Genomic DNA, 72,089 nt, shown 5'->3' on the forward strand with positions numbered 1-72,089 from the left:
TCATGTCTGCACACACTCACTAAGGGGCATTTCAAACCAGTGTGTGGACACCAGTTTAGACAATTAGTTTTTGAATAGCACAAAGACAAAGAAGTTATTAGTTTGTCCAAACCATAAGGAAACAATCAAACACACCCTTAGGTTATTTAACCTTACTGCTATACCAAATATTAGTAATATGCCACTTAAAATTAAGTCAGCTGTACATGAAGAGAAAAGGTGAGTAAGATGTTAGCCAAGGCCCAGCAGATCAAAAGCAACACAAAAAGCAGCGCTCATGCACTGTTGGCCAGAGTAGCGGTTGCTGCTCCTCTATAAGAGCTGCCAAGTCCCTGTGACAGATAGTAAAATAATGTTAAGGCCAAAGATGAAAATAAAAAATATAAATCTAGCATTGCAGCAAGATAACATAACATACAGGTCAAATGTACCTGTGACAGCTTTTGCAAATTAGGTGATCAGGTGAAAGGTTGTGCACTACCCGCTATTTATAATGTAACCATATACCGTAAGGCAGTTGGCTGATAATCAGGCAATTAAGCAAGGCAACGCTGCTTTTTCTCCAGAACATAAACACACATAAGCATGTCATGAACAAAGGTACAATACTACTTCTACTACAATATAAAACTAAGGCTGAAAAGGCCTTTTTAATGAGTAAGTCCAGTGTTTACATTTAACTCCATGCAACACCAAAAGAGGTTGGTTTATTTGCTACAACTTCTAACATAGTGCCGGTAAGATGATCATATCAATTTAGCAGTGAGCTTATTTCTCACTCACACTTATTAATGTTTATATGCACCCACTAACACCTATGCAGTGCGCACACATGTCAAAGCTCAGAGGATTAAGGAAATTCTAGCAGTGCACAGCATCCCCCACAGCAAGCAGCAGGAGGAAACCTTTGAGACTTTGTTAATGTTTGTCCAGCCTTTGGCATACTGTCTTCCTGTATCAAAATTGTTGGGTTTTCTATGAGCCGTCAGCAAAAGTGACTCCATCTTGCCCTGTTCTCACATGGCTACATTGCAATTGTCTGCTCCAGTGAAGCCTATTGCCGTGTGGGAAAGGTCTGCTCTTTCATGGACACACATACACATGCACTTACCCACACATACACTTTTGCATCTGGCTGATTCACTTTGCTGAAGCCCACAGACCCCCGACCGCATGATTTATCTAAGCCAGCGAATCGCACCATTCAGGTTGTTGCAAAATCATTCCAGCTCCTCCAGCACTCCAGTCTATAAACCTTTATTCTTTGCGCTAAGAGATTAGCGGTGCAGTTTTTTGGGTTTTTTGTGTGTGTGTGTGTGGGGGGGGGGGGGGTATTTTTTTATAACTCTCAGTTACATTTGTCAAAACATCAACATTTTAGGTATTTTGGCAACACTATTACCAAGACAAAAATCAATTATCATGGGTCACTGCATGATGAATTGCTTGAATTGACAAACGATCGGTCTTTCTTATAGCTATAAGACTTGAAAATCCAATAATTAAAAAGTTGGCAGACTGTTTAGATTTGAGGTGTACTCAAAATATCATTCTACAGTCAGTTAATGGAGAAACTTGATCAAAATCTCGGTTTGATTCATTTGGTGGAAATGGGAAAGCTTTCAGATGGACCTTATTTAACAATTAGCAATTATTTCATGGTTCAGGCTTTACAGGCTTAAGTACTTTCAGTACTGTAGTAATCAGTCATCATTCGATCATATTAGTAGGTATTTTAGCCATATTGATTATTGCCTTCCATCTTACTGTCAGCAGTGGTCAGCTTTTATCTACAGATTCCACCTCTTCTGTTTTCCAGTTGTAGATTCGGGTCAGTAAGTGTGGAACAAAATGAAGAATTACCTCTTTTGTAGTTTATGGATTCTGTGTGGGAAAAGTCATTTTTACAATTACACAATCAATTCTGTGGGATATTATTTGACAATGACATTTTAGATCATTACACTTCTATAAGCCCGAGTCACTTTGTAAAAGTTGGCTTGTCAGGTTTTTTTGTTGGTTTTTTGCAGAACTTCTGTTGATAGTTTGTTATGAGCAGCTTTGGGGGACAAGTCAGTGGACTGCTTCACCGCGTCTTACACAGAATTTTGCCCTGAGTTCAGAGTAAAAGTAGTGGTCACACTAACCACTGAAAACCACCTCCGTCCTTATGTGCCTGAATGTCCTGACGGGGCAAAAAAAAATGCCTGTGATTGAATTGTGGCTTTTTGTAAAGAATCACATCAAAATGGCCTCACAGAGGAGAATACTTCTTACAGCCCCACAGCGCTAACGGTACTGGATGTCAGAATATCAAAGGTTAGAGTTGTTAGTATTAGTAGCTATGATAAAACTGTGCCCCATTAAACTGCCAGACTAAACCCAAACCTTTGTCTCACCTTGAATTTCTCATCATCAGATATTGGGTAAATTCTGTCAGCTTACCATACATTAAGCTTCGAGTTTCCAACCCCAACAGTGGGCTGTCCACACATTAGCTTTGCAGTCATGTGAAGGGCAGATGCTACTGAAGGGGAGATAATTGGTGGCGATCTGTCTAAAATGCATAATTAGACGGGACAAGACACTCCCCCTCTTTTCTTTCTTCCCTCGTCACTCTGCCTTTTCACTCGGTGATCTGAGTGCCTTAGCATGAGCTTTAAACTGGGCTAAAGTATCCTGAGCCTTTTCCAATAGGATCTATTTAATTCAACAGGCATCACCCTTTTGTTTTCTCATCTGGCACAGCGCAGCTGTTTGCGACACGTTCGAAATCACGCGTAACTCCAGGAAGTATTGTTTCTCTTTGTTTCTTTGTCTTTTTTTTCTTTCTCCCCTGCTCATGTATGTACCAAAGGGACTGTGTCTTTGTAGTCTCTGAACTACATTATGAATGATTATCCTTTTACATGATTATTATTCCTCAGCACACCATGGCACATCAACTCAGACACAGACAGAGCGCCTGGACTCCTCAGTTTTGCATTATGGCTTCATTATATTCACAGTTTCATGCCTTGAAATGTGCAGCAAACACAGAAGTTCATCCATTACAGTGAAAAGCTGAGATGTTAAACAGTTCATTTACCAAAGGTTTTATTGGTGACTGAAAAATGGCGTCTGTTGGTGATTGCTTTTCAGTTTCAAATATGTAAATGGGTTTCAAATATGCAAATGGTTTTCTGTTTATGATTTCTGGCTCGAACAGGCTCACAAGGGTTTGATCTGAGAGTTTAAAGTCATCAGTTGTGCCCCTTGTGCCATGGCACATTACCATCTCATCCTCTCCCCAGTCCAATAAAAGCAGCTTGAGTGTAATGAAGGAGAGTTAGGAGAACTAGAGGTCATTTGGCCTATTACTGATGGTCACAACAAGAGTGAAGGGACTGGTATGAGGAGGGTAAGGAAAAAGGTTAATTATTAAGATAACTGACTGTTAGCAGATTCTTAAGGGAACAGTTAAGGATTTGGGGACATATGTTTACTGGATTGTCTGATGAAAACATCAAAAGTGATCTTATCTGGGAAATAAATAGAAGCTACTACCAGAATAAATATGAGGCATATATTTAGGTTCATCAGTATTTGGACCATGAAACATTTTTTTGGCCTCACAGTGGATTTCAAATCAAATGGTTGAAGTCCTTAGCATTGAGCTTCCTTTTGGCAGATGTCCAGTGAAGAATATTCCAACCCTTTGACTTGAGAAACTATTTGGTGTCATTGTTGTTTACACATTAAAACTCCAGCCAATCATTTTTGCTGAACCTGAGAGTATAGCCCTGATCACTTCACAATTCAACTTGCTACTTTTATCAGCAGTCACATCACTAGAAGCACTTGTGACCTGATTCCACTATAGTGCCTCCACTATGTTTGACAGATGATGTGATATGCTTCATATCATGAGCTATTTCTCTGGTTTTCATACTTTTCTCTTCCTGTCATTCTGCCACAACTTAACCTTGAGTGCATTTTTTGTAGAACTGTGCAGATGTTTTCTCTCAAAATCTAATCTGGCCTTCTTGTTCTTGAGTGCAACCAGCAGTCATACCTTGTTGTGAACTATCTGAATTTCCATATTTACATTCACAAAGGCATCTCTTGATTGTAGTCAATGACAATGGTCCTTGAAGGTGCTCTTGAAATGGCAAGATGCTGTGAATGGGGTTTCTCTTACCCAAGAAAAGACTACTGCAATCGTCGGCTTTAGTTGTTTTCAACACCTTTTTGTGTTGCTGAGCTGGCTAGTTCATTCCTTCTTTTTTAACAATATAAGAGAATGATGATTTAGCACCTTTGAAGGTTTTGCTATCTCCCTGATAGGCCTATAATCTTTTTTTTCTACTTAATTGTGCTTAATCTATCATGAAATAATGAGGGAACAGGCCTTGCTAGGCCATGAAACTGCTTGTAAGTCAATTGTCCATATAATTTTGAGCCTGAAAATGGGGGACTACATATATAAAATGGCTGTAATAAACTGGCAGTACTTTTGTTAAACTCCTTGAAGGCTGAATGTCTGCACTTCAATCATATATTTATTTAATATCCACTATTGTGGAGGCAAAATTGTACTTATGTACCAGACTGAACAGTCTAATTATCCAAAAATCTAAGTTAATAATTTCAATAATTTGGAATTTGTACATTCAAAATTCAAAGGTTTATTGTGAGTTCTAGCTTCTGCTGTGTACTTAAAATTATATTTTATTCCTTAAAACCAATTTAATTCATCTAATTTGTGTGTGCCTGCATCAGTGCATGCATGGCACACATGCATGCACTGTGTATCTGTTTGAACTGTGAAAATCCTAATATAGTGTTTATACTGTAATCCTAATTCTGTGGAAAAAAAGGTTGTTAAATGTCCATCTTGCATGGAATTGTTAATTATCCACTACTTACTGACTATCACATGACTAGTAGTCAGTAAAGTCTTTTTGTATTGTGATGTACATTTAGTCTATGTTTTTTTTACCTAATTAAAGTGGTCACCAGTTTTTTGCAGGGCTAGCACAGCAAGGCAGACAACCATTCATACCTATGGGCAATTTAGAATGAAACTAACCCCAATGTGGAAGAAAGCCCCATTGGAACCCACGACTTTCTTGCTGTGCCACTGTACTGTCTAACAAACCTCACAGCTCATAGCTTATCTTATCATTCTCTATGGTTCTCTGTGGTGCTCTACACTGACAGGTGAAGTAACTAGCACTTATCATCTTGTCATAAGTCAGTTCTGCTGGGAAACTTTGAGTATTTGCATATATGTGGATGTTATTTGTACATTTAGCACCCACCTAAATATCTCTTCGTGGCAAGCACCCCACCTCCACCCCCATTGAATGATATTCCTGGATAGTAGCAGCCTCCCATAGCAGGCGAATCCTCTTGCCATATGGCAAAAATAATGCTTAGAAACTGTTGGATGTACACAAAGGAGAGCAAAAAGGTATTGCCCAGACCTCCAAGCTTCCCAGATTACAATCAGATTAAGCATCCAAAGTCTGCATCTGAGTCATGCATGTGCCACCTTGCAATGGACACAGGGAACAAAGGAGCCGCTGCCAAGTCCTGGTGCCAGACACCATAGAATATCCCCAGAGGTCTCGTGTCTGTCTGTGACAGAACAGAGCTTTTTCAGCCATCCGAGGGAGCACCTACAAAACATTAGACCGGTGGTTTTAATGTTTTAGCTCACCAGTGTTGTAATGTTACACAAAAATATCTAATATTATATTGTGATTAGGGCGCCCTAATTGTGGTGCAGATTTAAAGCATTTAATTTGAGTTGAATAAATTAGGTGAAGAAAATTCAGTAGCAGCATAAACAGCAAGCCTCCCAACCTGGTCTCAGACAGAGCAGCTGAAGTGGTCTAAGGAATAACACAGAGCATGTGTAAATATTGTGCATGTGCATCCCAAATCTTAAAGCTATTTGTTACATTATAAAGAGCAAATCCAAACAGTCTTATTGGACGTTGTCTTTCTCCTTTCTCATACTTTCTCACGTTGCATCAGCTGTAACACATCTGCACGAAGGCCACCAAACTAAACTCTGTTGGGCGTACAGTAAACTGACAGTACATACCCATAATGCTTGTGCCAGGCTCTGAAAAGGGAGCTATTTCCCTCCCTCTTCTCCTTCACTCTCCTCTCTCCATCTGTTCCTGGGCTGAGGCAGGGTAAGGAGCCAGGGAGGGCTACGAGCTGGAACAAGTCTATCTGCAGCAGCAGGCCTGGCCTCAGCAGCCACAGAGGGGCTCAGACTGAATGCTAGAGCCCCCTCTTCCTCCATCCAGATGCAGATGACTTCGCTTTTCCTCCGCCTCTCTGCCGCACAATAATACCCTTTTGTAGCACAAGGGCAGAATCCCAGCTTTGTCCAGTCAACCTTAATTTATGGCACACATATTCTGGACGCACATATTGTTGCACAAGCTACAAAGGCATAAGCTTTCAAAGAGGCAGAGAGGAAGTGCTGGCAAGAGGATTCTCGCACTTTCTCTGTTTGAGAAACGGTATAAATCATTCACTACAACATGGCATTTGCAGCTTCACCAGTGCATTGATTTTCACAACTTCAAAGAGGTGTAGTGAGTCAGAGGTGATTTTTTTTCTCCCCTCACGGTCGTCTTATTACATTTCTATAACTTTCTATTTCAACGGTCACTGACTGCCAATCATGTTTCAGTGTGACTTCAGATGTTACCATGACCCCTATTTACAGAATGTAAAAACACAGATCCTTCGTAATTTCTATCTAAAGCAATATTGCAGTGTTTGAAAAAAAAAAAACCCCAACATAAATACTCAAATATATAATGTTGCAGTTTTTTTCTCCTCATTTATACAACCTTTCTCAGCATGTACGCAAAAATCTATCCACTTTCATTGAAAAGACGTTTGCCTGTGGCCCTTACGCATTTGGTTCTTTGGCCCGTCTCACCTTTTTCTCTCTCTCAGCTAAGACATGTGCGATGAAAGAGAACTGTATTCCTCTTTGTCTCCTGTAGAGACAGTTTTTGTTCTCCTTGACCTGCCATCCATAGTCTAATCTAAAGTGACTGACTGCCCCCTGATGCAGAGAGCACCAAGCTAGACCTTTCAGATTTCTGCTTTTACAATGAGCATGACAAGAGAAACAAAAGGGAGAAAGCAAAACCCGCTGATGAACTGATTGGCATCACCTGCGATACGTGAGTCAAAACTATGTCGGCACTTTGAAAAAGAAAAGTTTACTTTACTGAACTGGCACCACGTAACACCTTGGGTTTTGGAGGACATCTATACATGGCCTGCAAGGATTTGTGCGTGGGCGCCTGCACCTGCAAAACGTGGAGGCTTAAAATGGATGTGCAGCAAAATCACAAAGTAAAGACGCATATTACACATCTTTAAACATTTCTTCTGTAGAAATCCTCTTAATAAAGCTCCTTAGCTGAACCCCAGTCCACGTTTTTTTATTAAGAAAGCAGAATGTCACAAGGACTGTCTTTTTAAAGGGCAAAGATGACCAGCAAGTCTAACAAGGAGAATATGGTCTGACAGCAGGTGCACAGAGACGGCATTCAACATTAAACACAACCACAAGAGCAGCACGTTAAATACGTGAATTGAGTATCCTGATGTAGCTCAACACTGCTCGCTAAATTTCATTTTCAATCACATTTTGGCCTTTTGCTGGGAACTTAAAATCAATGTTAGCCTTCAAAGCAAAGTGCATACATTAAATGATTCATGTTAGATCAAGTAGCTCTGTCAGAGAGCTGCAAAAATATGCTTTTAGCCAAGCAAAAACATATTGGATTGCTGCACCAGTGGGGACCCTTATTCTGATCCACATCTAAGGAACATTACATTTATTTGGCAGACAGCTTCATCGTGATAGCCTTCTGTCAGAGACTAATACACACTAAGCAATAGTCTAAGCAAAACTCAATCATATTTGATCAAATAACAATATAAATCAGGAGCATATCCTCTGCACATCTACGGCAACCAACTGGATAATTAAAAGACCTCTATTAAAATGTCTTGATTAACAAATATGTGGCTGAAGCTCTTACCTAGTTGCTCCAAATTGTTCCATGTATATGATGGCTGGAAAAACAGCAACCTCCAAATTAGAATTTAAAGACACAGGTAGCACGTGAATAATGGCATGCATTATCGTGTCTTCTCCATAGTGATCTAATGGCTATCTAGCATTAAATAAAGGGAGGGAATTAAACTGGAGCAGATGGTGAGAGTACATCACTGGCTCAGGAGCTATTTATTAAATGCATTATTAATTATTTTCAACATGATGAGCTCGGCTGGCTTCCTTCTGGATCAACTCTGAGAAAGAGTTCTCTAACCCCCAGTGTCATTAGGTAGGTCTTTCACACATCACCAACCCGCCATCAGGTTAGCAACTCGTACCTTTATTCACATGCAACATTCAGTGATTTCTACTATTTTGAGGAATTTTCTAGGTAATAGAAAATGTGTTTTTTTTTAACCTGTACTAAAAAAGTTGTATTTGTGCACTTTAGATTGAATTGTCTGGCCGCTTGTACTCTGTCCCCGTGTCACTGGACAAAGCTTATGCACTTTAAATGACACACAAACATTTATGCACACGGAGATGCCTTCTTTAATGCCTGAAATGCTTGTCCGAGGTAACAGTTTCCTCAGTTGCCACAGGCAGCGAGCCACCTGCCATACCACTCCCTAACCCCAACAAACAGACACACAAATTGAAGCCTTTATCCACATTCAAAGAGGTGGCCGAGGACACGAATGTCACGACTGACAGACCCTAGTTCACGCTCTGCTGCTTCCACTAGCCAACTATCATTTCTAAACACCTTGCATGCCATATCCCCGCTGCCTGTGGGTGTTTTATAGAGCATAAATCTTTTGTTTTTGTTTAGACAGTTGGATAGGAAACATTATTTGACTTACAATCATGCAAAAAGGGCACGGGGATAAGATAACAGCGACAGTTTTAATTGTTACATGACATGTCGCGCTTACAATATAATTTCACGGTTGATCTTAAACAGCTGCTATTTTTTACTCAAAGTCATTTTAAAAACAGAAATATTACGTTTAAGACTATTTTTCCTGCAAGTGTATTATGCAGCAGAAGCCAAACAAAATTATAAGAGAGGTTCAAAAATACTGTACACACCTTCACTATGTCTCCTCCACTCTTTCGTTCTCTCACCCAGTCAAGGCCTGAACTGTAGTTGAACTGAGCCTCTTGGGATATTTAGTTGGCCAGATCGTTAGCTGGCTGACCCACCTGGAAAGAGGAAAGAAGTGAAGGGTTAGAGGAGAGAAGAAAAGAGGTATAAAGTTAGCAATGGGCGAAGTGGGAGGGAGAATTATCTGAGGTATGCTCTGGATCTATGGTGAGACCTGAGAACAACAAGGTAGCTTCAGAGCATGATAAACTATGCACTCAGTATTCCAACCTGGCTGTGGTATTGCATGTCAATAACTTAGAGGTGCAGAAAACTGTGACACCTCTGATGCGTATAAACTACACCTTTAGAAAAAAAAATACTCACTTAGGGCTTTACCTCATTCCTCTCTGGTCTGTACTTCTTCCTACTCATAAATAAAAAGCCGAGTGTCTATATCTAAACAGCCTTCATTAATATTGATGTTTTTCACGGTAGTTTGTGATCATGCTCAGATTATACAAGCAGCACATTTACAATGAATCATAGGCCTTTCCAGCCTGTCACTGAATCACGTCGAATTGATACATCTTCTACAATGGTAATATATCATCGATCAAATGTGTCTTTCATTGGTGCTTCTATAACAACAATTGGATGATTGGTGGAAAGCTGTCGAATAAGTCCTCAAAAAAGCTAATGTTTCAAGATTATTTTTTAGAGATGCTTCTACTATAACTTTTGATGATGCATTGCTTCATGGTGTTGAATATTTGAACAGGAATCTTCTATTACTTCAGACATTTCTACAATCATCCTAGAACTGGAGACCTTATTTAGACATTGACATTATGAAAAAAACTGAGTCTTATTTTATTATTTTTTGTCACACGTCTCATAGCAACAGCAGTGAATGTGATAGGGAAATTTGTAACTTAAGATCCTACTTACACACACAGATTTATAGCCCTGCAATTTCCCCTACAGCCAACATTTCTATTGCTTTTTCCAACACAGGTGGCTCTATAATACATTTCAATCTGATCTTATCTAGGAAAGTCTCAGTTTTGGATGCTTAAAATACAAAATGTCATTTGAATTTTCATTTTGTAGATTTTTCATTTTCGGTCAAATTCCCAAATTTAAAGCTAAAGTATCAGATGTTGACAAAAATGGGTACAATTTGATCTGAACAGCATGAAAGGTTATAATTTGTTAAATCATATCAAAGCAATTCTGCTAAAAACAAATGGTTGCTGGAAAACGGTGAAAAGAAAGGGTTATCTAACACTTCCCTAGTTCTTGTAATGAATCAGTGTTTGTTGCACTTTTGATTTTTCCGTTTGGTGTGTCTGCAATTATTTGTGACATTGCGGGTCAGTTCTCCCGGACAATTTGCAATCCGTATAATTGCTCGATCATTCGTGTTTCCACTTTCATTCATGCTTTTTCTGTGATTTCTCCATGTCAGCCAGTTATTTTCTTGGGTATAGTGTTATTGCAGCTGCCAGCACCGATGAAATGAGCTTTAAAATTAAAAATCCATGTTGTCATAAGTTTTAGATTTATTGTAGCGCACTGAAAAGACTTGCAAAATAGAGATTTTCTGTCTCCTTCTTATCAAGAGACGTTGTTTCTAACCCAGTTAAACATTCAAAGAAGAAATTTTGTTTTTTTTCCTCTGGCAATCTACTCACTGATATCTAAAGTTGCACATGCATGTGTAACCTTTCCACCTCACATGTGCGTGATATATAATAATCCAGTAATCAGACATGTGCATGCTATTTTATTTTCACATACAGATTGTGATCCCTTTGATCGTGGATCAAAAATTATTTGGACCAAGTATTGCAGAGACTTTTCATCATTTTTGTATATAAAATTTAGCGTCTGTTAATAGATTTTTCTGCTTTTTACTTTTTTTATGTGCGATCATATGCTTATCATGCTTCACTAAGAGTTTCACAGATGCCTTGCAGGGACTTGCATTTATTTGCCTTGTGTGGAAAAAAACATTCTGTTCATCTGTTCATGGTTTTGTCATGTAATTCCCAAATGCCAGCCAGCGGGGGTCTTTATTTTTTTTTATTTATTTTTTTTTCCCCCCAATGTTTGAACATTTTCCCAATGTGCAAATGTTCAAACTAACATTGCTGTTTCTTGATACTGCTCCCATCTCCTTAGCCATTTGGAGAAACAGATCTGGGGAATGAACCAGCCAAGAGGGTGTCGTAGCGAATTTCTCCAGGTCCTGGCATGGGGCCAAACTCTTCCTCAGATGTGACAGTTCTGGGTTTCAGTCTGAAAGAGCCCTAATTTTGCCATTTTCAGCATACTGCCTCAAGAGTTACAATGTTGCCACAGCATGAAGACATAACACTGAAGGGAAGTCAGTGTACTAAGTAAGTACTTGGAGATGAAAGCAGATGGCAGTGGTCATTAAAACATTTTTGGTGGTGTCAGTGAAAATGAAATAAAAATGTACTTATATGCAAAAAAGCTTGCATTTGTCTATAAGGCCTGTATTTTGTTCTTGGTTTACCTTTATGTGCATGTAAGCATATACTGCAGAGACAGCTGTTTACATAACAGCTGTTTGGATTGTTTGAATTAACAGTTAACAATATGTACAGTGATCCTTGTAGTTTAATTGAACAGTTTGGATCAAACTCTATCATCTGAGACATCTCCCGGTGTAAGCTGTATATAGTGTCCTCTCACCACACTTCATCTAGCTATTATCCAGCATTATCCCATCGAGGACTGAGCTTCTCCGGTCTACGAGGCAGAAAAAAATCCGTAGACATGTCGGCTGCTGGGGACAGATTTGTTCCTTTGTCAGCAAAGAAGGGGGGGCGGGGTAGCTGGAGGAGAAAAAAGGGGAGAAAAGGGCTATGTTAAATAATACTGAAAGTTTACAGGGACAAACAATGAATGAACATAAAACTGTGGATAAACAAGTTATGGAAGTGAGGAAGACTTAACAGGCGAGGGGAGACAACAAGTTGTGAACAGTTATACGGGAGTTTCACAAGGAATGTGGACAAAGAATGTCCATTATAGCTCGATCGAGGGAGTGAGGGCAGGCGATACAGAAAGAACAGGAGGCGTGGGATCAATTAGGTTAACTACTGAAGATGCTGGAAGACTTTGAAAGCAGCCACCATTTTGCCGTTCCCTGTTGTATTCTTCCCTAGCTTTCTTTACAGTATCTGTTCTCCCTCGTTCCTTTTTTTCTTTCCCCACTGCCATTGTTCCCCACCCGCCTTCTCCTCCCCACCCTCTCCCTGGCAGAGTGCTCGGGGAACACAGTCCTCCTCTGTCAGCCCCCCACACCCCCCCGTCTTCTGCTTCACAGGTAATTAAATGGATTTCCTGTCTTGTAGTCGGCGAGAGAACATGACCCTGCACTCTGCCAGAGCGTGTCCAAAGGCACTCCAGGGCCGGCTCCCTGCACCATCTGCATCTCAGTGTCCGAGCAGAGCAGTGGCCCTAAACAAACACACTCCACCCTGGGGACTGTCAAGCCACAGACTCCCCGGCTAAACACACTCCACAGATACAGTGAGTGGTAATGAACTATGGGGAAATAGAGCTGTAAATACCAAAGAGCTGAACTAGGGAAGCACGGTACAGTATAAGCATTAACAATAGCTCAGCTGCAGTTATTATCCAGTTCAGAGCAGTTAGTGCTGTACAGAACTACTGGCAAAAGGGTCTTTTTTTTTTTAGAAGTCTGAAGTAAATGTTTAGAGAAAAATGCATAGTTTTTGTGTAGATTGACTAAGAATCAAAATAAAGATGAGGCGTGTTTCTAAAATGCACACTGAGTGCACACAGGTGTCAACACAAACTCTGTGTGGATGCTACTTTCTGGTGTTGTGCAAATGTGTCTCTTTTTTTCGTACCACCACGCTTTCTTCTGAAAGCAGTGAATGCAGAAGACAGGCAGTCAATAGTATGAAAGCTCTGCTATGAGCCGTGGCTCCCAAGGGCAGCAACTTACTGTCCTACACCCCCCCCCCCCCCCACTCCCACCCCTCACCCCCCACTGTGATGAACTTACTCCATCAGCAGGGCCTGAGTGCACTTCAAATACAGGCCCGAAGATTAGCGGCGTGGGAGCAGATCTCTCTTTTAACCTGCTCTTCTTCAAGCATCTTGACACAAGACTTCATAGCTCTGTCACGAGGAAGAATTACACCTGACAAGTCTGCTTACGGGCATGAGAGAATGTGTACATGCGAGCAGGAGCCCGTCAAAAGCGATGGCATCAATGCAAGAGCTCAAAATGTCTGCTGATTTTTTTACTGCCAATTTAAATAGTGTTAGAAAATCTGAACTGGTGAAATGTTAAGAGTAAGTCTGAAAAATGCTAATACCCTTTCAGACTATTCTTACAATTTTCCATTTTCTTTGGGGTTTTCAATGGACAACATTCAATACAATTTATAGGAATAGACTCAGTTATTAAATCTAGGCAAATGTCCCTTACCTGAGACACAAAACTTGATGCAAGAGAATCTCAAAATACTATAAAGTCAGCATTTACCTAAAATATGAACGCTTAAATCTAAATATTTTTGTATTCTTGACGATTCTACTTCTTGCTGAGGAAACAGACAAGCGGTCGAGCTGAAATCATAGAATGAATATTAGAGTAAAATGACAAAAATCCACTATAGTTGCAGTCAAAGCCAGTGCAATTCTGGGACCACATGTGCATATGTAAGAGAAGGCTTTAGTAACTGTACCACCGCCCAGGTAAAAAATAATCACCAGACACCACTGGTAGCCATTTCAACAGGTCACAGCTCAAGGCACTACCTTCCTGTAGTAAGCACCCCTGAGTCTGAAGGTGGACTTCGCTATTTCGCTGGCCTTATGACCCTGCCATTAACAAGCAATTGAGATGAACCAATAGAAATCACAGCTCGCGCTCAGAATTCATTAACAGCAAAAGCGTGACGAGTCACAAGAAGCACATTGATGCGGAGCAGGGTAACACTGCTTGGCTTTTTTCCCCCCACCATGACTGCTGAACATAAATCAGACAACGAGACACTGTCATTGAGACAGAGGACCCCTGAAGTCTCTGTACTAGTCAGAAAGGAGTATGCAAATGAGGACCTTGACCCAAATCAAATTCCAGCGCCCGTTTGTTAATTGCAAATTACAGACCTTGGCACCCCAATCAACTGCCTTTTAAGGGAATGATTTCAGACTCATTTTTTGCCATCATCTGAAAAATATGAAAGGGCAATAAGAAAATGTAAATGTCCCGGTTTTGTGATGCACTCGCTAGCGTGAATGAAGTGGAAACCTCAGCCAAAATGCTGCCGTTCAATCCAGTTTGCCAATGAACACAGTGAATGCTATTAAGAGGACAGTTCATGCTTGTAAATCTGACCATCATAAAGATGTCTTCCCTGGCTGGCAGAATGCTCAGAACTGTCATCTAATCCTCCTCCTCAGTTAGCCAGCAGACACAAGCACTGCTTTGTGGAGCCAGTTGTCTTATTACCCCATTAGCAAAGGCCAGAATGTGGCAATCTTCCTCCAACATTAATATAACATGACAGGCCAGGAGACATCAGTTTGTTAAATGCAAATCTCCCCAGCGTTCCTCAATGTCTCCATCACTGTTTTGTCAAGTACCCTGCAGGCCCAAAGACAGCAAATGAGTTCCAATTCATTTTTTTGTTTTCCAGTTTTTCACACCTCAGCTGTTTTCTTACAGACTGCGAATGGGGAAATAGAATATGCGCAATTTACATATTCCCTATGAATGTGGAATAGTGCATGTTGTTTCTTTCTATTTGGTATGTGCCCCTTGTCACCTAAGTGATTGTGACAGGTATTTTGCTTTCATTATTTTCTACTATCTGTTAAATCAGCAAAATCGTCTCTTGGTGCCTCATAATGCAACCGGTAAGAGGAAGAACTAATCATGTCACAGTGCCTATGGCAACTCAACTTTTCTGTATTACCCTGAGCAGAGAGGTGCACAGACCGCACACAAACTCATGCTGACACACCCACATGCACACACATCCACTTATCTCTGAACAAACTCACAAACACACACACACAAACACATACATTGCTCGAAATCAGGCGGTTGGAAGCTGTGAATGAAGCGATATTGTAACCTCAACCTATATGGCGCTTTCCCACTGTGGGTTCAGCCAATGAATTATCCCCTCCAATAAATCCTGTTTGGAGGATAATCCTTTTCCCATCTTCTGGACAGACACTTTCTGTAATGAAATGGCCCCGGGTCCTTCCCTGTAGCCCAGTCCCATCCTGGCCCTCTAACTCTGCCTGTCTCAGGGGAAAGAACGGCTTACAGTGTGGCTTCAACCCCACTCAACCTCTGCTCGGCTTCAATGGCTTTCCCACCTCCCAACTGCCCCCACACCTAACCCATCTTCACGTTACTTCTTCCTTTTCTTGCTCCAGGTGCAACTTCATTTCCCGCAGAGCCATACTACAGTGCCTCTTCTGCAGATCTCTCTGTCTGCTCTCATTCAAACAAGTTTTTCCTCTTTTTTCTCTTCATTTCATTCTTTCCTCTTGTTCAGCAAAAAAAAAAAGATGCAGCAAAGCTCTAGCAATCTTTCCACGTCTGATGATGTGATTCGAGCCAAACACCAGGCGAAAACCGCCCGTAATGACATGTCTTGATGTGTCGTATTTGCTGTCCCCAAGAACCCAGTTTCACTTGTGTATTGTGTGTTCCTGGTCGGCAGGGGGGCTGTTACACAGCATCCTCAAACCAACGTAAACCAGGGTGGAGTGGGAGGTGTAAATGACATTGGTGGAGAGCTGAGCGGAAGCTCTCTGGGGTCTGAGATGGATGCAGGATGCAGTGGAGAACTCTGGGAAGACTAAGCCAGGGTTTTACCTGGTAATTGGGTTGTTGGCACAGCAGGCAAGCTGGCCAAGAAAAGATTCGTAAGCAATAATACATGCTGTAGAAAATGTTCTTCATCAAAGCAAATTGGCTTGTTTTACTGTGTATCAGAGCAAAATATAAAAAATACATTATGTGAGTCCCAGATTGATAGAGCATCCTTTTGTCAGGAGATACATACACTCACCCAACATTTCATAAACCACACTTTGGTTCGTAATTTAAGTCCATTTGCTCCATGTTAATGACCACTAATAATAACTACACTCTAAGAAATAAAATGTTGCATTTACTCCACCCAGTTATGTCAACCGGTTCCACATAACTGGGTTAGTGAAATATAAAATGTATGATACACTTAATTTGAACAACAAATTTTAAGTACATCTGTCAAGCTTTGGCTAATTAAATGCAAATCACAAGAATGGTGTTGTATTAACTAAATATCATAATGTTGATCTAACTAACATGTTGAGTTAAATTGACAACACTAAATAAAATCTACTCAACCAAAACAAGCCCTACTTACTCTATAAAATAAGATGTTGCATTTACTCCACCCAGTTATGTCAACCGGTTCCACACAACTGGGTTAGTGAAATCTAAAATGTATGACACATTTAATTTGAACAACAAATTTTAAGTACATCTGATAAATTGACTAACCCTAAACGAGCTCTACTGAAACTATAGGATTAAATTACTTACTCTATTTAAAGTAAATTGAATAAATCAAACAATTTTATTCAGTTAACCCAACTTTAATAACACTTTGTGTAAAATGTGCTGAAGCAAACTTTGAGCTGTTCAAAATTCTAGATCAATGCCTTTTTCCTAAACAAAAATATCTTCACATATATGCAAGTGCATATTAAGTTCAGGAAGACATAATACAGAATGTTAAAATCAAGTTATTAAAACTGGAAAGTGTTGTGATTCCAACATTTTTAACATTAACATGACTTAATTTAAACTTGCTTCGGGTACAATGGAAAACTCACAATACAGTCCTATAAACAACAAGTAGAAATGACTTTAGTGGCATTTTTGTCCATATTTAAAAAACCTTTTTTTTTTTCAAAACTTAAAATGAAGTCCAAACTTAGGAGCAGTCTTGTTCAATGTAGCTGGAGGGTGGTAAAAGTTCAACATGAACAAAAAGTATGAGGCCTTGCAGAAGTTCTTGCGGAATTCAAACTGAACAGTTTATAAAGTGCAAGGAGATGGGTTTGAGAATCTTGTAACCAGTTCAGTGTCCTCTATAGTTCAGTGCAGGCTGTTTCACTCAAGCAGTTTGTTTTTCAGAACTTGCACCTTCATGGATAGGTTGTTCCCATCCAACTCCATCAGCACCTTCTGAAGAAATTCAAATGTGTATTTCAGGTGCTTTGGGTAGCTCAGATTTAGACTGTAGATTAGTCCAAGCAGGAGGGCACACCCCTTTGCCACATCACTAAGAGCTTTCAGCACAGTGTATCCTTCTATGATGACACCAATGTCCTCAGGTGTATCTGCAGAGTCTGCTCCTTCATGTCTGACAACACAGACTCCTAAAGTCAGCTGCTCCGTTTCTCTTCTTGCACAAAGATCCACATCCTTAAAATGAAAACAAGGGGGGGAAAAGCTAATTGCATATAGATACATATGAATAAATGAGCCCACATTCAATTTACTATCCCAAATTAAAAAACAAACAAACAAACAAACTGATCTTTCCCCTTTTCTAACTTACCAAGAATTCCTTGAACAGGTCATCTGGCTTTTTATTTAAGTAGACACAGATAGTTTTTAGAACGCATTCCCGTCGAACATCAATGCTGATATTCTGGTGGAGATAAGAACTCAATGTGAGACAAGATTTTGGTTCTTTTCCACCTCTTCCCAAACCAAAGTCAAAAATATTAACAGATGAGTGATTAGCGATGAGTAATTAAACAATGTTTGACAACTCACATTAGTGACATTCAGTGAGGTTAATGATTGGTTAGGCACTGACTCTTCTGAGTCAGATCAACAAATATATGAACACAAAACTAGAAGCTTTTCAATTTTGACAATACATGAAAGCTTTCACTTTTGCTTTAATCAATTCTAGACTGTTCAACAATATAATTATTAATTGTACCCCTAAAAATGTTAAAAAGAAATAGAAGATTAGAACTCAGCAATATGGATTCAAAATCCTATCATAATATTTTCTGGTATTTATTACGATAACAAGAGTTACAATAAAAGATAACAGTAACCACAATCACATCTGAGCCACTTTTGTTGCATCTACTGACAGACAGAACTAGCTGACCAACGTAAAATGAAGGGGGGGAACACACAAATTGTCACTTTGATAATCAATGGAACTGATACAAGGAGTTAAATGCATTACATATAGCTGTATTACACATAATGCTGCATTTTAATGACACAAGATAAATGCATGTCTTACACTTTAATCACTGATATTAACACTAAACCAGATATCAACACGGGTAGAATTCCTTCAAACAATGTAGCAACTTATTTGATGCATGTTTCTAAAATACACTATACATATATTTCATTCTTCAAACGGATAGGATCGCTGGCGCTCCTGGTGCCGATTACTGACACCAGGGAGCATGCGCAGTAGATGTTGGGAATAATTTTAAATCTGCAGTTCTTAGTAGGCAAGTTGCAGCTTAACATGAATCGTAAAACATTTTGGGAAATTACACCGAAGTGGGCCCGATAATATTTGTTAAATGCCTGACTACTAACACCTGTGAGAGGCATACAAGCTAGAATGCTAAAAAAAAATTACCAGACATCATTTGTTTTAAAATAAAACATACAGAAGTACTCCCGAAAATGTCGGATGTTTATCATTTAGTACACATTAACCAAATTTGTCATCCTTAAATGGTTGTACTTACCAAATAATCCTCAAATGGCAATGGATTTTATCCAGGCTTCTGAGCATGATGCAAGTTTCGGTTGAAAATGGCGGTTGTTCAAACTTCCACACTGCACATGTGCAAACTGAGAAGTACGGAGAGCCTGTTAGGACAATCCTCTTCAAATTAAAGTGCTGTTCATTTTTAATGAACTTTTTACGTTGGATTTAATGTACTGCATTTTGTTGTATTGAAATATTGTGTTATTAATTAAAATCAAAACAATATCCTTGTGTTTAGAGTTAAAAATCAATTGGTGACATTAATTTTAACATAAAACGTTTACATAATGCTAGCAACATCAATGTATCATTTCTTAGAGTGTAATAACTAATAATATTAACTAATCTAACATTACTGCTTACTTTTCTTAAAAGTAATGTAGTTTAATTGTCAGAGAAAATAACTCAATACACTTCTCGTTACATTACTCCATAACATGACCTGAAACACACTGTCATATAATCATTAGTTAACTTTACAAACCTGAGGCTACAGTGACAGACACTGACAAAACTCACCATCCTAAAAATATACACATACAGTCTTTCTTTTAGTGTTGTATGCCCACAAAACCAACAACAAAATCCAAAGCTGAAATCCAGCCCAAAGAGACTTAAAAGCAATCGCCACAGTGATTCCACTTTAAAAACACAAAGGTACAAATGGATGCTACAATCATGTAAGCCTGACTGCTCATCACTGCCTTTGCTACCTGTTGAAGATCACGCTCTGGCAGCTGAGCTGGGGTCAGCATGCCTTCAGCTTGAACATCACTCCCTGTTCTTCACTAGCTCTGTGTTAGCATGTTGCCGGTGCAGATATTTGTAAAGAGACCAAGTTGTGTTCGCAGTATAATGTTGTTGTTCCTGTTCTAGATGCAGTCTGCACTTAATTAACGTGCTCTTGTTGTTTTGTGCAATAAAAATAAAAGCAACCATTCCACTATTTTCCTCCTATCTGTCACGGTTCTGGGTCCGTTGGACCCAGTAGTTTGAGTTTTATTATGTTTTAGTTTGCATCAGGGATTGTTTTCTTGTTCTCTTGTAGTGTTGATGATGATGATGTTTATTATTTGAGTTTCATGTTTCTGTGGTGTTTAGGATTTGTTCTTCGGTTGTGTCTGCTTAGTATTTGTCTAGCTCCATGTGCCATTGTCTGTCTGTCTCTCTGTCGAGTTTGTGTCTTAGTGTGATGGTTTCTTGTTCCTGTTTTATTGTGATGGTCTGCGTCTCATGTGAGTGTGTTCAGTTTTACCTTTGTCTCGTCTTGTTGATCATTCCCAGCCGGAGGTTTTGCCCGGCCCGCCGGAGGTTTTGCCCGGCCCGCCGGAGGTTTTGCCCGGGAGGAAGCGACGATCGCGCCATCGGCGCGTCGCCCCACAGCTGGAGAATAGGACTTCAGAACTGCCGGCTGTGGTGAGTGGAAAAGACGCTCTGTCTGTTTCACCAGTTCATATGACTGTTTATACCGGGGCTGTGTTCGTTGAGTCAGCTGCTCAGCCGGTAGCTCGGTTAGCTTCCCAGCAGTCGCTAACTCAGTCAGCCACTCACTCATCACCTCCATCACAGTCACAGTCAGACCCAGTAGACACCATGTTACAGTCCATAGCCCAGTCAATAGCTCAGTTGGCAAGAGAGTCATCAGCCTTATCAGTTCAGCCAGCCACTCCACCACCTGTTACTACTTTGCTACCTGTAGCTCAGTTGCCACCAGTTCAGCAGCCTGTCCACTCATTTACCCAGCCTTTATCCTCACAGCCTCATTACAAGCAGGGAACACACTCCACACAAACTTTTGCTGGTTCATTTAAGCTGGCCATCTCAGAGGCAGTTGCTCCCTCTAGGGCCTCCCCAGAGGCTGGGTGTCAGTCACCAGCCAACTCTGGACCCCTAGAGGTCAAGACACCAGCACCAGCAGCCTCACCGGAGAACTCACCTGAACAGTCTCGGCTCTCAGCACCCCCTGAGAGCTCAAGTGAGTTCACCCGTCCGCCTCAGTCCTCTGCTGAGTGTATTGGGGAACACTTCCAGCCCTCTGAGGACTGTATCCCACTGTTGCTGCCTGAGTCTAGCCACGGTGCTGCTCAGTCCCAGCCAGTGTCCACACTGGCAGAGGTCTCCGTACCTGCTGCTTCAGAGACTGCTTTCCCTGGAGGGCCTGAGGAGCCCGTCCAGTCTCAAGTCATGTTAGCTGGGGGTTCAGGTGAACCCAGCCAGCGTCCTGCCTCGTCGGCTGGAGGGCCTGAGGAGCCCGGCCAGCCTCAAGTGTCGTCTGCTGGGGGTTTAGGAGAACCCAGCCAGCCTCAAGTGTCGTCTGCTGGGGGTTTAGGAGAACCCAGCCAGCCTCAAGCCTCGTCTGCTGGAGGGCCCGAGGAGCCCACCCAGCACCACGCCTCGTTAGCTGAGGGTCCTGGAGGACCCAGCCAGCACATCCTCACACCTGCTGACGGTCCTGGAGGACCCAGCCAGCACATCTCCACATCACCTCCTGCAGCGTCGCTGCCGTCAGGTTCCGCAGCCGTCCCGCTGCCGTCAGGTTCCGCAGCCGTCAGGTTCCGCAGCCGTCTTCATCATCTTCGCCTGGTCCAGCCTCCGTGTCTTCATCATCTTCGCCTGGTCCAGCCACCGCTTCGTCCTCGTCTGGTCCTGCCTCGTCTGGTCCTGCCTCGTCTGGTCCTGTGGTTGCCACGCCGCCGTCGGTGCCAGCTCGACCCGTTCCGCCTCGCCTCTGCCGGCCGTTTTCCGGGCCTCTGAGATGGCATCATGGCCTTCGGGGACGGCCTCCGGAAGGTGTTCGTCGCCGCCGCTGGCATCGCGGCCGTCCTCCGGACCTGCTCGGTGGCCGCCACTGCCTTCCACGTGGTCGGCCTCCGGAACTGTTTGCCCGCCGTTGCCGTGTGCGCGGTCGGCCTCCAGAACTGCATTCGCGCCGCCGTTGCCGTCCACACGGTCGGCCCCCGGACCTGCTTCCTCGCCGCCGTTGCTGCACGCACGGTCGGCCTCCAGAACTGCTTGCCTATCGCCGCCGTTGCTGTGTGCAGGGTCGGCCCCCTGAACTGTTTCGGCTCTTGTGTTGTCGGCCCCCGGACTTTACTGTGGACTCGTGAATGGGCTTGTTTTGTGTTGGCCTGTTTTTGGTTTATTCTGGTCTCTTGTGCTCCTTGTTTTTGTTTCGGACCCTCCTTCCTGGACCCCCTCCGCCCGCCCTGGCTTGGTGCTTTGTGCTTTTTTGTTTGGGGCTGTCGGGAGCCAGCCCTTAGAGGGGGGGTACTGTCACGGTTCTGGGTCCGTTGGACCCAGTAGTTTGAGTTTTATTATGTTTTAGTTTGCATCAGGGATTGTTTTCTTGTTCTCTTGTAGTGTTGATGATGATGATGTTATTTGAGTTTCATGTTTCTGTGGTGTTTAGGATTTGTTCTTCGGTTGTGTCTGTTTAGTATTTGTCTAGCTCCATGTGCCATTGTCTGTCTCTCTGTCGAGTTTGTGTCTTAGTGTGATGGTTTCTTGTTCCTGTTTTATTGTGATGGTCTGCGTCTCATGTGAGTGTGTTCAGTTTTACCTTTGTCTCGTCTTGTTGATCATTCCCAGCTGTGTCCACCACCTGTGTGTAATTCCCCTGTGATTCTCCGTGTATTTAAGTCATGTCTGCCGTCATTGTAGTTGCTGGTCCGTCTGTGTATTCCACCCTGCGTCATCTGTGTGTTTCCCTGCTGTCAACCGCCAAGTGTTTCTGCTCATGTTCAGGTTCGTGTTCTGTAGTTAGTTTGTTCCCAGTCTAGTTAGTCATAGCTCCCTTTGCCGTTTGTATTTACTTTCATGCTCAATAAACCACCTTCACACCTTCACGACTGCCTGCATTTGGATCCTCCTTCATTGCCTCCACACGGCTCACCTCACTCGCCGTGACACTATCTGCACATGAATAGAAATCAGCTGATTGTAGCACAAGTGCACATTAAGAAAAATGAACATATCGATTTTTTTTTTGTTCTAGTTGCACAGTTGTACAGAAAACCTTTTACATTCGTAACCCAAGCAACAACACATTTGTAATTGCAATGTGATTACTGAATTTAGTACAATGTGCTACATTACTGTTCAGTAATGTCTAATCCTAAAAGCAGACAGGGTGTCTGTCTCCAAACTGGGAGCAGATTCCACTGAAGATGGCAGTCTCTGCCTCCCATTCTACTTTTAAATACTCTGGGAGCCACAAGTTCACTCTGAGAGGGAAGTGCTCTATTGGGGTGATACGGTGCAATGATGTCTGTAAGATAAGATGGTGCCTGATGATTCAAGCCTTTGTATGTGAGGAGAAGGATTTAAATTCAATTTTTAAATTACAGGGAACCAATGAAGAGAAGCTAATATGGGATAAGCGATGGACATAGCCATGTTGTTTTGTTGTTGTTGTTTTTTTTAGTTACTTTTGCTTTCCTGTCAGCTCAAAGCAGGCCAGCCATTCTTCTTTAAACTCTGGCATGAACAAGACATTATTGCTCAGGGAACTGCCACTCACTGGACATTTTCTCTCTTTTGGACCATTGTCTCTGTAAAGCACTTTGAATCACCTTGTTGAATTGTGCTATACAAATAAACTTGCCTTGCCTTGCCTTGCCATTCTCTGTAAACCCTAAACATGGCAGCCTTGTTTTTCCACACTTGCTGCAAGAAACCAGAGCTCAGAAGAGATTTTTATTAAACACAAATCTGATCTTGAGACATTAAAGGGTTAAATCTTTCTCACTGTCCTCAATATAAGTTACCCTTTATGAAGCAGCGCCCCAAAGATGGGCGTCCTTTTACATCTTATCAGTAGTAAACTCAAGTTTAATGAAAAGGTAACTCTACATCACTGCAATGGATAACATTTGATATTAAGAAGCCTACTTATATAGAACGTAACTACAGAATATTTAAATATTGCTCACCATGTAGTACCTCAAACTCCTTAAGGTAGCCCTTTCAACATGAACACTGTCCAGGTAACAACTAAACCTCCCAAACTATATCTTCCACATACCCTGAGAAAGATATGGCACTCATGTGAACAGAATTGGATCAAACTGAAGAAAGAAAATATTTTCTTGAAACACCAACTTCAATTTAATTCTAAAGACTGAATTACATCCTAGTTTAGAATAGGGATGATAAAGTGCTTTTTATGCAACACTGAGTTTGTTTGTGTAACAACAGCTAGAAGGTCTCCAGTGCTGTCCTCCTGTCAAACTGACACATCCAGGACTCGGCCTTACCCTTTCTTATCACGTGGCTTAGACATCTGGAAGTTTTTGGCAGCCATTTTTTGTTAATTCAGTTTTCAGAGCATTAAATAACTTCTCTGTTTAAATGCAGTTCCGAATTTAATACTGCATTTATCAGCTCCTTTCAAGGTGATAGTTACTGCTTATTCATTTTGTTTATATGTTGCATATTTTAATATATTGGTTCAACAATCATTCGCCCATCCATGGCCTGAAAAAGTTTAAGAAACTCTGTTTTAAGCAGCATTATTAAGGACTGATTTCACAGCCTGTACAAAAGCTGCTCATCTGAATCCAGTAGCAGCCTACTTGCCTCATGTCTGTGTCTGTAAGTGCTGTCTCCACACTCCAGTATCCTCTCTCAGAGCTGACAGTCCCCCTCCCTCCGCTGCCTCAGTCTCACTATATCTCCTCCATGGACACCTGGCTGATATGGAGGCTAGGAGGCTGGAAGCTTCCTCCACTATCATCATCTCTGTCTGCCAGGCTTTTGCCACACCACCAAGTCTGGTAGTGAGCCTGCTCTCTCGCACTCTGTCTCTGTAACGCTGTGTGTGCATTTAGAATAAGCAATCGTCTGACTATAATTTGAGGTAATCTTCACAAATGCTAGATCTTGAGAATTTTAGGGTGACTTAAGGCTCAGTTTCAGAACGGCATTGCAATTTATACATTGGAGAAACATGACAAATCCAAAGTACTTAAAAAGAAAAGAAAAACACAGTTGCACATACAGACACATCAATGTACGTCTTCAATTTCTGAGCGCTATATTTATAACATACGTTCCTTTGCAAGTGTCTGGTGTCTTTGATCATATCACTGACAGCTGTGATTCCCTCTATGTTTAACCTATGTTCCCTGTTAATCACATAAAGCCAAACAGTGCATCACTTGTGTAGGCTCTGATATCCCCTCCCCTAAATACTTTCCCTTACCAGGAAATGCTACTCTTTGAGATGCACTAATGTTTTCAATTAATTGGCATCATTAGCGAAGCGGTCGACCCACAGTGCAGGGAGACATGATAAATGGGCAGACTGAAGGGTGCATACAAGACTGAACCCTTGTTGTTTGGCAGGTGGATGTGTGTCAGAACATGCAAGGTATCATTATCCAATGTTTACCAAATCCAACAGTGTAACGTGTTTACCATCCAAAGAACAGGCTGCACATATTTCAAACTCTGAAACAGGTAGAGAATTTCTATATTTCTCCCATTATAGGCTGTCAAGTTTCCTTCTTCAAAGATCATTGACCTAAATGAAATATGTGAAGAACACAGTATGAGTGCACAAGGTTATTTGTGGTTGTCTGATTTTCTGAAAGCTCGTCCATGCAGGAGTGTTCGTGTGTGCGTGCATGCGGGGGATATATCGTGGCATTGTACCTTCAGTCTCTATTAAAATAATGAGGTTGTAATGGATCTCACGCTCCTCTGTCATGTATCTAGTGTATATGCTTATTTATCTGCCCATCCCCATTATTCTTTTAACAACACACGTCTCTCACTTTTCTGTGCTCAAAGGTCATGTGTGGAGCAGTCTATCTCAGCATCATCACAGCCCTCAGGCTCCCACTGCATCTCAGGAGTTTTGCTTAGAAGAAGATAAGGTGTAGGCAGGAAAACAGTGAAACTGAGTGTTATTTAGTATATGAAAGCTTTAGGGTCAAAAGCTTATTGAAGTCTTTGCATTACATACAAGCGCTTATTTATATATGCACTCTGTTGGGCTATGGCAGGAGCACGATGGTAAAACACAGCTGCCTTGTTTGCGGACGTCATTAACACTCTAGTCATTTCCCATGGTGTTTCTGCTGAGGTCAGAGGTGAGTGGTAGCCAAAGGGTAGAGAAAAAGATGTGAAAGGCCAAAAAATATATAAGCTCTGCACCTCTAAAGGTGGCCTATAAAGGCACTGCCAATCCAATAAACAGGGCATGTTGAATAAGGACTTAGAAGCCAGTATTTTAAAAGGTCAACAGAGTAGTCTTCAGTGATAGCCCTATTAGCAGTTTTAAGGGATTGGACACCTTGTTTGGTGCGTGTCTCATCTGAACTACGTGAAATACTGTGGCGCCATAGTCCAGCAGCAGTTCTACAGCACTGTGACATTTTTTTATCTTGATAAATGAAACACTAGTTCTACTGAGATTTCACCGTTTTAGCTGATGCATTTGATTTGCAAAACAATCAATGCTCAGAGAATCAAGGAGACCAAACGGAGTAAGCTAGCAGAAAATCAGCTTTTTTTAGTAACTTAGCTAAGCTAACAAGCTAACAGATATTTAACACCATTACAGTTTTGGGGTTGCATGAGGATAAATAAAATATGAGAGGACCTAACTGAACAGCAGATAGAAAACAAAAGGACTGGAAAGCTTTTCTAGAGAGTTAACCATTCACTTACCTGGCGCTGTACTGAATAGTCGTTTGCTGCAGCACCTCTGGTTGTTGTTTTATTTTATTTTAGCTGCTTATTTTATTTTAGCCGCTTTATTACCTGATAAATTTGATCATTCTTGTGGCTTCCTTTGTTTCGCAATTCTAGTTTTATAACTCAATTAGAGGTTTTTCTTAACAATAAACTCATTCAATGGAGAATCTTCATTGGCTGATCTCGCTAACAGCTACTTCTTGGAGCTAGGCCTGTAATCATGTTTGAATCGAGTTTGATTCAACACACTGTTTGGATTCCTCCATCAGGTCACACGAGTCATCCAAAGGACTGTGGCTGGTTATGGTTAATGGCTTTGGATAATAACCACCCTCAGCACCACTTATTGGGCACGGAGCTGATACATTGTAGTATCTTTCTGAGGTCATCTCCCACAAGAATAGATACAGATTATCTTCTTTTTCAAAATTTGAATGCTTCAACACAGTAATTTTAAAAGAAAATGTATTTTTTTTTCTTATCCAAAAACTAGTTCTGAACATCACCAAGCTTCAAGCTCCATATATTTGCACGACACAGATTGATTTCACTTTACTGCTTTATGATAAGAGGAGGACTTTATATTCCTAATATATTGATAATACGTTCCCATGTCAAATTAGTATACATAGTAAAGGATATAAAAAGGTGATAGTAACAAAACACACTGCATGTTTTTATAACAGGTTTGAACACTAAACCTGTACAAACATGTTAACATTAATTAGTAGGGAATATCATTAAATGAGATTAGGATTCACAGAGCTGAGCTTCCTGTTGATTTTCCTCCACATCAATGATTTAACTAATTAATTTTATCTATTAATATTTATGCATGGGGAAAATTATTCATTAATGAAACGTCAGAATTGAATAGATATCTTTTCTCTGTTTCATCTTGACGTGAGGGTGTTTTGACAGTTCTCCTCCCATCTGGAGATCTTATAAGAACAAGAACAGACTGCTTATGAATATTGACATTTCTCCAGTCCAGAAAATGGGCAATTTGTGTTGAATTATTTTAGCCTATCAAGTATTTATAATTCTGAATTGATTAAGTAAACTTTAAAGATTGATTATCTTCCAAGTCCATATCTTTTGGCAAATATTCCTTCCATGATCTGAGCCCTGTGTTTTTTTCTTTTAGTCCCACTTCAATGAACTGTGCGGTGACGGCTTGCTGATTATTGTAGGACAGATGGTTCTCCTCATCAAATTCCAGCTACAGGTTTTTTTCTGCTTATCTAGCTCCAAATTAAAACCCACAGTGGTATCAGTTTTATAAATATGCTATTATTCAAGCACCTCTGAGTTAGCGGGGACCCACCAATACCCTTCAGTAGACCTACAAACATTCTTTTTGATCCCGTTTTGAGCCTCATCACAGTTTGTAAGAGGGCATATTCTAATTAATCTCTTCTACTATCTGACTGTCAGATCTTTCCTTGCTAATGTTGTCCTGCTGGCCTGATCTGGGAAACATTAGTTGTTTTGTTTTGAAATGTGTCAAGCATGAAGAAACCATTAACAGTTAAGCCCCACTGGCTGCCCTCCGGCACACTGTTTCACATTGCTGCTATATCTATGTGATCTTTTTGTCTATTGTATTTCTAATATTGTCTTCCCAAGGATAAATTCCTTTTGATATGCACTTCTTAGCTCACTTGAACCCCGTGTGTGCATCAGGTAATTCTGTGGCCTTTGTAATCATTTCAAAGCAATTGACAGCAACATTAGTATGGAGTGCAGAAAAGTACTGTAGTTAAATATGTTCATCTTTGTTTCACAAAAATCCCAAAATTCAAATTAGTAACATTCTCTATTAGTCTTGTATAAGAAAAACACATCAATTAGATTATTACTAATCATGATAGGACAGCCTCTGCTGTAATGTGAGACTTTTATTTTTATTAAACATGTAATCAGAGATTATTGACACAACAATAATATCTCACTGCCTAATGATATTCATGTTTCTGTGTGTGTATGTGTGGGCAGGTGTGTGTGTGCCAGTGTGTATGTGCTTTCTTTGTTTTCCCCACTGCTAATGAGTTGACCTCAACCCCACGCAGCCAGGAAAAAATATCTTTAAAGCACTAAGCACTGTTTATTATTTAAGTGTCACCACCGCTGTCCAGGGTATTGGTGGAATGCGTTTGTGAGTTTTTTTATTCATCTTTCTGCCACCCCGGTGCTGAGTCCGCAGGCCATTAGTTCTGTAGAAGCAAAGAGGGACCAACCGTGGAGTCGGTGAGGTACTGTAGGACTTCGACGGCACAATATCTCACTTTCTAAAGAATATTACTGTCGGTGGGGGGAAAAAAGAGCTAGTAATGAGAGAAAATTCTGTCATGGAGGCAGAAGCTATACCGCTGTGTGAGGATTATTTCCACAGAGTAAGGTAAAGGAAAAGGACAACCTGCATTTCACTTGTTAGATCCATTTCAGAAAGGCAAAAAAGGTAAAGAACAAAAGCTTCAGGGCAAGGTCATCATTTTTGTGCACGTGGCACACAGAGAGAATATCTGTGTAATAGTCTCTGCTGGCAACTGGTGTGTGTCTTTGTATGTGAGCCTGAATGATGTGTGTGTGTATGAGAGAGAGAGAGATGTGTAGAAAAAAAAAGCAAGTGTACAAGTAAGTACAAAGGAGAAAGAAAGAGAAAGATTCTTGGAGTCATTTATAACGTGGCAGCCGTGCTCCTTCCATCTCCCTGGGTGTGTGGCTCCACAGCGGTGTGTGTAGCCTTGAGGGAAACACCAGACAAGGACAGAGCTGGGATAGCTGCTGACGCTTTGGCAGGGGAGATACATCTTGTAACACAGCATGCTAAATGACAAAATGATATCTCATCAGAGGGCCACCCCGTGTGTGTGTGTTTGTCTGTATATGTGTGTGCATCTCAGAGAGAAAGTCCGCAGACACCTCAGTGTGTATATGCTTTCATGGTGTTTGTAGAGTAAGCTTTGAAAAAGAGTGCCGGGCTGCTCCCGTTGTACTCCGCTGGCAGACTGGAAACATCGCAGGGTTCCTGCACTGCAGTGACTAACTGTCACATATCACAACATCTGGATAAGTGCTAAAAATTGTTTCGAAATTATGCAGTCACACTGGATGCAGAAGAAATGTTTATCAGCCCGTATCAAAGAATCCACAGAATATCCACAAAAGAAAATACACTATAGATTGAAGCCAAGCAAACTGCAAGCCTGTTAGATTCCACGCCAGCAGCATAATACAAGCAAGATGGTCATGCCGCCTTCTCACCTTTCGAAGAAGCCATCGTGGTGGTACCAGTGGGATCCACAGAGCAACCAGGGCAAAGGTACTCAAGGGGCGGACAAAGCCCAAATAAAGCTTTTAATGCGCTAGCTATTGATCCCTTCACTGAAATAAACTCAGGAGTATTGGCAGGCCCAGAATCCCACTTTGAAGGGACTCCATAATGAAGCTGGTCAATGCTAAGCTGTCCTCAATCAATCCCCCACATAACAGTTAATTACAAGTGAGGCTGCCATCAAGCAAAGAGGGGAGAGAGGTGGGCTGAAGCCAAAGAGAGAGAGGGAGAGAGAGGCAGATAGATGTAGGATGAGCTTTGTTAAGGTGAGGGGGTGGAGGAAGAATATTGAGCGGTTCAGGGCAGGAGATATGAAAATGAAATGCACCAAGTAGAGTGTTTGGGTGTGTGCGTGTGATTCTCTAATATTTTCCCTATGTAGGCTATATAATGGGTCTTTCTGATTAGGCTCTATTTTTAAGGCAGAGTTAGTTTCTTGCTAATAACACTAGAACAGGTACAGCAGCCTCAGACCACGCATCCACACATGGATTAATCACTGAGGCTAAAAACATATTTGTTCTCTCATCATTTGTGTGACAGGAGTACAGCTAATCTGAATGCTACTGAGCAGTCTTTCTATTTATATATCACTTATTTAGAGTATTGAAGGGTGAGACTTTTGAATATATACAAAATATATAATTTTTAAGTATAAACCAGAAGCAGTCTGTTATGTAGCTCTGGTAAATAATGGTCGTCTCAAGTGGACTGATGCATTTGTATATGTCTTTTAAATTCAAGCTGTTGACCTTTATTGAATCAGGTATTTTTTTTGTTCCATTTCTGAGTCTCTCCTCTGCATCTTTCCTTATACAAAAAGTAGTTTTATAACACTGTGTGTGCTTTGAATGTGTAATGCGACTGTAAACATTGCAGACAATGCAAACAGCTGATGTCACTGGTAGCACAGCACTGAACTATCTGCAAAACCGGGGGTCCAAACACTTTATGGCTGTTGCCCTATTTGTGAGTGTGTGCGCACGTGTTGTGTGTGTCTCCCAGGCTAATGGATTTACTGGAGATGGTGTCGGGTATTTATTACCACGTGTAATTGAATGCAATGATTATCGTTGTTGTGTAATGTGATTTTAATGTGGCAGCGATGGTTATGTATAAGGCCTATAATGACTTTGCCTCCAAGGGGGTATGGCTCCCCAATAAAAAAAAATAAAATTAAAAAAAAATGTAAAAAGTGGAAAAATTAATCAGAGTGTGATTTTAATTCCTCTGTCTTTCCCTTTTATTCTCAGGACAAATACATTTAATAATTTAATCAGTGTGCTGCTCATTTAATCAGACTGTTTCCTCAATAACGAGCTTGCCCTTTTTGAGCCTTTGTTTACATGGCCGGTCATTAAGTCAAAGGTCTGCGCACATCTTTGTGTTTGTATTCTGAAGGTATGCATGCTGACATCAAGGCAAAGCGAGAATCATAATTGCTAACATATTTCTGCAGAAACTGAATTAGGATCTAATTTTTGATCGGACAGCTGCAGAGTAAATGCATTACCCGAAAGTCTGAATAACTGATAACTACAAACAGAACAGCAGGTTTTCCCAGGTTTTACATAAACAGTGCAACTTATGGAAACTGTTTGCTAGACTGTATAGTAGTTATGGCCATAATCCACAGCATAAACCATCAGCTGTTAGTACACTCTTACTTTTTGACCGCTTAGTTAAGTTTGCACCACGCCAACGGAAAATTAAAGCACCTCCAAATGAGAAGTTCTTGTAAGCAGCTGCCGCAGAAATTGAATTCACAAAACGTTTTGTGACACTATAGTGTGAGTACAAGCTCATAGACTACACACAAGTCCGCGTTACACAAAGCTGGGGCTTTGCCTGATATTATTAGTTTTGCATTTGGGCTCTGTGCCCAGAGTAACAGTATGGATTTTTGCCTTGGCTCTCTATAATTGGATGAGTTAAATTTCTCCATTCATTATATGTGCATCTGACCTCCGGACCACTGCAGCTCCTGTGTTTTATTAGCACTCTCATCCCCTGATAATAGGGAACCCGATCGCTCTCAAACACATTCTCTCCTCCGAAACAAAATCAACTCTTTCTGTTGACTGTCCACATCAGACACAGAGAGACCGAGGCACAAAAACATCAGTTTTAAACCTTCAAAACCTTCAAATTCAAATTTTAAGGATTTTGCTGTAAAGTCCTGCAGAAACCAAGAATAGAAAAATTCAAGTTCTCTTGAATTTTTGTTTTTAACAATAATTTGCAGGCAAGCAACCTTTGTAATCAATGAATCGTCCATTATAAGGCTGGCAGCTCACCTAAAATTGACTTCTTCTTTTTTTTTTTTTTTAGTAAAATCACTATTTAAATCAATTTATACAAATGGTGACCCTTTTTCAACAAAAGGTGAGTCAAATAAATCAAGACAGTCACAGATGTTTTCCTCATGGTTCTGTAGGACAAAGGTGAATTGCAGCTTAAGCTTTCTAATCCTGTTACAGCCACGGGCTTTGCATGCTCACTGTGGTCATGTATATTTCATGGAGGCATATATATCTAACAGAGCCATGTATACCATATGTGGGTATGATCTATGGATACTGACAACAGTCCTTGACATTATATGCACAATTACTCTTTGCCCCAGCAGTAAATCCTCGGGTTGAGCATAATAAACAAAAAAAGAGGGGAATCTGCCTGGGGGTGGATTCAGCATGACACAAGGTCAAAGCCATTGTTGACTTCATCTGCAGCTTTATACAAATAGCGCAGATTGAGAATCCATTTGTCACTGAATATTTCACAGATAATGTATGCCGCAACAAATGTCGACACCCAGCAGCAGTGGCGTAGATATCAAAGGAGGAGAAGCTTTTTATTCCTCCATCCAGAAGTTCAGGCTTTCACATTCAGATCTCACTCCTCCCTAAACGACCAAGTGACACCTTATTGATCGCAGCCATCTTTCAAGGCCAAGATCTTAAAGCCTTGTGTGGCACATTCAATGACCTGTGTAGACAGTAATGTTGTTGGCAATGGCTCTCCGAGGATCTGATGAACAAGTATCTTCCTGACTACTAGCTATTGGATAAGAGTTTCCGACAGCTGCAGAACAATGCTAATGGCTGCTCTCTTATAGCAGCCAAAGTGTAATCAGTTCGGCACTCTGCTATTAAAACTTCACAGCAGCAATGTATGCAAACACGAATTCCATTTATTCCCCACCAGGTCCCAACAGTTAGGCCTTAAAGTTGCAAACTGTCTTACATCAAAAACTACTCTGCTGACACTTGATACACTTTAGATTACTCATATAATCCTGATTTCCACATTAATTAGTCTGATTTGCCAGCACATTTATTATTTAGTGGCATTAAACTCTTTCTACCCACTTTCAACACTCAGGGGTGGAAATCAGTTTTTACAGGTCATTTTTCTTTCTTCTAGTCGAATAATCTGCTACCACATAGTCGTGAGTACTGGCAGGAATCATTTTTTAACAGACTGTATGAATATCCTTGTCGATTGCCTGTTTTCAGAGATAATTCAGTTTACCGGTATCTAAACAGACTTTGAATTCTTGTAAGGCTTCTCGTCCACATAAAAATCCACCTTAAAAGTAAAGTCTAATGTAAATATCAGTATAGCAGTGATAAAGTGCACTGTCAATGCAACGAGAATGTGAATGAGGTGGGAGATTTTTTTCCGCTTGACAGAGAGTTTCCAAAAGGAGTTTTATTTGAGTGTATGCCGTCCAGCTGTGTACCAGAAAATGTCCCTATCTTCCAGTAAAATCACAGTGGGTGCTGTCATACTGTCCTAGAAGTTTTCCCATTAGTCACTATCTGTGGACACAGTGTGAGATTTTTTATTTATTTATTTAAATTTTTTTTTAGACACATCATCACAAGTCACCCCATCATCACTGCGGTTTGTCTCACTGCTGTTTGGTTCAAGAAGAAATGTTCTGACTTAATGAGCTGCACAGTATCGCAGAAGAAAAAAAGAGTACTGAGCATGCTGTAGTCTATGGAGCCTACTTCTTCTTTGATTAGTTTAGTTGTGTTTCCATTCAGTGCATTACATCCATCACTTTGCATTGCTTACTGTTAAATGGTGTAATTAAATCACCTCACTTTATCTTCTCAATGATCGGATCATGCGGTTTTATGGTGCTCTGTTCTAATGGTGAGGATGTAAAGTATTTACATTCAGAGTTACTAATATTAGAAATCAACATCACATGTGCTGATAGCTGGTTACTTTTCAGGTTATTAACGTGTCCACTGGCTACAGTTAAGAGTGGTAATCAACCCCATAATCTACAGTTTTGGATTAGTCTCTTAACACATGTTGATTTGAAATGGTAGGTGTAAAAAGGTAACAGTTTGTCCCTACACAGAGTTCAAAGGCAGAGTCTAGCTTTAAATCACCTTGGTTACAGCAGATTACAATTGTGATTGGATGTCATTGCATAAAACACATCATCAACTGCTGGCAGAATACAACCATAGAGATTTATGATCAGTTCCTTTGAGTTCATAAGTGGATGTTGGTCTGCAAACCTTAGTGTATTTCATCCCAGCAAACAGTATTGCACAGGTTGGGCTGTATGTCTGACTGAAAAGGGGTCCTGGTTGGATACCCAGGAGCTATGATCATAGACTGAACGTATCAAATGTAAATGTTATTAAAGTGATGTGTTCATGTCTTGTATGTTTTATACAGTAGGTTAATGGAAAGTGTTGATATAAATTAGATCTCTCTTAGAATTAGATTAATTGTAATGGCTGTAAATCATCTTCAAAATCCCGCAGGCAATTCTCGCCAAAAGAAAGAGTGAAAAACATTACTACATCTTCGTCAACTCTGTAAATCAAAGGCAAGTGAGTGGGCGATCGTTGATTCAGAGGTGTCTTGTTTGACTGACAGAAACAAATATTTGGGGGATGTCATTGATCTTGCTTCAAAAAAAAGAAGAAGAAGAAGAAGAAGTGCTTGATGGATGCACACAACTGAACTAGTGCTGATTCAGACTGACCTTGGAGATGCTGTGGATGTCAGGATGTCTCACGCATTCTCATTGACATGCAGCTTATACCACCAACAGCACAAACATGATATGTGATGAGAATGGTAACACACACAATATCAATAACTGAAATATGCCTGTGTGTATCAGCTCGCGCATGTGTTCACATCTGTTTATTTGAATTAATGGCAATGCACGCTGCTCTGCAGTAAACACCGAAATAGTTTGAATAGTTTTCTGCGTATTACACTCCTGGAATGCACTTTTTTTTCTTAGTGGACTGTGATTTGCATGGCAAAATGCCTCTTATACTGCTGCTAATAAGGAGCTGTTTAACTGGAAAAAAAACCCAAAACATATTCATGTAATCCTAATTCTGGTTGTGATTTCAAGGCTTCTGTCTCCAGGACCTATATGACATTCTAACCCCAAACAAAATAAGTGTATATTCATGGGAGTAAAGAAAACACTGAAAAGAAATCTGATGAGAAAGAAACATTTTTTCAGAGCAGAGCTGTTTGCAGTTACACATTTCCAAGGACTGAGCAATTTAACAATCACTTGATTTTCAAGTACACTTGGCGGACAGTGCAATTAAGTTTTTCTTTCTTGTTGTGAAGTTGTTGTTTTTTTCCTTCTTCTTTTTCGGGACTGTCATTTTGAAAACACAGTTTGATCGATGCATCAAATAATGTCCCGTTACTATAAAGTGTTTGAGCATATTGATTTCTTTTTTACTGACTACAGAAAACCGGGGTCATTAGTGGAAAAAATATCATTGAGTGGCCACCAGATATTACTGCATGGCCACAAGATCAATAACTCGTTTCTTGGAGTTTGTAATGCGTGGGAATGAGATAATTAAGTTCTGGCTAAGAGTTAATAAGGCATGGTAACATGATGACTAAATTGTAGCCACATCTTTTCAATGTGCACCAAAGAAAAGGAAATCTGCTGTGGGGCTAGTATCAAATGAAAACGGGATACATTTTATTTTTTATTAATTTTGAGATGACTAATAGCACTAATCTGCAATATTCAGGCATTTCAATTTCATGTTCTGTTTTTTTGTTTTTTGTCACACTTTTTAATCTGCCATAAGGACATGAAAGACACAGAGGGTACTGCTCAGGTACAGGATAGAGAAAAAGTAATGGAATGGATAAAAACAAACACCTAAGTGCTACCTTTAAATAATCAAAACTGTCATCACAAGTACAACATTGTTTATTCACATTTAATAACTACGGTATTTACAATAATTTACTTGCTGTCAGTAAATGTTGCATTAAAACAACTGTTTATGTAGTGATGGGGTTGACAGGATGTGCTTTTATTTTGGAGGGCAAGGCAGTAGCCCGTTAAGTGCATTACTGCTGGTGTTACTGTAGTAATTTTATGAATGATACACTTGAGAGGGCCGTACTCTGCAGCGAGCTTAATGGGTTAGCAAGGTATGTCAAGCTTAAAGACCAAAGGCAGCACTTTTTTTTAATCTGGCTACATCACCGTGGTAGCTAATTATGTACCAAGTTACTGAACAGGTAACTTGATACGTAATTGTCCTGTTGACTATGTCGTGTACAGGTGCGAGACAAAAGTAAAGCTAGCTAATTGTAACCTCAAAAAATATGCGCCATCAGAGGTACTATTTATTCTAATGAGTATGATGCTTGTTCCTAATATCTAAGTCTATGTTACGTGGCTAGAACTGAAGCTAATCACAGCCTATTTATCAGTGAGAATATTCAGTCTGTAGAAATTATTTCACTTTGACCAAAAACTAATGTGATTTCCAAATGTAACTCTCGCCCTGTCTGCCTGATGTACAATAGCACCAAATGGAATTTCTGCTACTGTAACAAAGCATTTTATTCTATTTTGTACAGTTTTTTATTCTATTTTGTATAGTACTTTATTCTATTGTATACTGTATTTTATTCTTGTTGTATAGTATGTTATTCTTTTTTTTCTTATCCTATTCAATTGTGTTTTTCTTCATTTGTACTGCTCCTAAACTTTCTACCGTGACCAAAGATTTCCCATGTGTGGGTCTAATAAACGTTTCTCTTATCTCTTATTTCTCTTATCTTAAATTCAGTGCTTCAGTTTCAGAAAAGTTATAAAATGTATCAAAGCAAGTCAGAACCGCCTTGCAGGGGTCAGTAAACTACGATTCTGTATCACCAATTGAGCTGACACATTTCTTCACAGTAAAAATATAACATATTTCGAATTTCAATTCATCACTCCAACAGACCTGTTACCAATGATTTTTATTCTAGTTTTTCTGTCATTTCAAATCCCTCACTCAGCTTTTTCTTCTTGTTTTTAGTGAACAGTAGATGGATCACCTGAAGGGAGAGATGCATCTCTCGGGCCCTGTATCAGGTCTTTGCTGTATTTTTTCCTATTTCTTAAGGACATGACTGTCAGATGCTGCTCATCTCTGTAGATAGCTTTTTTATAAGGTTTTATAAGGACACACCATGCAGAGATTCACCACGTTTTAGCTAATAGCTTTCTTATTTTGGATAATTCTTTGTAGATTTAACTAAAGAACAAATTGTGTGGTTTTATGACAGGCAAATAGTAACAAAGATATAATTAGTCAAAGTAAAAAAAAAAAATGACAAAGAAATGTCCAAAAAAAATTCTGATAGGCCTTCAGGAGTTTTGAAGAATTAGAAAATGGAAAAAAAAAGTCTGGCTTCTTGGAAGGAAAATATAAAGAACTTTGGGATGGCTCAAGAGTTTTGCATTAACATTCAGTATAATCAGATCACAAACTATGAGACGGGGACAATTTAACTAAAAACAAGTTTTTAATAAGCCTAAACTGACTTGGTTTTTCCAGAAACTATGTTGTGTGTCAGTGTGACTCATGTTGCAAATTAAATAATTCAAATGAAAATAACTGCACATAACTGTATATGTCATATACAGACTATTCAGCAGGAGAACTATTCATTCTAATTGCGCTACAGGAACAGACACATCATGCAATCATTTGTTCTAATACGCACAAAAAATAAGAAGTAAACATTTGACAACCTGCAGGTTGGCCGGGTTTTCCAGTGAGTGTCTCACATTCTGTGGAAGGAGTAACACTGCTTTGTCTTGGACTCCAACTGGCAACAGTTGTCCATGTTCTGCTCTTTGGAGATGGTGGTGAGCTAGAGGGCCACTCCATTCAGAGCCTGCAGCAGAGCAGTTTCATGCACCACTACAACAAGTTAAGGGAGGTTGTAGAGCAGGAAAAGGACTACAGTCATTGTATGCAGATGCTGGAGCCTGTCAGCGTGACAACAGAATCACTGGTAAAGCAGCTGAATGACTCTGAGGCCTACCATAACAGCAGTCTGCCTAGCCTGCAGACAGGGAGCTTAAGACAGGACAGGAAAAGCTGTTTAGCAGCTTATTTTTATTAACTTATTTGATTTGATACTTAAATATAGTATTAACAATAGCAATCTCAGGTTTTGCATTTTAAGTCATTCATCAAACAGTGAAAAAGACACACTGATTGGATCCACTGTAGCAAAACATTTGCTATGTTTTTACCTGCTTAAGCAGATCTTTTAGTCAAATGAGTGAAGTCCAGGTTGAGGACCTGAAGTAAGCAACAACTGACATTTTATAGAAACTACACCTTTTTTGACACATCTGAATTTAGCGCATGAGTTATGTGACTAAGCACCAGACCAGAATTGGAATCCAAATGTCTTGACATTTAATTGCCACCTGTAGGTCATGGGCTTAGCAATCCAAAACCCAGCAGTAGATCAGCTAATCAGACTGCTGACAGATTCCCAGCTTCTCCCTCCCTTCAAGTTCTCTCTCTCGCTTTCTCTCTCTCTCTCTCCCCCCTGGCACCTGATGTCAGTGTGAGGTGCCATGCAGGCGGTGATGACCTGGTCAATAATCAGTAATAAAGATGGTGTGCTGAGCATGATTGTGGAATGATTGGTCTGTCGATAGCGTATTGAGCAGACACACCGAGGGCCAGACAGATGCACATTTTGGAAGCAACTGAAAGGCAGCGCTACATGGCTTGAAATGTGTGAGTTATATTAGAGCAATAAAAACACTAAAACACTGCAGGATTGAGGCTCTAGGCAGGAGCCTCAAACACTTTGCTCATGAACTTTGTTAAGTCTAATTGTTGAATGTTGCCATTGTGTTTCTTAAATTTGTACAGTCTTAGTTTAAGCAGTAGGATCAAAGCCATTCCTTTGATCCTGACCACCTCTCCAGCCACTCTGTGCTGGGGGAGGTTTTATTGTAGATACATCCTAACTTGAAGATCTGTTTGATGTTTGGTAGAGCTTCCTACCCTTTGTATGGTTTCACTGTGTTATCTTTGGTAAACCATACATTGGGTGTGGGGGAAGACTACCCTCTTTATGACCAAGGATGTTGTTCCTGCTTTTAGGTTTTATGACCCTTTGACCAACAAACACACACACACACACACACACATTCTCACATAACACACACACACACACACACACACACACACACACACACACATTCTCACACACACACACACACACTCACACACACACACACACTCAGTGTATACATTTACATACAGTGCCTTGTCTTTGTAACCAAATGGGGGTTGCAAGGGGAGGTGCTTTGTAAACTATTGTTTGAAGTTTGTCAATAAAAGGCAGCGAGAGGAGGCCACCATTTTTGGGGTTCTTTGTCATGCTGGACACAGACGAGGCCTCCCTTGTGCAAGTAATGGATCGATCGACTGTCTTGTTTTCTTCATCATGAATAAGTCTCTAGAATTAGCGGGGTTTGTGGAAACACAGACCCAACATTTTTTGGTCCTTCGGAGCCGGAGCCTAACACATTGCATCCACCGAGGAGAGGGAGAGGACGCCACCGCAACGTCTGGGATGATTGACGTAAAGCCCTGGTGTTTTTGGCTTGCCACCAGGCCGGGAAGTTTGCGCCTGACCTCCCCTCGGGATGGATGACGATTGACGGGATCCAGAGACTCTTCCCATGAACGTAAACAAACAGTGAGTACAGAAGGCCTTAGAGAGCGTCTCTATAACCGCGTGAATGAATGTGGGATCCTAGAAACGCGTCACCGTGATTCTGCGTGAAACGTTTGAGTCCCGGGGAGCGCTGGTCACGAGAGCGCACGTGGACCCAAAACAATAGAGAGCGGCTACGGGCTGTGCGTTAAACGTGAGTCCGGGAGCGCGCTAGCCGCGTGAGAGAGACGCAGGCTTCTCCGCCATTTGGGGCGTAGAGAGTTCTCCGCCATTGGGGGCGTGGAGAGAACCTAGGTTCAGAGTCCGGAATCTCCGCCATTTGGGGCGTTGGAGAGTGTCCGAAGGTTGAATTCTCCGCCATATGGGGCGTTTGAGAGTTTTCAACAGAGAGCGCTAGCTGTGCGTGCAGACGCAAGCGATAGGCCTATGTTGTGTGTGTGCGGGCCAGACGTGGTCTGCGTGAGTGTGGCTGATTGTTGTCTTGTAATGGAGAATAAAATGTGTAAGTCTGCCTTAGAAGGAGATGTAAAATTTATGCAGAAAGTTTTACCAGGCAGCACGCAGTATGTAGGTTGTTGGTGTAAGAAATGTGGATTTGAAGGGACATTAGTGGAAGTTAAGTGTAAAATGCTGGTAGAAAGAATATCTGTAAGTGTAGCAGGTAAAACAGGTAAAGCGAAGCAGAGGAAGGAATTGCAGTTAGCAATTGCTAAGTTGTGGCTGGAGCAGGTTCAGAAGAGGAGAGAAGCAAGAATGTTAAAAGAGCAATATTGCAAGAAGTACTTGTGAAACCTGAGGATGAAACTACAGCTCAATCCACTGCAACTACTCTAGAACAACACCGTAGAAAAGCATTAGGAAGAGCAAGAATGTTAGCAGAAAGTAGAGTCAGAGAAGAGCGTGAGAGAGCAGAGGTAGAAGTGGAGGAGAGATTAGAGGCATATTAGGAGCAGCATTGAGTCCAAGACAGACTAGGCAAGAGAGGAGACAGAAAGGAAAGAAAGTGAACACAAACGTTACAACTACATATCCATCCCTGACACAACACAAAAAACAAAAAAACATATGGTGTTTCTGTAACAGAGTGTGAAGATGAAGAAAGTTTTTCTCCTGATCAATTCCGCGAGTGTGAGAGTGTCTGACGTCATGGTGTGTGTGAAAGGTATCCAGCTGGGGCAGACGTGATTCTGCAGGTCACCTGCCCAGTGGACAAAAAGAAATAAAATAGTTGTGTGGATGAATGATGGCACGAAGAGTGTTTGGTGTTTCTCAGTCTGAAACAGCTGTAATGCTATTTTCTGTTTTGGAGAAAAGTACAGTTAAAGAAAAAAAACAGAGAGAGATGTGTGTTGTTTTAAGCAGTGATGAGAATAATGGAAGTGTGATGAGAGATGAACACAAAAACATACTGAAAATGCATTAACCATACTAACCCCACATGCATATACACATACAATGATACTCATGAGACCAGACAGCATCTTAAGCATGAGATTCTGTTTGTCATCTTGTCCAAGTCACTAGTAAGATGAAAGTGATACATAGACTAGTGGACTGAATATTATAGGAGGACAGATGATTACATTATAGAGGAGAAAACAGAATGCTGATGAGAGGTCTTAAATGAGTGAGTTGAGTGAGCTGATTGTGAGTTTCTGGTGTGTGAAGAAGTTTTACCATGACACACATTTAGTTACATGAGAACTAAAACTTATTATGTGCTAAGACAACAGGGTTATGCTGTATGTTGTGTGTATGGCTGATTGGATGAATGTTTGAGATTAAACTGGCTGTTTGATTTGTCTTTTATTACTAAAGTTGAACCTGCCAATTGGGTTGTTACGATTTATCCCCCTGGCATGAAGAACACGTGTCATGACTTAAACAAGGCCTTTCTTTCCATTATTTTCTTTGATTTCTTTTATTTTCTTTCTTTTATTTTGTTACTTTCATGGTGCACTGAAAGTTTTGTTTGATGATCTCTGTTGAGCAGATCTGCACGATTAGAATCGAAGCGTCGTCGAGAAAACTGTTGCAAAGTGAGCTTCCCCAAAATTAAAATGGGCTCTTATTTGGGACAATCAGGAAACAAGTTCCTGTCCAAAAGGATTCAACGAGGAAATCCAGTCTAAATTATTTTTCTTTTTGAAATGACGTTGTTTTGCTGAGCGTGGAAACGGATGCGACGATAATTTCCACAATTAGCAAAAGAAGGAATCACTGAGTGAATGAGTAAGAATTTTAAAATAAATAGGGAACTGACTGACTGACTTAACACCATTGTGTGAAGTCAACCCCCACTTGACAAAGGTGTGGATGTATCTCTGTGTGTGTCTCTGTTACAGGAGCAGAAAGATGATAGCAACATCTGAGGTTGCGTGATGGTTTAACCTTTTAAATGCCATTTTTATGTTTGTGAATCTATCAGAGGTGTGTTATTCATGGGCTTGTGGTACTCACAGAAGTTACTGTGAGAAAGTGTGTACACACCTGCGCAGCGCTAACATTTGCATTTTTTCTTACAGCATTGCAGTTTTTCATGTGATTTGATGATGTGGTTTTTAGCAGAACAACTGGTGGATGTTTGTTTCTTTATTTCAGGTTTTGTTTTCTTTAAGAGTGCATGTAGCATTCAGCAGAAGTGGACAAGTGACATGAGTAAAACAAATAAGAGATTACGATATTTATGGAATAGTTTATTATGGGCTCATTTGCTGGCCACTTTTGGACCCATAATAATATATGAGTGGAGTGACTTTGCTTAAGGGAAGTCACCGATTACATTAATGTTAACTGAGCACATGGGATGATCCATGTTTGAGGCGAATTATGGTAACAATAGTGATTTAATGATTTGAGAAAACCTGCACATGACACTTGTCTTGCTGATGCTGAATGCTTGTTACCCTTGTGATATACTTGTTTATAAGTGTGAAGTTTGATTTTACTTCCAGATCTTGTTTTCCAGGCCATGATGGTGAGTATGCAGGCTCCTGGTGGAGCCAGTTTTTAAGGCAGGGATCCAGGTTTGGTGAGTTGACGCATGAGAGTGTCCATGCGTCAAGAGGTGGGGTCCAGAAGTAACATTAAACAATGTTTTCTATTATTGTTGCAGTGATTTGTGTGATTAGCTGTTTATTTACAAGTATTAAACCTATGCAAGTGGTGCATCCATGTTCAGATGAGGCTTTGATGGCCTATAAGTGAAGTTCACTGATTACAATGTGGAATAACATTGAGATGTTAAATAATTTGGAATAAATTATGGGAAAACGTAGGAGTTTAATGAGTTTAGAATAAACCTGCAATGATACTTGTCTCTGTGATGCTGAATACTTTATTACTCTTATGATCTACAGTTGGTTGCGAATGTGAAGTTGTTTTAAATTTAAGACTTTGTCTTCTGTGATACAGGAGCTGGGAGCTAAACAAGCTGAACATTTAAGTGCTGATTAATGTTCTTACACAGGGTTACAGCTTGGAGTGAAGCTGCTCCAAGGGACAAACCCTGGAGATTGTTTTAGGGAGACTGTGCAACATTCTTGTACATGTCTCATTGGGGAGTTGACACATGGCGAAAGCCGTGTGGCGAGAGGAGTGTCATTTTTTCAATTTGTAGATGTCGTGAGATGCCATGATGAGAAGGAGTGACTGAGAGGATCGCCCACAAAATGGAACCTGAGGGAGCGTGCCAAGCTCCAAAAAGTGACAGCGCAGAGGAGGTCCAGCGATGGACTTGTGGTTCTGTGAACAGCACAAATGCAAGGTGACTGTAAAATAACTAACAGCACTTTTTCCACAAGTGAAGCCAGTAACTTACTATCCTAAAAGATTAGCTCTAGTTGCTCGTGCTTTACCTCCATGCGTGAGACCAGTATGTGCAGCAGCTTAAGCTGTACAGTGTTTCAATAGTTTATTTCACCCTTTGACACTGTTAGTTCCACACGAGGTAGATGTTTACTATTGCAGACTAAACTTACATTTCTGTCACCTACAAGACACTTGTCTTTAATGTTACTGTTACTCTCACAACCACACATATTACCATAAAGTGGTGCAGAATTCTGAATCTGCCAAACCCTTTTTGCCAACGGAGGAGGGCACTTCTCATGAGTGTAGAGAGCGCGAGGAGAAGATGTGTAAGCTGAGGGATGACTTAATAGATGTGCCACTCGTTGAGGAAAAGGTTTGGTTTGTTGATGATTTGAGTTTTATAACAGCAGAGGGACAGACTAGAACAGGTTTTACTGTAGCAGACAGTGAGAGAGAGTTATCTATGTAGGACAACTAGCATGTTTCATATTTGCTTGAGCAGCAGAGATGCTAGCTTTAACGGAAGCGTGTAAAGCTGTAGAGAGACAATATACACTGATAGGTAGTATACATTTGCTACTGTACATTTCTTTGTAGTGCAGTGAGTGAGACGAGGTGTGACAACCTCTACAGGGAAACCTGTAGAACACACCAAACGCTTGCAAATTCTGCTGGATGCAGCGTTATTAACCAGTGGAATTGCCGTTTGTAAATGTGCAGCACACATGTGAGGGAAAGATTCAGTTGCATTAGGGAAAGTTTTTGCAGATAAGATCGCAAAAGAGGCAGCTTTAGTTAAACATGGTGTTAACCTTTTATCAGTACAGCATTAGCAGACATGCAGGCCCACTCACCTACTGCAGGACAATAGTTGTGACTTACAGAGGGAGCAAGCTTGCAGGATGATTTTTTATCTGTGGGATAAACCAGTACTGCCTAATAATTTGTATAAGACTGCTGCTATTTTGAGCCATTGGCTATACCATGTCTCAAACAGGAGGGAGATGAGCAGTCGTTATACTCACTCTAGGATTATTAAATACTTTTAAAAAAAACTTTTTTGCAGAGAGAACTAATGGAACAGTAAAGTTAAGATTTAGGAAGACAGGCAGGACATGGTTAGACTGTATAGAATAAGTACATGAGGATTACTCCAACAGAGAATGGTCTGACTCTTTGAGATTACACATGTTAGAGCATTTAGAGTTCCAGTCTTCTGTAGTGATGATAGAAAAGCAGAAGAGAGAGCATATTAGCAGATTAGATGCTTGAAAATGTTTAAAAGTAAAGTAGTCATGAGAACAAATGATCTGCCAGATGATTCTGTTTCTTCGCAGGAGCAGAGCCTGAAGTCTGGAGATTGGATGATGATAAGGCCATGGAGAGGAAGTGCTGGTCCAGTCCATGGTGGGAAGGTCCATATCGGATGCTGCTGACGACGACCACAGCAGTGAAGATTGCTGGAAGGAACACTTGGATATATCAAGCGCACTGCAAGAAGGTGACACACATCCAGGCCAGCTCGGAGTAAGTGGCAGGAAGACCGGGAACAAAGGGGGGGGAAAGCCTCCAGGGCCCCTCGTCTCAATCCGGTGAAGAAACCAACTGAGCCACAGGTACTCATCAGAATGGCTGGGAATGTGCTGTGCATCTTCTTGTGCCTGTGGACCCTGAGTGGGATGACAGGGAGCGCACTGGGACAGAGCGAACCACACCAGGTACCCGCATGGGTTTTAAACAACTACTGGTGGCAGTTTAAGAACACAACCGCTCACATAAACAACGAGACCAATGGTTATGCTTGTGATACCACTGGCTACACATTCTTCTGGACTGTGGCCCTGTAGCATCACTGAGAGCGAGACAGTTTGTTTGGTTGCTTTAGCAACACATCCAGGAACACTGCCAACTTTTCAACTGCTCTGAACCTGAATGGAAGGTTGGTTCACCAGTAGCTGGGAAGGTGAACTGCTCTGGTAGGACAGACCTGCTCGTCTGACTCAAAGAATATGACTTGTTGCAGGACATTATACAGTTAAACGAACTGGAAACAGGCCAATTGCCTATGTGTACGAAGGACAATGGATTAGCCCAAGTTGGAGATTAACCATGGAACATGGCAACATCACTTATTCTTTTGTCTTTTGCAAGAAGGATGTAAACAGAGAAGCCTTTTGTCTACATTTACATCATGAACACTTGAGGTTTTGAGCCAAGAAGATCAAAACAGCTTGATCCAATTTCCTTTACAAAGCTTTTTCTGTGGTGACAACAGGACAGGAGAAGAGTTGTAAATGCAGATAATTCACAAGTTGACTCTAACCCCCACAGGATGCCTACAGTGAGAAGATTTGGGGGGTCGATAGGAGTCATAAAGAAGGGTGTTGACTTGCTGCAGCTTTGAAGTTAGCTGAGAGCCACATGGACAAACAATAAAGTCAACTGATGCGTTTAAATACCTATGTCTATATACAGTTGGATTGTAGTGACACATGATTTTTGAGAATGATGATTCTTCTTGTTTGACCTTTGACATTCAGTTGTGTACTTGAAGAAATACATAATGAATTGCGCGACAGGAGTAGATCCGCCACAAGGCTGGATAGCTTGGTTACCGTCTGGTCCTTGGTGGCATCTTCTTTTGAAAATATTAATTCCTGTTTTTGAACTGTTGACATTGATTTGCTTATGTATAGGATGTAGTTTACTGTGCATGAATGAAATCTACACTGACACTGTCTAAACAAAGGGTGCATAAGTTGAAATTTAAGAACAATGACAAAAAGGAGGGAAATGTTAAGTCTAATTGTTGAATGTTGCCATTGTGTTTCTTAAATTTGTACAGTCTTAGTTTAAGCAGTAGGATCAAAGCCATTCCTTTGATCCTGACCACCTCTCCAGCCACTCTGTGCTGGGGGAGGTTTTATTGTAGATACATCCTAACTTGAAGATCTGTTTGATGTTTGGTAGAGCTTCCTACCCTTTGTATGGTTTCACTGTGTTATCTTTGGTAAACCATACATTGGGTGTGGGGGAAGACTACCCTCTTTATGACCAAGGATGTTGTTCCTGCTTTTAGGTTTTATGACCCTTTGACCAACAAACACACACACACACACACACACATTCTCACATAACACACACACACACACACACACACACACACACACACACACACATTCTCACACACACACACACACACTCACACACACACACACACTCAGTGTATACATTTACATACAGTGCCTTGTCTTTGTAACCAAATGGGGGTTGCAAGGGGAGGTGCTTTGTAAACTATTGTTTGAAGTTTGTCAATAAAAGGCAGCGAGAGGAGGCCACCATTTTTGGGGTTCTTTGTCGTGCTGGACACAGACGAGGCCTCCCTTGTGCAAGTAATGGATCGATCGACTGTCTTGTTTTCTTCATCATGAATAAGTCTCTAGAATTAGCGGGGTTTGTGGAAACACAGACCCAACAAACTTCCCAGTTGATTTTTTTTGTGGTAGATCATCTAATATAAAATGAATACACGCGATGTGCAATCCATAGATATATACGGCACGAACACGAAGCACCAAAATTTAACCCAATACACCTGCAGTGGTAATCCAGACATCCCACTGCCCTCCGATGCCAAATGCTTACTTGCCAATTGGGTGACAATAAAATGAGTTACAGTTCTGTCAGGTTTGTTTACATCAGTCATGGCGTAGGTGATGTGCAGTGATGTTAAGAGAAATCTAATCACGCCCAGCTGGTGTCAGACTGCTCAGTGTCACTCCTGCAGAGATGAAGCATAAACCTCAAAGTGACAACCACAAATTTCAAAAGCCATCACAACATTTCAGTTGGACCCGGAGAGCTTCAATTAATTATAGACACTAGACACCTTAAGCAGCAACCTTTTTATCATAAAGCCCGAATTTTGTGGAAAGTGTGTTTCACTCCGTACTTGTGAACCTACCTGGATACACCTCAACACACAGCTCTCTCGTTGGAGCCAAGAAGTAAAAATCAACTCACTAACTGTAGGAAGGGCTAAATCAGCAACAAAAGTGATTTATTTATCACATTAATCACAAAAATGTAAAGTGATGAGACTCTAACTTATGAAGTGAGGAAAAAGTGTTTAGCGATGTAAAAAAATTCAATAACAATATTGTTTTGCTACAGTCTGACTGAAATTTCACGCTATCTTAAAAGAAAGTACCTCTTGAAATTTAAATTTGATTTAAACTAACAAAAAATGGATGATATTTTTATTTGAAAATGTTAGATTTTTTCCTACAATATAGATAGTTGGCTATAATGCTGATTGTATGAAGTGAGATTATGTGTTTGACTGAGTTAGACGTTAATTTTTATCTATTGGTTTTTTTCTTTCTGTGACTTAATTGTAACTAGGAAGAACCAAAAATGATTTGAAAACCGTTATGCATCAAACTCCACGTATACAAAACCAAGAGTGTCCCTACTTATATTACATTTCAAAGAATAAAAAGTGTAAGAAAAGCAAAGTGTAGCTACATTTGGCTGACGCTGTTAGAATATGAAAGTTAATCACTCCATTACCTCTGAAATCAAAATGTACAATTTACACAAATTCGCACTGTCTTGTCAGCTGTGGTCTGGTTTTCTGGCCTGTATCATTTTTTAAAAAATGTCTGTAACATAAGATTGTATCACAGCATTGCCTGATTTCTAAATTGAAACACTCAATTCAAATGAGACAGACAAAGCTCAGGCTCTGAGGGATGTGGGCACTGCGTTAATGCTGCTTAGATGGGCCATGGGGTTGCAAATTTTCACCACTGCACTCCATATTCCCCAGAGGAAATTGAACATTGTCATGGATGGATTAGCTCTGTAATGGTGAGACACATAGCTTGAGCAGAGGAGACCAGCTAAAAAACGTTGGGCAAATGAGGGAGGGAAAAGGTATGAAATTCATTTCATACCTCTTCAGACACACTCACTTGAGGAGTGCCTTTCTGCAATGCTAAGCCAATACATAAGCAACTTTTGAGCAGTTTTAGGTTATATAATGCTACTTTTAGAAGTTAGAACTCACTAACTTCAATCTGTGGTTGCACAGGGGCATATTCCAATCATTATCTAGAATATTGTACATAATGGTCTGTTTTATAGGCATGTGGCTATCTATCAGTTATTACAGTAGATAAATAGATTTAAAATATATCAATTTAGATGAAGTGCTTTTTATGCCACTTAGAATTAATCTACATATTTAAAAAATCTAAACTTTAGACTAATCCATGTAGCTGTTATCTCTCTAATGCAAACTGTGTATTGTTTCATGTCTCACATAACGGAGTGATTTGGGCTGTGACAGGCTTGCCTTTTTAAAAATGCAAGAGGTAAGACTACACTTAAAACGCATGAACAGTGCGTTGAAGGTATCTGTTGCACAGATGACATGCTATATAGACAAAGATCAACTCTGTGCAAGTGCTTTTAAGTTTTTTGAAGATAAGAAAAAAGATGCCCACTTAGAAAATCCATCTGTATACTGTAAACACTGCTGTAAAAATGTGAAAGTTTTAAAACACACAGATATTATGCTTTCATAAATAATTATATTCAATATGTAAACCTTAGCCTGGGATTTCAAAAAAATTATAATCTATGTGTTTTTATACACCACTGTTACGGCTGCCGTCGTGGGTTGGGATTATGACATGCAAATGTGAGTGTGCAGGTGCGCCTCCAGGAGTGGTGACTGGATGCTGCACTGGAGGCAGAGTATAAGACGGCGCGGTTGAGGACGGCAATCATCCTCTGAGTTAGTTTCCCTTTTTGTTTGTTATTTTGGCGTGGGTCCACCCCGAAGCCCAAGTGACTCCTGTGAGCCCATTTTTCGTTTCGTGTTTGTAAATAAACCATTTCATGTTTTAACTTATGGTGTGATGTGCTGCTTGGGGTCGAGCAGGGGATGGATCGTTCTTCTTGTTGCGGTCGGGTTTTCCTTGATCGGCCGTAACACCACTCAGGTATAACATTATGGCCACCTGCCCAATACTGTCTTGAGTTGGTTCCCCTTTTACGGTGGCCCCTAGAGACAAAGCACGTACAAACTCCAAAACACTTGCAAACTCCAAAACACGTACAAACTCCAAAACACGTACAAACTCCAAAACACTTGCAAAATCCAAAACACTTGCAAACTCCAAAACACGTACAAACTCCAAAACACTTGCAAACTCCAAAACACAACGGAAGTGCTCCAGGACGCTAGGAGCAGTGTTGAGCTCGATTTGCAAAATAAACGGCAAGTTTGTCTGTATGGGACGGTCTAGTCTCCGTCACGCTTCCCAGGTTGCCTAGCAACCATGATACTAACCGCTGGAAACGTGTCATACAACTTGGTTTGACAGAAATGAAGGAGAACATATTTTGTTCATTTGTTTGTTTGTTTCTACAAGAGCTTTGTGTGATTTGATAAGTATCTGAGGCTGAGACCACAGGACAGTAAAACATGATTTTTGGGCTTCATTTCTGTACTGAACAGTTATTTCAAGATTAGTTAGTAAATAAGAATTAGCTGATGTTGTTCATGAGACTAAAGTCATATCACTTTGGTAATGTAGATATAATATGGCCAATATTATAGTTATTATATTAATCATTATTAGCTATTACAGCAGTGAACATGAACTCTGTGTCAAATACTGAGCTTCAGTACAGATTCAAGTTGCAGTTATTTACATGTCTTATCACCTTAAATCTTCACTCAAAGACAAGTATCTTTGACAGTGCATATATAGGTGTATCATATATAAGAGACAAATGTTGTTCCTTCAGTATGTTGGCATTATTAAATTTGGCTCATTGCTTACATATATTTATAAAAAGAAAATGTACAAGCTGTGATAACTGTTTCTGATAAAATGAAGAGTAGACTGATATATGAAATATTCCTTTATTGGGTGAGAAAATCAGACCATGTCATAACTGCTTTAAGTCATACAGAATAGATATCAGAGCCTTAAACAGGCTGACTTCTGCTAAATGGGTCAAACTGGGCAGAAAGTATACAAACACATAACATCCTTATAGAATCTGATGTAACACTATAGATCAACTTAGCTCAGAATATATAAAGCATATAAACAATTACAGTAATATGATGCAACAAACACAGCAGTGCTAATAATCCAAAAATAGTCAAAGCTTCATAGAACTGGAACAAACATTTATTTTTAGCTCCATTCTGCTGCTGATACATACTTTAAGTTTCTGAATATTACACTTGTTGCTGCCTTTCATAGTGTGTAACCTGAAGGCCCTGAGTACTTTCTCCCACACTGAAAACACTGGAATGATCAAATTATTTGAACATTACCTAATAAGACTGATTCAGGACAGACAATTAGTTATTTTAAACTTTCCTAGCAGTCCTTCACAAACAGGGAACAGTCTGTCTATTCTCCCCATCTGTCAGCTGCTGCTGGCTCTTCCTCCTCCTCTTCCTCACACACTGCTTTGTCCTGGTGGATCATCAGGGGTGCAAAGCCTCACAGATGATGTGCAGCAGTGTGTCCCTCAGTCTGTCCTCACTCTGGACACTTGCAGTTGTCACACATGGAAATCAAATGTGTGATAAGCTGCAGGATTCAAACACAAGTGTGACTTATAAACACATGTTCATACTTTTATTACACAATCAGAGAGAAAGAAACAGAGAGAGAGTGCAGGACAGACAGACAGGTGGCAGTCTCAGGTGTATACACTGCTACAAAACAGCACAAAAGAAGGAGGATTTAGTGTTTGTGTTATTACGAAACAAGAAGAGTTCCCAGATGGTACAGTGAACACATGTGTGACTCCTGTGATTAAAGCATCTTTCTTTCAGCGTAACGAGTGAACCGTCAGCTCGTTCAAACACACGTTAAAGTCCGTTTGGCTCGACACCACCGAACAGAGGCAGCAATATAACATAGCTAACATTAACAGTGCAGTGGATCCTGCTTGTGCCGTGATATTCAGGACCGCAAACCGAGCAGCATCACTGACTTTCAGCTTGTTGTGTTTGTGGATATATGACTGACTTTAATTATCCACAAAATCATCACAATCTCTGTAAGATTAAAGTCGACTATATATATATTTTTTAAAGTAAAGGCTTTAAAACCAAGTTAATTCTGAAAGTACAGACATCGCTAATGTCACATAACTTTCCCGACATGTGGCCAACAATAATGGTTTAATGTTCTTCATTAAAAAAAATATTTGCGCATAAATAAGTGACATAATATTCAGTACTTACTTCTGAAAGTTTACTCTTCCTCCGCTCCGCTTTCTCCGTTTTTTTTCGGCAAAATTATCCACACCACCACCGCACTATGAAGTCTGGGATATGCTGGGCCATGAAGGCTACACCGACCCATCCTTAAAATTCAGGGAAATTAAGGACGCATTTGAGGGCCGCATTTCGAGCAGCCTTTGAATTGGGAAAGCCTTCTCTTGTCGCTGTGACGTAATCGGCCTTAAAATGCGGCCTTTAAGGCTGCAAACACCAAATCCGGTCATTGGTACTTCCTGGCTTGTGTACTTACTAGGTAACAAAAGCTCAACACTGCCCCAAGCATCCTGGAGCACTTCCGTTGTGTTTTGGAATTTGCATGTGTTTTTTAGTTTGCAAGTGTTTTGGATTTTGCAAGTGTTTTGGAGTTTGTACGTGTTTTGGAGTTTGCATGTGTTTTTTAGTTTGCAAGTGTTTTGGATTTTGCATGTGCTTTGGAGTTTGTACGTGCTTTGTCTCTAGGGGCCACCGTACCCTTTTGCTGACCTGTCAAGGTGTGGACTCCATAGACCCCTGATAGCAACAGAGTCCTTAAATCCTGTAAGTTGCAAGCTGGGGCTTCCATAGATGGGAATTTGGAGGTGAAGTCAATCCTTCAAACTTTTCCTGAACCATTTTTTCTTTGTGACAGGGCGAATTATCCTGCCGAAAGAGGCCACAGCCATCAAGGAGTACCATTTCCACGAGAGGGTGTGGCTGGTCTGTAACAATGCTTAGGTAGGGTATACGTGTCAAAGTAACATTCACATGGATGGCAGGACCCAAGGATTTCCAGCAGAACATTGTTCAAAGCATCACACACATTACACAACAAACTGTGATGCATTGCGTTTTCTGACACCTTTCGATCAGAACCAACATTAACATTTTTATCATTATTAGCTCCAGTAGGTAATCTGTTGGATCGGACCACACAAGCCAACCTTTGCTTCCCAAAGGTTGGCTTGTGTGGTCACATGCATCAATGAACCTTGGCCGCCCATGACCCTGTTGCTGGTTCACCTGTGTTCCTTCCGTGGACTAATTTTGATAGATGCTGACCACTGCAGACTGCTCACTCTCTTATCATATATAAATCGAAAAGAATTTTAGTTAATAATATTGGCATAAACCCGAGCTACGAGCAAATCACTGGGGATTGAGGTAAACAAACCCAGTATGCCACATAAAAGTAAAACTACAACGCTACTACAAAAACAACCTTACAATTTTTCTTAATGCGGGAATGGATTTTAGCACAAAGGGTTAAAAAAGAACAAGAAAGCATTTTTATAGTAAGCGACGACTCTCCTCTACAAGGACAGTTGCAGATACACACTTTATTTACTAGCTTTGTCTGTGTGATGGCTCATATGTGTGCCTAAGATGTGTGCATAAGATACAAAGATAATTAAAATGGCAAGCCTGGGAATGTAACAGACAGTAAGGTGCCAAAAGTTTTACTTTTTCTGTCTTGCCTCTATCTAATTCATTTACTACAGTGTCTGGTTTTCTGGCAGGGTGGTCAGAGATAATGTTAATCTTGGTCAGCAGCAGTGGGAAGTCATGCAGCTCCACACAACACAACGGATTGGAATGATAACGAAATATAGTCAGAGGCAGACACAGGGAACTTATCTTGGTGCTGAAAAGTTTGCAAGTGGCCATGTGTGACAATACAATCCTTGAGTCATTCTGTTATGTTGATTTTATTGCATATTACAATCTGATGCTAAACACTAAAACCTGACAACACGACAAACCCTACGCCAATGTTTTAATGTCATGCTCACATGTTTTCCATGTGTATAATAATATAAAATAATATAAAGTAGGTTCAGAATGAAAAGGCAAACCCAGGTAAGAATGGGTGAGAGCTGACAAGTGCTAGTTACCAGTGAGTTAAATAGAGCAGGTGAATAAATAACCTTTTCTCTTTTTTAATTTCAGTACAGGGATCATTCAAGTTTCTAATTGACAACTCATCAAACTCCCCACTATTATGACTTCATTATATCTGAAGAGATAAAAATTAATGAGTAGCAGAGGCCCTGGATGGATATGCCAAACTTAGCATTCATTTATATTAAAGAGGGAAACTTTCAGTTGGCCAGAAGCATATCTGTAATGACTTTAATCTACGAGAACTTCTAATTTAATGCCATAGTTCATTCATTGTTATTATTCTTTATGACCTTGTATATTTATTACTTTAAGCTCCCGTGTTCCAATTCCGCTTGATGATTCCTCATTACGCACATTTATTCTTAATGTTTACTTTTTCTAAACCCATTCTTCTGTAATTTCTTGACCCCCTTTTAGTGCTGCAGTTCCATTTCCACTCTCTCCTTTCTCTCCTTCTCCTCCGACAGGGATAGGTTTCATTACTGTAGTCAATCTGGGCCCAGTGGACAGCTCCTCGGCGGCACTCTGCACCTCAATATAATCCTTTTAATTAAAGGCCTGCCCCCCCACCGCTGCCGCCCTGCTCCCGCCTCTGCCCTTTTCTCACATGGCGCCAGCCTTTTGTTCACCCAAGCACTCACCAGCTCGCTTCATGTCAAGCCACGCTCTTGCCATTTCAAAAGAGGAGACGTCACCTTTGTCTCTACCCCTTTCATGTGGCTTTAATCTCTGCCGCAATATTGCAAAAAGTGTTTTGTGTCCGTGTGGGTGTGTGTGTCAGAGTGACTGGTGCTGTCTGTGTGTGAGGTTCATCTAGCTTAGGGCTCATCAGGGTTAAATCAGCCTTTAAAAGAGCCTGATTGCCTGTGATTGGGTGCTGATAAGAGGCCAAAAGGTGGGGTGGCATTTAGGCTGAACTGTGCTGTAGATTCTCTATATTGATTCGCCATTATAAAAGCCCTTCCCACCTGTTATTCTTCTCTGGTTTTGTTAATAGAAGGCATCTTCTTCAAACTTGTTGAATTTGGCGATTTATGTCTTTCCTTTTATTTACTGTGTGTTATCGGGCTGTGATGCCTTTTGTCTGTCTGTCAAAAAGAAATAATAGCGAAATCTGTCCATACAACCCTACGCTAAGCAACAGCAGCAGTTTATTGTTACCTATATGCAAAAAAAGGAAAAAGGAAACTGAGTTAATCAGTTGACTTGAGTCAGACAGGCTCATTACTTGGATTACATATCACCAGCCATAATGTTTTTTCCTCTTCTGTGCATCTGTTTTGTTTTGGGTCGTTTTTTTTGTTTTTGTTTTTTCATTCCAGGGCCATTAGAGGAGCTTTATCATGCCATCGTCACCACCCCAGCCCCCAACAAGCCCAGCTTGGTTCTTGTCTTCTCCTATTCCCCCGATGACTCCCTGATTGATAAGAAAAACTTCTTAGCTCTCCCTCCACCCATCTTGCCCTTGACCCGTCTCCATGCACTATTCATTGAGGTTGTTAAAAGTCACATCGGGCTTGCTTGGATTGTCTGCTGTTTGAAGCAGGGGGGGCGTTATCAATCACACTGCAGAGGATCTCTCCACTTCCTGGCCCCCAACCTCTAGGGTTTTATGCATGCGTGCTGGTTTGCGAGAGTGAGTGCACTCTGTCCCGAGTAGACAGGGCATTTATTCACTCAACTTGCAAGTCTGTTGGTGGTTGGCGGCCATAGCTAAAATGGTCTCCACCTCAGTCTGTCTCGCTTGCTCTCTTGCTCTCTGTCCCATCTTTCAGACTGGGATGTTAGCATGCGCAACAAGCAGCCAAAGCCTTGGCCCCTTTGACAGGCAGACTGTGGGGAATAAGACAAGTTGGAAAAGAGGAAGATGAAGGAGAAAAAGGACCGAGTCACAGTGGTGCCCTAGAAGGGTCAGCTCGGGTGTTGGCGCTGCCTCATTAAGAATCATGCAGCGCTGAGTTTAATGACCATGCACGGATGAACGACGCAGGCCGGAGCTGTGCTGCATAGAGGACGCTATCATGAAGACAGAAATTGGAGACTGGAATGTCTGTTTGTGGAATCAAAAGTACAATTAGAGAGATATGGCAAAGCATGCACACAGCACTGCACACGTGCTTTGACCTTTCGTGTCACTCACAAATCATGCCAGCCTTCCTTCCATGTTGTCTCTCATTATGTTGTGATCGATTGAAGGAGACAACGGGTTATTCACGAGCAACACTTGCAGGTCAATACGGTTCTCCCTATCTGCCTTCAGTGGGTGACTGTTTTATTCTCTCATTAAATGGGATTCGACACTGCCATCCTGTTTGCATTTGGCCGTATCTCTCCATGACAACCAATTAATGCATGTTCAGGCACCCCTACAGTAACCCAGTTAAAGGATACAGAGTAATTCAGCTAAACACGGGATGGCAGCTTGGTGTCTCTTTTTACCACCACCTCCTTGAAGCATAAAGGGTTAACTTCCTATGGCCACATTTTCATTTCCTGTAGTGGGCTGTTCATATTGGTTGGAGGTGTTTATGTGGAACTCTCTTTCTCTGTTTATTACACTGCCAATGACAGATCAGGCTCTCTGACCCCTCTGGCTAGCTTTAAATAAAAGGAGTTTATTCCAAGGCAGCAGCCTCACTGTAGACCGCTGACATGAAAGCGCCTGAAGAGTGCCAGGAAAGCAAACGGCCTGTTAAAGGGAAATTATATTCCTAAACAAGGTTTGACAATAAACGCATGAGGGGGACAGATAAACAAAGGTACTGTACCTCCTCTTATTGCTTTTCAACAGAGTGTATGAAAAGGCACAGGGGATTTGGTGTGCTTACTATGCTGTGTTTACTGGTTCTACTAAATATTTTTGCTCACCTTTGGCTTTCCTCTGCTACATCTGACTCTACCATATGCTGTTTATTGGCTGGCTTTTCGCAGATCTCTAATTCAAAGTCACATTAACCTCACTTTGTGATGGAAGACTATTAAAGTTAAATACGCTATAACCAGACATCCCTGTCAGTTTGAGGACATAATCAATCAGTCAAACTGTCAGTTTCCATTTTGTTTTAGAAATGGCTTCTTTCAACTTTGAGAACGGGAGCCAGAGTTTCTTAAAAACACAGCATAGGCATGCTGACGACATTATAATTTGCAATATATCCAGACACAATTCATGTAAAACTACTCCATCCATGTGTATCAACTGAGAATTTCTAAATTAGCCATAATTTTGCAAGAAATCATGAGTGGATGTGGCCATAGGTCATGTCCTTAACAACGTCTATTTAATGGATCTGATTCAAATTACAGTAGCAGAGCAGCAAATTGCCCAAGGATAATGTGAGGAGAAAAAAATGATGCAATAAATGATCCAAGAAGTATAAACACTGGCATTTTTCTTTTAATAAAACATTAAGATTTATTAGATTGGCAACGGGAATAACCTTGAAGCAAAAACGCTCGGTAGCCTTTCGAATCCTATGGAGTAGCGCATGAGAAGGGGGGAAAGCATCCTTGTACGCTGAGATGTTTTGTATCATTACATGCAGCCATTATGTCAGGCACTACTGAGCATGCTCTGAGCTGTCCAGCAGTCCATCGGGGGGCGTTGTTATCTCTTCACAGAGTCGTTTCAGTCTCTGTGTTCCCCCCAAAGAGTCAATGTTGCAGCACATCAGAAAGAGCCCTCGCCTCATTAAGCCATTGATATTCTGTGATGCTGGCGCCCTGCTGAACACCATATATAGGGACGGCAGTGCCAGGAGAAGGACACAGTGTGTGTTTTATGACGAGAGTCTACTAATACGGAGGAAAATGATATTATCATGTGGATATGGGCACTGTCTAGTATGTGGATGTGTGTCTGTGTGGAGTTGTGCGATTAGTGTGTTCACTGGAAACTGTGTGACGGAGAGTGAGAGTGCAAGTATGTAAGTGTGTGTGTGTGTGTGTGTGTGTGTGTGTGTGTGTGTGTGTGTGTGTGTGTGTGTGTGTGTGTGTGTGTGTGTGAGCGTGAGCGCGTGAGAGAGAGAGAAACTCAGTATTGCATCCACAGCCCTGGGCAAACCCACTGTTATAAATACAGCATTCTAATGGTGACTTTATGGTGTTGCCTGTGTGAGACTATGGCCCCCGGGGGACCACTTCCCCACAGATATTCTCCTCCCTCATCTTCCTCCCCCTTCTCCCCTTTTCTTTTCTCCCCCGCTATATTCTCCCGTTTCCCCTCACTCAGAATTTACAGCCTGACTGGGTAAGACGGGAGCTGTAAATCCCCTCCACCCCACCCCCACCTTCACTGAATTATTTATCTGTAGGCCGCGTGACACAAGCAGCAGATGAGGACCCTGGTTAAGGAGATAAAAGGTGGAGAAAGTTGGGGCCTAATTGACCATGATGGTGAGGTAATGGAGAAATATTCGACGCATGTTAGGGCGGAGCGATTTTACTACATTAAGAAGTGTTATGTGCGGTGGTGTTTTAGTAAATAAAAGGAGACTGGCAACGCGTTCGGGCGCTCGGGTTTGTTCGTGTGTCTGTATGCGCTGCACAACAGGATTACTGTATGAATGCTATCGGTGTTAGGAGCTTAAGACATCTTGAGCTATGTGTGAGTCAGCAGCAATGTCAATGAGTCATTTGTTTCATTTTGCATCTCCAAACAAAACGCAGACCTGAAAACAGCGGGAAGGAAAACTCTTTAATTAAATCATCCAGGCTTTCAGCAACACGCTCATCTCGCTGTGCAACGTCTCTATCTTTCCTCTGTTTTCCCACACTGATGCAACCACTTCCTATATATTGTACTGTTCAAATGATAAATGGTGATAAGAGCGGGCCATTAATACACTGCACCACAAAAGTCAAAGGGGACGGGACGGAAAAGTGAATGTGATGTTCTCTCAATGCCTCCACCCCCTCTTCCCCGACTTCAGTTCTAATAGCGCTGCAGCCTCTGTGAGTGCAGCCCGATTTTTCTCCCTTTCATGCACTGTATTAAGCAATGACATGGCAGGATTGCGCCGACCCCAGGATGTCAACCACCTCATTCTGATGACCTCCAAGTTTCCTTCTAACAAATGCCTCTGGCTCAGGGCCAGGGGCTTCTATAGAGTTAGGGTGTCTGACAAGAAAAGCGAGGGACAGGGGTGGTTGGGCAGGAGAGAGAGAGGAGGTAAGGAGGAGGATATCTGCAACACTAATAGATCGTTATCGCTCCCCCTCACCATTGGCCTGGAAGAACACCAGGAGCAGCATGTCTACTGAGATAAATAAAAGAAAGCCTCCAGATCGATCCTCCCCACCCCTCTGGTTTTCAAGGGGCCTTGGTGTGACCTTTCCACATGATAACGTGGTCACAAAGGTCACCTCCCACCCCACCCCCACAGAGGCGAGCCGAGGGTGGGTGGTGGAGAATCGGGATGGAGGGGAAATTATTCTCCCCACCCACCACTCCAACTCCAAAGGAGTCCCAAGGAAGATTGACAGAGTCACAGCAGCGGATTGATCAGATGACGATTGTCAGGTTGACCTTTTCTGAAATGCATCAGGAGGTCAAAAGATGGCACGTCCTCCCCCTGCTCAATGCCGAGGTAAGCGGTGCCACATCCCTCGCGTCACTGTCTTATTTGTGTCAAGTGACAGCAAGGGAGCAATCTAAAGAGCAGTGGTGCTGGGATCACATCTCTGTTATTCCTCAGTTGAGAAAGGTTACAGAAACAATCTATAGGAATTTAGATTCACTGCCTGTCATCAGCATTCTCCATAACAAACCGTTGTCTCCTGAGGAGAAATCCACATTCATTCTCAGAAGACAATGAGACAATGTTTTCCTTAGGCCATTTGGTAAATGTGTATCGTTACCTGGTAGAATATATATTTCTGCTGACAGTTGTTCCCTTGATGGTTGTTTATTGTGTCAAGGCAAACACAGGATATACACGGATGATAATATGGTGTTTGAACAAAGACTCATAAAAAGCGTCTTTGCTGATGTCTTTCTCATCCTGTCTTCCAGAAAATATACGTTTCATTTGCATTACTTTCACTGGGAGGATTTGGCTCTCACTGCATGTCCTTATTAACGTGCAGCTGAATTACTCCTACTTTCACTTTGCAAAAGTCAATAACCTGAATTCGCAAGGTTCTTTGAAACCAAACAGCATGTTGGTGGTTTACTTTTTCTATTTTGAATAGGAACCTTATTATACACTCGCACGATACACAAAAATGCATCCAATTTATTTCCTCCTTTCATCCAGCTCAGTGTCGTCAGTTTTGATTGAATAGGGACAGCCTGTTCTGCAGCTCATAACCTTGACACAGGTAAATAAAGACGTAAGCAAGAGTCCAGATTAGGTCTTATCTTGAGTAAAGGTACTGCTTGGTGTCAGGTGCAGGGGCGAGGTGATGAAGATAATAAGCCTTTTTTCAGATGGGAGAGGACACCTTTAATTCCCTCTGTGCTCCACTGAAGAGAAAGTATTCCTCAATGTCTTATCTCTGCATCATCTCCTCTCGCTGAGCGAAGAGCCTGGACACATCTTAGAGATAGCAAAGCAGCACCTATAGATTGCAGGCTAGCACTTCATATCCAATCACAGCTGTAATCACAGCTACTAACAAATTCATAGAGAGGGGAAAAAAAGTTTCAGTGTGTCCCAGAATTTATTTCAAAATGGTGGCAAAACTGGCTTGTATTTCCTATTTTCATGCATAATGTACTGTGCATAATGTACGGTGCGCGCCACTATCCCCAGCGACGGTCTGTGCATGCCCAGGTTGCTGGTGACTAGAGCTAAACACTTAGTGTAATTGAAGAAGGCAATGTGCAGAAATCAAGACGGATTGGTGCTGCAAACGAGGGCCACCTCCCTGGAGCCTCAGTCTATTAACACTGTCACTCTGCTCATCAGCCCAGCACCTGCTTGCTCCCCCTCTTGGCTGACTTTAATCATGCTCACTAATAAAAGCCAATATATCACAAAACTACTGTAAATGATGTAGCATAGGACCTGCTGTTAACATGGTAGACACACAGGTAACTTAAACAGACAAAAAAAAGAGTTCACTATAAACCCATGTGGTTTAGTTTGACATACTAACACACTGTGGGCCAGTGGGATCACTCAGGTAAAATGATGAACCCGAGTCACAACAGGAAAGGTGTGGATGGGAAAGGGGGGTATTATTTGGCTACCACACTACCTGTCTTAGAGGGCCAGATAGCCCATGTGGATGTTTAGAATGATTGCGTGCAATAAAGATGAATTGCTCCTCCTCTGTGTTTATGACTTGGCGTCGGTGTGTTGTCAGAGGCAATATAGCAGAGATGGTAAACAGAAACAGGTGCATTTGTTTACTGCTAATGGGAACTAGTAAAGCTACAATGCTAATGTCCTCTTCAGTAGCAGACTCTGGGCATCTGCTTGGTGGGAAGTCATTATTGTCAATATGCATCAGTAATCAAACAAAGCAGTTAAAGCAACTGATATGTATCTTTGAGCACGGCAAATGTGGAAACACCAGAATCAAGAGCTTGCTTGGGATAAACTATGGCGGGGGGAAGCAAATGCAATGGCGTGGTACTCAAATTACCTTTGATTTGCTATTCAAAAGTTATGTTCACGTTGGTTACTGATACAGATCGCTGGCTAATAATGCAAAACCTCTCGGGTAATGACAGTGAATTTTAATTGGAAGGGGAAAAGAACAAGCAAGCTTAAAATTGTAATATCCTTCCCATTTTAAAATTGCCCACTTTATTTCATCCAATATATTACAGTGGATGGAAAACTCCCTGGCCACCCTATTCCAGCTTCTTGGAGCCATCTTATGCCAAGGAAGTTGTTCCTTAATATGTTGGATTAAGGTAATAGTCAATATAGAGGTACTTTAAATTTCTCAGAAATTGTCTGGCACTGGCAAACTGAACACCAGACTTGAGAAGACATACATAGAAATCAGGATATTCTCACACAACCATTTCTATGGTTTATAGTTCATGGTTCAAAAAAGAAAAAATGTCCAGCGAGCAGCAGTTTTGTGTGATAATGTCTTGATGAGGTCAGAGAAGAGCAGCCAGAATGCTTCAAACTGATATATAAACTAATATAAGCAGACATACTACAATAGCCACTCCTGTAGAATAATAAAGTGAAAGAAACTAAGGCGTATTCATAGAGGGTCAGCCTGGGCAGATGTGTCTAAAATAATTTTTGCTCCAACATTTAGATAGCAGGGTCAGAATTTGGTGCAAACAACATGGAAGCACGGATCCATTCAGCCTTGTGTGGTTTAGGCTGCTGGAACTGTAATGATGTGAGAGATGTTTTCTTGGCATACTTTGAGCCCCTTAGTACTAACAGAGCATCATTTAAATGCCACAGCCTACATGATTATTGTCGTGGAGCATGTCCACCCCTTTGTTTGCCATTTTCTGGTGGCTTCTTTCAGCAGGATAACTTGTTACTTCACAAAGCTTAGATCATCTCAAACTGGATTCTTGAACATGGCAGTTCACAGTAGTCAAATGGCTTTCACAGTCACTGGATCACAATCCAGTGGAGCATCTATGGGATCTGTGCAAATATCCAGTACTGTAAGCTTTCCAATATATCAATTAATTAAATACTAGTGAAAACAGGCTTGTGAAATAATTTCCACCTGATTGAGCCATTATAAAATCGGATCTGTCCCATGAATTAATATTAAAAGGAAGCTACAGTGTATTTGGCAGTGGAGATAAAATCTTACAGTACAGGATGCCCTACAGTTGCACCTGCAGGCGCCAAACACTGATAGTTTGTTTTGTAAAAATACTGTATTGTATATATTACTGTATTAATATAGAGTACCTTTATTCAGTTTGATAGGTTTGTAGCTTGAACCTATTCGCTGGAACGTTGAAGACAATATAATTACACAGCAAGCAAGACACGAAGTAGGCAAAGTTCTTCATGTTTCTCGTGCACGGGAGAGAACCGGACAAACGCCGTTCCTTCGCTTGACCCCAGTTGCTCTCGTCCGCTCCCCCGTAACACTGCTCTTTTATTGAGGTTACATGAATATGCATAGGTTCATTAACATATGACGTCTACATACAAACAAAGAGTACCTTGCCCGTGTGTGTGTGTGTGTGTGTGTGTGTGTGTGTGTGTGTGTGTGTGTGTGTGTGTGTGTGTGTGTGTGACCCCATGAATGACTTCCCCAAACCTGCTGGTCTGGAAGTCCAAAAGTTAATCTAAACAAAAGGCACTTAGCCTAAAACAGATATAGCCACGTTTGTCCTACCATAAAACAATAAGAGAACGTACGACCTCTCCCATGCTCCCAGAGTGCTCTCTAATGCACACAAAGTTTGCAGACTATCAAGGATCAAACCTCTACCAATCTACAACTAATTATAAAACTCTAAGCATATATAAGTAGATATTTCTAAGCATAAATGACAATCAACAATACAAAACCTAACACAGTTTCAAGGACTTACACTTCACCAGTGAAAATGCTTAAACTTTAAACTTTCTTTTTTCTTTTGGTTTTTCATTGGGGGGGGGGGGGGGGGGGGGGGTGTTACTGGTATTTTTTTTCTTATCAACATGTATCAACATGCTCTGCAAAAAGACATTTCACTTTGTGACCTCACTAATAGCAAAAGTTATTTGTGTGTTGTCAGGGGGAATGAGTTGTCAGTGCCTGAGGTCGACAAAGAGCCAAGTGCCTGAACACGGGCCTCTGCTGCCTTGACGGATGCAAGGAAGAATACAGTGAAGCAATGGCAGCAGAACACCCCCCCCCCCCCCCTCCACACACACACACCGCTACACCTTCAGTTCTCAGCCACCCTATAATGGAGAGTGCTTTTAAAGACAGTGAAGCCACAACACAATGTCAGAATCAAGCTCGTGGAGGAAAAAAACATCAGGAGACAGAAGAGCAAAAAAAGGGAAGCGTGCAAAAGAACGAAGCAGGATGGGCAACCAGTAAAGCAGGCTGGTCATGCGTCAACATAAAGACTCAGATCCAACACAGGAAATGAAAAGGAGGTGGAGGGATTTAAGGAATTGGAAGGATTGGGGGGGGGGGGGTAAAGGAAAAAAGGAAGGCAAGGAAGAAATCAATATTTCTGCAACGTGGCCACTCCAGCCACTTCCAATGACAGCAAACATCATGAAAAGATATGGGAGCAGGGAAAGGGAAAGAAATGAAAGAGATAAGAAGAGAACAGTAAAGTAAATGACATCTGAAGCTATTTCCTCCAGGGCCCTGCCTAGTGTCGAGCCCGGAGGTCTCAGCGGAGTTATAGGCAGAGTTAAATTTCTATTAGCTCTGAAAGGAAATTTAAGTTCTCTGTCTCTGGAGAAAGACTCAAGTAGAGACACAAAGTACCCCCATTGTCATGTGACAGATGACAATAGCGTGACCTTAAAACTAGCCACAAGATTCACCTCCAAATAGTTACTGTCGGTGAAAATAGTTCAAAGTGGGAGGAAGACATTTATGATCATGATGTGTTAAAAGCTTCCAGAGCTTTAAAGCAAGCAATTTGTGCTTCTAGGTCAGGAGATATCAGCTTTGATGGAGATTTTTTTTTCCTTTTTAGAAGCAATGGAGGACACTTGACAGTGGGCTCGATGATGATTGTAATGGTACTAATAATGACTGTGATTGTTCTTTTGCTTTTACAGCTTCCAGTTTCACAACTCACAATTAGATAAGTTTTCGTTGTCCTTTCTGACAGACGTCTCCCCCCACCCTCACACCACCACCACCAAAGCTATTAGTGTTATAAACCTCTCCAAACATCGTCATATATAGAGACACGTAAGTGAACTCTATATAGGAGGCTCAATCAAAAGAATTATTATGTGTGCTGAGCTTAGTTTGGTTCGATTCTTTCAAATGTGCTCAATTAGGTCATAAAAGGAGGGGTTTTTTTCTCTTTTTTTTAAGCAGACTGCAGAAAGAATTTCTCCACCAGGATTTTAAGGAACATTTAATTTTGACCATAATTGATCTTTTTTTTTAAAGTTTATAGTCGCCACCTGTGCATCCCTTTTCTTACATTTAGAGGTTCGGTTGTTAGCAAGACAGTTTTTTTTTCTTTAAATTCATTGTTGTTGACAGTGTAGTCTGCATGCATCTCCTTCCTCTTCTCCCTGCTGTGTTGCCCAAAGGCGTTCCCGAAAAAGATAAAACATCTTGACTTAAAAAAGAAGCAGGAAAAGAAGCTTATACATGTTGCATGACTGAGAACGTTCCTTCAAGCTTGATAATAACCGTGTACAGATTGTTTATGTTTAACACTTAAACCCCCACGGACTGTCTCAATACACATGAATGGCAGATATGCAAGTACTTACATGAATCTTTGTAGAATTTTTGTGTACCAGACCTTTGCACACTTCTATGAGCCACCTGGAATCTACTGATTTGACGCTTTCAGCTTTGGGATCACAGTCCTAGTCTTCAATTTTCATGGAGATCAGTGTGATCGGTAGTCAAGTGGTGTCTGATGGTCAGTCCACTTCTGAATCTCTACCCATACCCACTCATTGCAGTGATCTAGTTCAGCAGGTTCAGGCCCTTGCAGAAGAGCAGGAGGGACAGTAAATCATCTTGGTATATGATACACATCGTGGAGATTTGAGCGATGGCCTTGGAATGATGTTTGTCACATGTGCATTGAATTCTTGATGAATTCCTGTCGGCCTTGTGGCAAGAACTCCAGTATTCATGTGGGGCTCTGAGGATTTTCCTACAGTCTGTCCAGGGAACCACTCAGGTTGGTCTGCCTAGCCTTAGAGCAGGGATGTCAAACTCGTTTTAAACTGTGGGCCATATACTAGCCTAGTTTGATCTTGTGGGCCAAACCAGTGAAACAGTGTAAAGAAGTTTAATCAGACATGTAATCCCTGAGATATTTTAATATAAAAAAGAATTCCAATTTCAACAATATATCTCAGTTTTTATAAAACAGGAGCTTTCCATCACTTAATGGTTTACCTATTATTCATTTACTTTAGTGTAGCATGAATGGTGTTTATCAGTAGGGAAAGCTGTAAAACCAATAAAAAAAACCCAGTTCAAAGTCTAAAATTTATGTCATCTTTCCAGTAGTTTGGCTTGGAGTCTTGGCCAGTATTGGTCCCCCAGCCTTATGTTTGAAACCTCTGCGTTAGAGTTTTGGTTATGTACACTCTTCAGTAGGTGGTGCTTTGGATCTGTAACACTGGTCCTAATGATGGGTCAGCACATGCGCATGATCAGCTTGCAGTGAGGGGCTTCATGTTCTGGAGGGGCAGATTATTGGATCTGCAATGTGTTAGCATAGCTGGGTGAGTACCTGTTGTTAGCAGTTCCCTCATTTGTGCTGTTGACTTATTTAAGAGTTCTGTGGTTCACGTCTGGCCCAGGCCCTTTCCAGCTTTTAAGGACTGAGGCTTCTTTTCTGGTGATTTTCTGTTGTTGAGAGCTGTTTTGCAATTCTTCTTCTACACATATTTCAAGTATTGTCCAGTCTCATCTCTGGGTGAGCCTTTTGCTGCTTCTCCACTGCAGACACAATATGGGTCTTTTGAGAACAAGCCTTTTATTCTTTTGACCTCTGCACCTCTGTTGTATGTCTTCAGCCTATAGCAACCAAAGCTTCTTTGTGGCAGGCTGTAGAGCCTTATTTATGTACATCTTGTTATATCTCGTATCCATCCAAGACCTGACTCTCAAGCCCCCTTCTGCATCTCGATTAGCAACCTCCAGGCCCTGTTGCACTGGCATAGCCATAAATATGTTTTTCATCACTAACAATTATGCAGAGAGTGGAAAAGAATAGGAAAAAATAAATAGCTAGAAATTGAATACATTGTTTTTTAATTGTTGAATATTCTGTTATTTGCATTATTTTTTACTATAACAGAGGTGGGCTTTGTGGAACCCAAAACAAAAGAAGCAGCCAATAGCAATAAAGCCAAGCAGGCTAAAACACATTCATATTACTATCACAAATGTGAAAAGACAGATTAATATGACATTTTAGAATTTCAATAAACTCAAAAAATACAGTACTTTCATAACCACTTGCTTTGCACTGAGCATCCCAATTCTCCTGCTAAATAAAGCAAATGCCTCCTCACAAAGTGTGCACTGCACACACACACAGTCTTATTGTTTTCCTTGCTGTTTTCCTGGTGCATTTTATGTTGTAGAGGGGGGCCTGACTTTGATGGAGCAGGTGATTTTAGGCTGTGCCGTTAGCAGCAGAGAGATAGAATATCTTCCTAAGGCCTATGGATAGCACTTTTTATGAGCTGCTCATTGCTGGAGCTACATCAACCTGTCCAAGGCCACCATTGCACTAGGGTCTTTAACTCCCTGCCTCCATTATCCACCTCCATCATTTCCTGTATCATACAAGCTTTTTTTTAGTTTGTGTTTAGTATGAAGAAAAATACAATTATTTAACTGGACAAATGAGATAAATTAAAAAGTGCTATTGCTATTTATTTAATACATTTAAGAGATGATCATAGCAAATACCATTTTTAAAGCAAATTAATTAATCCTAATGACAACCCGACCCTTACAAAATGTACTCCCAACAAGTAGATAAGGAAACTGCTTAAATAACCAATTACACTTTGTTCAGGTTGTGCAGATTTACACTCACACACACTTTCTGAACAACCCACTTATACACAAACAGCCACACATATGTTTTTTTCAGTCTTTTACCAGAGATCAGTGGTGTGTTTTGGCATTAAACATTACCACAAGCGCTTCCTGTTTCATATAATCCATCCTTAACCTCACAACCATCCACTTGCCATCATCGCTCTGCTCTGCTCACTGACCCTGGTTCACCATATTAGTAATATTTCACCCTTAGATCAACACATCTATGATAAGGCAAGGGGCTGGTGAGAGGATGGAAGGGGGGGAGAAGAAAAGACGTGGAGGATGGGATGCGATATCAACAGCAAAGCGAAATTATTGCCAATCAGATTTTATTCACAGCTCAACTGCTAGACAAATTGCGGCTCATGCCGTTTGCCATGGGTCAGGGCGCTGCGTAATTTCATTTTAATAAGTCATTTTCCAGGGAGGGATGACACTGCAACACACACAAGTACACATGCCTGGGCACACACATATGCACTCACACATGGCCTCACACTCAGACGTATCACCGCCCTCTCATACAAACAAGACTATGGGACCATGTCTCGAGGGTTGATATTTTATGGAGTGAAAGAATTGGATACACCACCAGTGATCTTGAGAGTGACTTTAGTATGAGAGAAGGGCAATACATAAGAAAGAGAAACCTGATTGAAAAGGTCACCCAATACTGTGTTTGCGTTTATTCTATCTGTTTTTGTTTTTGTTTTTTTTTAATTGGCTGCAAGAAATGCAGCAAAAGGGGGCACGGACATGGAGAAAATTAGATAAATTAGAGAAAAAAAAATACGATCATTTTAGACCTTTATTTTTTGGTCCTGGACAACTTTAATTTTTCAAAATTATTTGTAAAATCATTTACATGTAACTCAGAAATAAATGACAGACCTATATATTTTGAAAAGAATCCAAATGTAGTTACGCCAATGCTCATTTTACTGCATATCTGAATAAACAACACTGAAAAGATGATGAGTATCACATCACAGAACTGTAGGTGGGCAACTTTGAACGTGTAGATACCAAATTATAGATGTACATTAAATGTGCCAAAATATATGCCTTTTTTTTCTTTACTCTGTATCCATCTGCTCCATTACAATTCTCCACAAGGTGTGAGTTGAGCCAAATTGATTGGATTAATATATATCTAGGCAAATAAACAACTCGTGCCTTGGGGGGCTTTCTCTGCAGCATTTCTTCAGAACTCCGCAGGAATCAAAGGCGCTAATATCAACAGCTGCCATGTGGAATAACATCATGCACTCATGAAAATGCAAGTCCCATATATATCAACATCAAGAAGAAACCTGTGAGAGTTACCGTGTCAGCGAAGAAATGTACAGTCAAATCAAATTCCCGGTGCTGCAAAAAAAAAAAAAAAAAAAATCACTTCTAAATACACCATAAATTCTTGATAAAAATGTGCACTGGATTCAAAGGCTGTTGCACAGGCTGCCTGTCATGTTCATAACTGGGTCTTTGAAGTCAGCTGTCAGTGGTCGATGCTAAACCATCTTCAGAGGTGCGTCAGTGCTCCTGTTCTTTCAAGTTCCCCTCCAGCGGCCAGTTAGCGGGGTGATGTTCATTCTGAACGTGCAGTTGCTGCTCTGGAGATAGGCCTGGTCAATCCTCCTGTCAGAGATTTCATCCTCCTAGAAGACATGTTTGCGTAAAGTCTAGCCATCCTCAAAGAGAATGGAAGTCTGCAGGCGTATTCAGTGGGGTGCAAAATACAGGGTTTCCAGACACAGAATTTTAATGTACTGTATTTCTCTTTATGATTTCCATATTGAGGAGGACTTTAGGAAAAGAAAAAACTAAAATCATGTTATTTGGGGCAGAATGTAGTACACCAAAGCTCATCAGACTCATTGTATGTAAACATATTTGTCGCGGCTTCCTGATTAAGGTCCCCATTTGCTACCAGAAGTATATTTTGAAGCTTATACGAGAAACTAAACAGGACATTCAGAAATACTGGGTCAGCACAGTCAAGCATGACAGCCAGCAGAAATACCACCAAGTCGGGAAGCTATAGTCTGAGGTGCGGAAATGGAGATAGCAGCACAACTAAAGATACAGCCTGCAAGAAGAGAGCAATAGTCCTCAACAGATAGGGAGCCCTAGGGCTAAAAGATAGGCCCATAGCAGCAGAAACATTTGTGACAAAATGGCTGACATTATCTTTTAATTAGATTCACGCTGTTTACTAGCTTGTTTGTACCCTCATTTATACATTACCTGATATGGCTTTTCTTTATCTCATGTAGGCTTGTAGGAGCTGATGGTGACGGTGGCGGCAATGATATACACAAGGTAAAGAAGCAATGTTCACGTAACGCTTTCTCCAATAAAACTGAATCTTTTTGCTTCACGTTTATATACCAACCAAGTAGGTGAATAACTTTTGCGTAACTCAAGTGATTTTTAACAATCTAACTGTTCCAAGAGGAAATGCCACGGACGGCCCAAGGCGGACGAATTTATCTTTCTGAGCAGTGGCTTATGTGGGAGGTAGAACTTCACAAATGTACTCCTCCAGCTCATATGTAATATTCTATAATGCGATGTATGCACACATACATCAGTTTAATGGAAGATGCAAATTTCCTCATTAAAGACAGAAGCACAAGTCCCTCTTACACAGAGTCAATCCATAATTAGCTTGTTCCCCTCACTGGCCCTGAAGCATTTGCTTTAGTACTGTGTGGGGCCAACAAGCTCAGTTAGCCTCCCTCTCGGTGCCCTGTGTCATATTATAAATGTTGCAAAGTTAGGCACTTATGGGTTAGTTTCAGGAATATCATGTGGCAATTTAAAGTATGAGATTCATAGGACAGATTAGGGGTAGTGGTATCTTAATTGTTCCAAGTAAAGGAAAAACAGATTTCTCCTTTTGTTTTTTAATTCATTTATTTTTGAAAACTAAATCAAAGACACAGCCGCTATCATTATAGTGGTGCCGTTTTACTCTTACTCCAAATTATAACATAATGTAAAGATATGAGAAAGGAGGAAGTTTCAAAGATGTCTAGAAAAAGAGCCAAAAGAACTTCCTGCACCCATCGTTTCAAAGTGGCCGTCACTACAGTGCAATAAAACATCCTTATTGCTCTGCTAGTTGTTACATCAACACATTAAGCAGTCTAATAGTTTGAGCAAACTTGGTGACCTGGGATGGATTCAAATCAGTTCATTTTTTTCAGACCCGTGATTTTCAGGCGTCCACCTTAACTTCAGTAACCTGAGATTCAGGCTTCTATATATACCCAGCTTTACACAGGTTTTCTTGTCAATATTTCACTTCGGGAAATAGCACATTCCTTTTCGGCCTCAGTCAACAGTAAGTGACCACCTAGGAAACAACAGTGGAACCAACCCACCAGAGAAATCAACTGCTAAAGCCTGAGTCCTTTGGCTAACACAGGGCCCCAGAGGAAATGTGTATTCTTTGACTGAGTGCCAAGTGGTTGCTTGAGGTACCAAAAAGTATACAGTGGTTCACTGGAAATTCTTTTCAATTGCTTTGGTTGCTACCAGTGCGACTTGAAATGAAGAAGATTTTAACTTTTTACCTTTATATTTTATACCTTGATGCAACACAGTCTCCATTTCCAATCTAAGTCAGAAGTTTTACTACCACATGGGTAGTAGTTAGCAAGTCAGTAGCTGTGTCCCAAAACCTAGGCTGCATCCTTTGGAGGACCCGGCCTTCGCAGTCTTTGTGGGCTAGGTCCTTCGAAAACCAAGAAGGCCGGAAGTGCGAGGCTGTGAAATGGGACGGCTTTCAGATTTGCGTCACCGCTGGACACTGCCGTAAATTCTCAACTATCTCATACTTCTGTTTAATCAGTTTTCTGTTTGGCGTTGATTCAGCTGTGTTAAAACCCCGGAGGAACCCAATAATAAAGTTTTATTTAATCTAATCTAATCTAATAACTTAGATCTGAAAATGATGAAGCTGGGAGTCCGCTGTTCTCGCCGGCTCTAGGGACCCTTGAACCCACGGCTAGCTATCGAACGGGTGGGTAACAGACGTCTCCGAAAACGTTGGAGCACTTTTTTCAAATATGTGATATCGTGATAAACCGAGCAGATATTTGAAGTTTACACAGCTACATTCTCGCCTGAAAATATGTTAAAAGTTTATTTTATGACCCAGAAAGAATAATAAGAGTAATATTAAAACTAAGTAGCTGCCACCATATTTGGAAACTGGAATTGGCTGGGTCGCGCTATGAATTCTGGGATACGGTGGGCCATGAAGGATACACCCGACCCATCCTTCAAATCTGGGGAAA

General features: G+C 41.0%; 2 long non-coding RNA genes across 2 annotated transcripts; one reads left to right on the top strand and one right to left on the bottom strand.

Annotated features, from left to right (window-relative positions):
- Window positions 1-16,856: 16,856 nt before the first annotated feature.
- LOC146709165 (uncharacterized) lies at window positions 16,857-19,145 on the bottom strand. The gene is made up of 3 exons (XR_014920422.1): window positions 19,005-19,145; window positions 17,828-17,920; window positions 16,857-17,691 (listed from the first exon to the last, which is right to left on the bottom strand). It is a non-coding gene; the product is annotated as an uncharacterized LOC146709165 (long non-coding RNA).
- Window positions 19,146-39,764: 20,619 nt separating this feature from the next.
- LOC146709166 (uncharacterized) lies at window positions 39,765-47,304 on the top strand. Its single transcript, XR_014920423.1, has 2 exons — window positions 39,765-40,112; window positions 43,711-47,304. It is a non-coding gene; the product is annotated as an uncharacterized LOC146709166 (long non-coding RNA).
- Window positions 47,305-72,089: the final 24,785 nt, after the last annotated feature.

The sequence above is a fragment of the Copadichromis virginalis genome, linkage group LG5 (genome assembly GCF_057382275.1).
Source record: "Copadichromis virginalis isolate Kocher_CV1m ecotype Utaka linkage group LG5, C_Virginalis_male_GT1.1, whole genome shotgun sequence".
Lineage (NCBI taxonomy): Eukaryota > Metazoa > Chordata > Actinopteri > Cichliformes > Cichlidae > Copadichromis > Copadichromis virginalis.